Source organism: Neltuma alba, unplaced genomic scaffold, assembly GCF_004799145.2.
Source record: "Neltuma alba isolate B1F8T4 unplaced genomic scaffold, ASM479914v2 tig00001932_pilon, whole genome shotgun sequence".
In the NCBI taxonomy this organism is placed as follows: Eukaryota; Viridiplantae; Streptophyta; class Magnoliopsida; order Fabales; family Fabaceae; genus Neltuma; species Neltuma alba.
Window position 1 is genome coordinate 1 of NW_021632675.1, and position 72,089 is coordinate 72,089.

General features: G+C 33.0%; 6 protein-coding genes, 2 long non-coding RNA genes, 1 other non-coding gene and 1 pseudogene across 9 annotated transcripts; 6 read left to right on the forward strand and 4 right to left on the reverse strand.

The window, feature by feature from the left end:
• Window positions 1–1,534: 1,534 nt before the first annotated feature.
• On the reverse strand, window positions 1,535–1,828 carry LOC114714221 (uncharacterized). The gene is made up of 3 exons (XR_003737427.1): window positions 1,792–1,828; window positions 1,660–1,695; window positions 1,535–1,584 (listed from the first exon to the last, which is right to left on the reverse strand). It is a non-coding gene; the product is annotated as an uncharacterized LOC114714221 (long non-coding RNA).
• Window positions 1,829–3,159: 1,331 nt separating this feature from the next.
• On the reverse strand, window positions 3,160–3,602 carry LOC114714226 (uncharacterized). Its single transcript, XR_003737429.1, has 3 exons — window positions 3,546–3,602; window positions 3,425–3,457; window positions 3,160–3,186 (listed from the first exon to the last, which is right to left on the reverse strand). It is a non-coding gene; the product is annotated as an uncharacterized LOC114714226 (long non-coding RNA).
• Window positions 3,603–4,177: 575 nt separating this feature from the next.
• On the reverse strand, window positions 4,178–4,250 carry TRNAI-AAU (transfer RNA isoleucine (anticodon AAU)). Its single transcript has one exon. It is a non-coding gene; the product is annotated as a tRNA-Ile (tRNA).
• A 2,542-nt stretch (window positions 4,251–6,792) lies between these two features.
• Window positions 6,793–9,753, forward strand: LOC114714211 (zinc transporter 1-like). Its single transcript, XM_028898940.1, has 3 exons — window positions 6,793–7,626; window positions 7,797–7,946; window positions 9,275–9,753. The coding sequence occupies exons 1-3, from the start codon at window positions 6,940–6,942 to the stop codon at window positions 9,578–9,580; spliced, it is 1,143 nt and encodes a 380-aa protein (XP_028754773.1). The 5' UTR covers window positions 6,793–6,939; the 3' UTR covers window positions 9,581–9,753.
• A 2,341-nt stretch (window positions 9,754–12,094) lies between these two features.
• On the forward strand, window positions 12,095–14,030 carry LOC114714252 (leucine-rich repeat extensin-like protein 5). Its single transcript, XM_028898987.1, has 3 exons — window positions 12,095–12,370; window positions 12,514–13,662; window positions 13,772–14,030. Exons 1-3 carry the CDS (start codon window positions 12,310–12,312, stop codon window positions 13,801–13,803), a joined length of 1,242 nt encoding a protein of 413 aa, XP_028754820.1. The 5' UTR covers window positions 12,095–12,309; the 3' UTR covers window positions 13,804–14,030.
• A 1,776-nt stretch (window positions 14,031–15,806) lies between these two features.
• On the forward strand, window positions 15,807–17,847 carry LOC114714241 (cytochrome P450 71D10-like). The gene is made up of 2 exons (XM_028898976.1): window positions 15,807–16,846; window positions 16,973–17,847. The coding sequence occupies exons 1-2, from the start codon at window positions 15,980–15,982 to the stop codon at window positions 17,585–17,587; spliced, it is 1,482 nt and encodes a 493-aa protein (XP_028754809.1). The 5' UTR covers window positions 15,807–15,979; the 3' UTR covers window positions 17,588–17,847.
• Window positions 17,848–26,938: 9,091 nt separating this feature from the next.
• Window positions 26,939–31,335, forward strand: LOC114714263 (ent-copalyl diphosphate synthase, chloroplastic-like; annotated as a pseudogene).
• Window positions 31,336–35,915: 4,580 nt separating this feature from the next.
• Window positions 35,916–37,797, forward strand: LOC114714232 (cytochrome P450 71D10-like). Its single transcript, XM_028898964.1, has 2 exons — window positions 35,916–36,842; window positions 36,945–37,797. Exons 1-2 carry the CDS (start codon window positions 35,958–35,960, stop codon window positions 37,554–37,556), a joined length of 1,497 nt encoding a protein of 498 aa, XP_028754797.1. The 5' UTR covers window positions 35,916–35,957; the 3' UTR covers window positions 37,557–37,797.
• A 3,933-nt stretch (window positions 37,798–41,730) lies between these two features.
• Window positions 41,731–48,862, forward strand: LOC114714273 (ent-kaur-16-ene synthase, chloroplastic). Its single transcript, XM_028899005.1, has 16 exons — window positions 41,731–41,739; window positions 43,536–43,672; window positions 43,872–43,948; window positions 45,128–45,183; window positions 45,302–45,587; window positions 45,702–45,882; window positions 46,115–46,332; window positions 46,424–46,544; window positions 46,658–46,755; window positions 46,839–47,062; window positions 47,167–47,282; window positions 47,395–47,493; window positions 47,578–47,799; window positions 47,907–48,048; window positions 48,141–48,386; window positions 48,477–48,862. The coding sequence occupies exons 1-16, from the start codon at window positions 41,731–41,733 to the stop codon at window positions 48,792–48,794; spliced, it is 2,550 nt and encodes an 849-aa protein (XP_028754838.1). The 3' UTR covers window positions 48,795–48,862.
• An 18,692-nt stretch (window positions 48,863–67,554) lies between these two features.
• Window positions 67,555–68,094, reverse strand: LOC114714302 (cytochrome P450 71D10-like). The gene has a single exon (XM_028899032.1). The coding sequence runs from the start codon at window positions 68,092–68,094 to the stop codon at window positions 67,555–67,557; it is 540 nt and encodes a 179-aa protein (XP_028754865.1).
• Between the last annotated feature and the right edge of the window lie 3,995 nt (window positions 68,095–72,089).

Genomic DNA, 72,089 nt, shown 5'->3' on the forward strand with positions numbered 1-72,089 from the left:
ATGTAGCAGAACGCATTAAGCATAACCTTAGATCTTTCCAGTAACAAAGTCGTATAAGATTTCCGACGGTGGACTTTTCCTTCCAATTATCTCTAACGAATTTTTTCTGGAGTTGCTGTCTCCAACAGATGGAAGCTCCCTTTCATTTGCCTCATTGGAAAACCAGAGGTAAATAAATTCATGGAGAGACAACGCAACTGTTTTATCATCCTGTGATGAAAATTGCAGCAGCTGATTTGGACTTAGATTTTGAGTCCTTGTAGCGTTAGAAGCTTAAGTGTGGTCTTACAAGAGGCTGCAAGCAAGGCCAAGAGCAGGGTAAAATAGGTGGATACTCCAACATATTAAGAAGATATCCGGCATTTGATATATAGGCAGACTGGACAATAGACTTGGATCACTAAAGTGAAGATCACCATGCTTGGCAAAACAACTCATCACTAATCCATGTAAACATTAAATGCAGCAGCTAACTTATCAACGTTGGCAGACTTGGACATAGAGCCAGGAGAAAAAAGAAGTTTTTTCTTTTTCTACGTTTATTCTTTCCCTTTTTATAAGTTCATATTACTCAAGGTGTATTCTCTATTTGCATACCTTAAGTTGTCTGCAAAGTTTTTCTACTTCAGTTACTATATATGGTCTAACTTTTTAATGCTACATGCATTACTAGAGTGTTATGGCAGGGTAAAAATATAGAAGAGAAACTAAGCAACCAAACAAAACAAAGCACAGATGGTGGGGCAATCAAATCAGGAAAAAATAGTTAAAAAAGCTAGAACATACCCTTGAGGACTTCCTTGAGGACGTATGTAAAACATTGGTTTTAATCCTGGCTCCGGATTACTGCATGAAAATTATCAATTAATGACAAGCACCTTATCTTCCAGTCCCCCAATTAAAATAAGTCAAGCAAGTCAGACTTCATAGTCATCAAACCTATATGCATCAAAAAGGAATAGTGGGCACCTAACAAAAAATAGAATAAAATAAACAGGCATACAGGCGTATCAAAAGGAATTTAAATTATAATATAAAATTTTACAAAAAGCATTCTCCAAGACCAGTGTTGCAAAGAAAAGAAATGGTAACATATGCAAAGTTGCTAGCAAACAAAATTTTACAATCCACATAAAAGCTCAGGCGCTATTATAACTATCACTCACATATGACCATGGCCATCGGTCGCTCGAGTCTTCCTTAGATGGCTTCTTGCACTAGATAATTGGGGGCCAACTTTTCTCACTGTTTCTGCCTTGTCTGAGAAGGTAAAGTTTAGACAACTTAACATAACTGTGTCATGAAATTAAAGAAGCGTCTATCTATATCCCAGCTTCTTACTTGGTATCTGCTTATTTCTCTGCAGTATCAGAACTTCTAGCATTACCCTAAAAGAACAGAAAAGGGTGAAATATTTTAAAACAAAATGACAAGGATCTGAAAATCTAAATAAAACCAAGTAGAAGAAGGACAAACTGTAGTGATCATATAATACAAAGATGAAATAAATTCCAAATCAACTATAACAACTTTCTGTTGCTCATGTCTTCCTTATTGACCCCCCTTGGCGCTGGTAAAGACCTCCTTCAGAAAAGCCAAATGATGTGTCAGTCACTTTAAGTCTTAACCTATTCTGATTCTGAATTAAGAAATACAGACCTTGTCACTGTTGGTAAGATAGACTTCCTCACAGTCCTGAAAAAGCAAGTACTTGAGACCTCAATATCCAAGAACTATCTAGCATAGCTCATCATAATAATTGAGAGATACAAGATATATGACCAGCAGTACCTGCCCTCAGTTGCAACAGATGATCTTCCGCCATTTTATTAATCTTCTGAGCACCTAAGGGTGCCATTGAACTAGTGCCTACTGTTTACCACACAAAGGCAACATTTAGTGATTCCTAACCAGGACATATAGATTAAATTATCTAAGGAAAGCAAATCACCTCCTCTTGGAAGCATCTAACTGAACTTCAACTTGACTTATATTCCTTTGCAGTCTCCCCTAATATGCAGGAGGAAAAAAATATATATACAATTTCGGTAATTTATAGTTGTAGGCCTATGATTCAATCGAGTCAACCAGTAAAAAGGTGCTCTACCAAAATGATAGTAGCTTATACGCTTTTTCACAAGAGTATATAGAAACAGGAAGGGAAACAAAAGGGAAAAAAAATCATCTATGGATGAATCTCCTACTTAATAAGCATATTTTGACATGGCATATCATTCACTGACAAAACCGAAAAACGGGCACCACTAACTAGAGCATTCTGCCCATTGTACGTCATCACTGAATTTGTAAGACTTGCTTTCGTCACTCTTGATTTAAAAGTTCGTTAGTAGGATTCCAATTACAATTCCAGTCATTTTGTCAGTATGCAGCAATAAAAGGTTAAGTGAACCAAATATTCTGCTAAGTAACTCAATAAGAAAGAAAAGACCAACATAGATTTTAAAGAAAGTTTAAACAGATATGACTAAGCAATTTTCATACCGTAAGGGACCTCCTTGAAGAGGCATCGCTTAACTTGCTGCTTACTGGCTAAAACCCTGGATAAGCATGTAAGAAATGAAACATCAAACAATGGAGTATATATATGTTCAGAGGTAAGGGAAGCAAGCGATGTTGAAGGGAGTTAAAGTCAGATAAACCAAAAATACCCATACTCAACATTACCAAAATACCCCTTCTAACATTACAAAAATACCCATACTCACATTATTTCTACTACCAGATGAAGAGGATTCTCACTTCATTTTAGAAGCATCCTGTTAATGTTCCTGGAAGAGTTGCCTTGAATATTGCTAACATCAGCCAGGCCTTTCTCGCTTTCATATTTGCTACAAAATAAATAAATAAATAAATAAATGAAAGCGATAAATCCAATCATCAACGTGGTTCTGTCTAGATTTATTCACAGCTTTGTCTAGTTATGGCATACCAGAACTGCCGTATATGCCACTGCTTTTCTTCATACTTATGAAGCCGCCTTCAGCATTAAAGTACAAAATAATACAACCTTGATATGGTCATCAAACGCAACCCAAACAGCAAACTCGCAGATATCTTCTGATTAGCTACCGAAGTTATAGAGTATTCAGAAAGTTCTGAGACATATTACCTTTGAATTATGGCAGTATTCAAGATACACCTCTGTTAGCTACCAAAGCACTCCTTCTACATACCATGAAGAGATGCAAGACGTTAAACAAACAAAGTTAAATGAGGCATATTACCTTTGAATTACCGCACAGCTTTAGATCATTATTTATCAATTAGAGGAAGGGAGGAACAAACAAAATCAAATGACAACCTCTATCAGTATCACATATGATACGATTTCTTTAGAGCATAGATGTTCACTCTTTTCCTAGGGTAGCAATTCCAGATTTTAATGTAAGAAAACAAATCATACCTTGCATGCACACTGGCTTCTGTTGCAGTTTTTCTGTCAAAGGACCAAAATTAATACCCTATCATTTGCCTATAGTGCCCAGGAAGAATGCATTTTCAATCACTAACAGAAAAATGCTTACTTGAGCTCTTCATCGCCTATTTTGAGATGCTCGATGTCCGATAAAACTTAAAATTTTCTACGGTCCACTGTTATCTCACCAGAAATTTAAAAAAGAAGCAAAAAAATCAGTCTTGCAAAATTGCAAACTCAAAAAGGCCAGAAATCTTTAAAACAAATTATAAACACCCGAATTAACAGATACCATTTTTACAAGCTTGGCCATCTTCAAAGACCTGGGTTAAACCCACTTTAGATTTTCCCTGCAACTACGAAATCACACAAGAAATTCGAAAAGGAAAAAAATAGCATAACCCAAAAACAAGAAATGAAATCCAAACGCATCCTGTGCACCTTAACAGCTGCCATAGCTTTCCGATAACCGCCCGCTCCTAGTGATCTAAGATTAAATGAATGTCTACAGAAACATAAGTGGAACCATTCGTTGAGGATTCGAATGGGTATTGCGAAGCTTCAGTAACAGCGGAGAAATTCAAAGAGAAAAGAACAGTTTTGTAATGTAAATGGGAGAAACGGGAAAATCTGAATACGAAAGAGCGCCTCTTGTGCCTTGGATTTGAAATGAGATGCTTTTACACTTATACCCTTCGCCGGAGGAATAAAAAAACGTGGGGAGAACATTTTAACAAAACTTGGCCATGCAGGTCTCGAACCTGCGACCTTCGCGTTATTAGCACGACGCTCTAACCAACTGAGCTAATAGGCCAGTTTCTTGAGGTGGTGACCCTAAATTATATATTATAGAACATTAACCCCTTACATGCACCAGCATGCCCAAATACCCTAATGATTGCATAACTTGAAAAAAAAGCTGAGCAAAAATTAATAAAAATAGTATGTAATATATAATTTTTGAGGATTTTTTTTTCCAACTGGCTATAGGATATTGAGTTTTTAAAATATTTAATATACGTTAAAAATCCAAAATAAAATTTATGGTAAATATACCTATGGGGAACATTCCAACTATTCAAGGACATAAAGCTTTTAATTATAGACTAAAAAGCATTTTTCACAATCAAAATTATCATCAAATCTTAGGAGACAAACGAAGCAAGTCGACAATTTTTTACAGTTAGAAAATTATAAATATTAAAAAAGAAAAAAGAAAAGTGAGAGTCAATATAAATTTTTTAAAATTACATTAAAGAATATATATGATCTTAGTCATAAAATTTTGAAGGAAAAACTATTTTAGTGTAAACTAAAATTTAAATCACAATCATTTATAATGCATAATTATATAAATATATATATTTAAGTGGATGAGTTAAGTGAGGATAATTAAGAACAGGTCCGCACAAGCTTTAGGACGAATTAGTTTCATATCACAATATAAGGGTCAAAAATGCAAAGAAAACTTTTCAAAAGAGAAATAAAGACACACGACCTCAAAAAAGAAGATGGCTTTAATATGCTTTTTGTGGGATAATGAAACAAATAAATAGGAGTTTTTGGAGGGGAATTATGTCATAATGTCGCCACATTGAGTTAGCCAGTTAGACTAATATATAAATAATTAAACAAATTTTCTAATTAGTTTAGTCAAGAGTTTTGGATAAGACAATCAAATTAAATTCACCATTTTTTCCTCTCCTTTTTGAGTTTAAAACAACATCATCTTGAGTTAAGAAGATAGTGATCCGTCATAATTATATTTGAATAATTCTGTTTTATTAAGTTATATGTGGTTTTTACATGAATATTTTATTTACTCATGAATTAGTACTTTTTTTTCAAATATTACTCTTTAGAATTATATATAAATATTTTAATGTATTTTATTTAAATATATGATTTTAATTATGATTAGATTCATTGCCTCCCCCAATGAATAACTGTCATGGTTGAGTACATTTTCTTATGCTTAAGCAACCATTGAACCAATCTTAGCAAAATGGCTTTCCTTTTAGGCTTTGCATGACTCCATTGTGTCCTCATTCTCTTTTCCTCTCTTGTATGTTTGTTTTAAGTGGCAACTTATCACATCTTTTCATACCATTCATGTCCCTCTTTTCCTCCCTTTATATTGAAATTACTATATTACCCTTCACCTTCCCCTGAGATACCCCATGTCCCTATCTCCTCAACCAGATATTTTTCTTTTCTTGTGAGTAAATTATATTAGTTCTGGTCCTAATGACATATTACAAAAATAACTGCTTTGTTTAAATTCTATGCATTTTCACCCCTTTTTGTATTGACACCAGTGCATTTGAACCTAAACACTGAATTTTAATAGCCAATGATTTACCATGGAGATCAAACCTACCAGTAAGGATTCTATAATTTAACATTTTCACTAACTTATCCCCAATATTTCCATGTACCCCACCCACAATATTCTTCTTTTGTCACCCATTGCATCTGAAAAAAGGGCGGCGTCCTGTGGGGTGCTTATCTGAATCTACATAAGATTTAATGTCATTAATGTTTATTCATTTTAAAAATATGATTATGTCTCATTTCTTATATTGGGGGTGCCAAAAACAAAATCATATGAAAGAAAATGAACGGTACCCATGACAACACGGAGGTTAATGAGTTGATTTTTTTTTAATAAAAAAAATACTCCTCCAATCGTTAATATAGGACCTAATTGTTGACTTGATTTTAATCATAGATATAAGACTTATTTCTCATATTTATCAATTTTTTCTAAATTATCTCTATAGATACTCCCTCAACCATAATAAAGTAGAAGAGTGAAGGAGAATATTAAGGAAGATAATCTTGGTGTTTTAGAAAAAACATATCATATTTTTTATAATTAATTAATTTACCTAACTTCCTTAATCTAATCAAATTAGTTAAATAGGTCTTATATTAAGGATTGGAGGAGTGTTATATACAATCTAAATTATAAAGGGGTATTTTAGTAATTTAATTATTTTTTTAATTTTACTCAAAATAATTAAGTAGCTCTGTTTCAATTAAATTTTAAAATATTTAGCTAAAATATCATACATTATTTTTAATAAATTGGATTACAATACATAAATAATTAATTTTTTTAAAACAACGAGCCATTTTGTGCAGAATCATATGACCCATAAAAAATGTTGGAAGTTCAGAAATTACTTGTATATATATGATTTAAAGCTTATGAAACTTTTCCATGCTGATCATTTATAGCAGTTACTTTTTGATTAATTAAGCATTAATACTTAATAAGCCTGGCCTTATCGCATTAATTAGTTCCATGTAGCTGTACAGAATATATATTAATGGCATGTCCTGAGCAAAGATTCTCACAATATCAGCCTCCCAGAGTGGCTTCCATTTTCCTTCTTTTTCTCTGCAACCAGAGCCAGTGATTCAAACTCAAAACTCATTCTCAACGCAACAAAAAATCATCCGTCTTACTTCCTCTTTCTCCGTTAATCTCCTGCACAATGGTCGTCAACTTTCAACCTTCTTCCTCCTCCTCCTCCTCCGTCTTCAAATCTCTCTGCCTTTGCACGTTTCTCGTCGTCGTCGTCTTCCCCAGTACTGTGGCTTCTTCTTCTTCTTCTTCTGGTTCTGGGGCTGGCTGTTCATGTGACCTCTCAAAAGCTACGAACAGGGACGATGATGCAAGTGAAGTTCTCAGATACAAACTCGGCTCCATAGCTTCCGTTCTGATCGCCGGTGGTCTTGGAGTGGGCCTTCCATTGCTGAGCAAGAAGATCCCAACTCTGAGACCTGAAAATGACATGTTCTTCATGGTGAAAGCTTTCGCCGCCGGAGTGATCCTAGCCACTGGGTTCGTTCACATACTTCCTGAGGCATTCGAGACCTTGAATTCGCCATGTTTAACAGACAATCCTTGGCACAAGTTTCCCTTCACTGGGTTCGTCGCCATGCTGTCCTCAATAGGAACATTAATGGTGGATTCTCTGGCAACTGGGTATTACAAAAGACGACATTTCAGCTCAAAACAAGTTCCTACTGATGAAGAGGAGGGAGATCATCATCATCATCATCACGAACATGCTGATCATATTCATGTTCACACTCATGCGACGCACGGTCATGCTCACGGATCAGCACAAGAGAACCCTGAAACATCAGAGTTAACCAGGCACAGAATCATCTCACAAGTAAGAAACCAAATCACATCAGTACGTAGTTCAATAATATAAGTAATCAGTTTGTTTTACTTTTGGAAAAAGAGGGAGAGATTTGATGTGATTCTTAAGAATAGCTATAAGTTTATGCATAGAGATTTAATTTGAAATATTAATTGGTGGGTTTTGATCAATGGGCGAAGGTGTTGGAGATGGGAATAGTGGTGCATTCAGTGATCATTGGAATCTCTTTGGGTGCTGCTGGCAGCATTGATGCTATAAAGACTCTCTTAGTGGCCCTCTCTTTCCATCAGTTCTTTGAAGGCATGGGCCTTGGTGGTTGTATTTCTCAGGTATTCTACTCTTTATTCACATCATATATATATATGTTATGCCACTTTATTACTAATAGAGTTAGGTCTAACAGAAATGACTAATTTTTCACAACATCGTGAATCAAGATTTAAATATTTTTGTTAGAGCATGTCATTTAGGTAATATGGGTGTTTTCTATATGTTTTTTAAATTAAATTATGTTAAACTAGATATTTTTCATAGTAGATTTTAGGATAAATCACACTATATATTTATGGTTTATAAATAATATAATTTACTGTGAATGTTGAATCTTTTTAATAATTTTCTTACAAAAGTTTATTAGAACACCAAATACGTTTTCTTGACTATTTTCTCTCAAAGATGTTGAAATCTCAGTATGATGTCGTGAAAAAATATTATTATATTTGATTTTTCAAAAAAAAAAAGGTGGGGATTTAGGTCCATGTATTCATTAATCAGTAGAGTCAATGAGTATAATGATTCGGTCAAACATAAACTAAGAAGTTAAAGCAGTATAAATTGTTACTATTAAATTTTCCTCTTAAAGTTGGACATGACTTGTGAGCCAACACTGTGCTTAAAGCTGAAAAGATAAATAAGAGAATGGGCTGCATATGTTGCCATCATGACAACATCTTCTTTCCTTATTCCTTCAATAAACATAGTTACCAACTTTGCCTTAAGAGTAAATTCTCTATGTTACTTCAATAAACATTATTTTATCTCCCATTCTTACTTTTATGGAAAAAGAAATGATAAGTTTATGGTAACTTATATTATCATTTGGTTGAATTGTTGTATATACTCCTTTCGTCCTACTTATATAAACAAATTCTTCCAACTTACTTTATTAAAGTTAAGAAGAATCTTATTAATTCTGTCTTGATTAAAATTTAATAACTTTTTAATTTTACTCTTATTTTTTTCACAATGAAGGGTGCCACTCTGATCTTAACTAAGTTACTTGTAAGAAAAATTTTCAATCCTGAATATAAGTCACTTATAGGCAGTTAATGATATTTTTTAATTTTACTCTTATTTAATTCTCACTAGAAAGAACAAAAGAGAGATGTGAAAATGATTTGTAAATGTAGATGGTGAAATTTTTTTGATAAGGGTAAATTTAGAAAATTTTATTAATTTAATACATTACTTGGTATGCGAAAATGTATTCCAAGTGACTTATATTAAGAATTAGAGTGGTATAATGACATATTTATGTGGAAAATTTAATGATGCATCTTACATATATGACGGGAAAAATATGCTTTTTTATATCTTATAAATAGGATCAGAAGTATGTTCTACTGAAGTTGCAAATAACACTTGAATGTGTGCATAGGCCAAGTTCAAGTCAAGGGCGACAGCAATAATGGCATCATTTTTCTCCCTAACAACACCAATTGGGATAGCAATAGGGATGGGAATTTCAAGTGTGTATGAAGAGAACAGTTCAACTTCTTTGATAGTAGAAGGCATTTTCAATTCAGCTTCGGCTGGCATCTTAATCTATATGGCTCTGGTTGATCTTCTTGCTGCTGATTTTATGAGCCCTAAGCTTCACAGCAACCCGAAGCTCCATCTTGGAGCTAACATCTCTCTTCTTTTTGGCTCTGCCTCCATGTCTCTCTTGGCTAAATGGGCTTAACACCTTCTTCTTCATCTGATGAGATCATTAATTTTTCTGGTCTCTGCTTCAATCCCATCAAAATGATTGTGTTGATGGTTTCTAATAAAAAACCAATTAACACACATTTTGCTTCTGAGATAAAATGTTATATTTTTAGTTTCAATATCCAAGGATGATTTGTTTGCTTAGCCTCAAGGCACTCCATTGTATGAATAATGAAAATATATTTCTTTTTCAGTGTATATTAAATATATTCATATCATGTAATGTATATTTTTTCCCAAAGTTTTTTACACCTAAATACATAATTATCATTTTCATCTAGAAAATTGGACTCCCACCCTATCTCCACGTAATCTTTATTCTTTAGTATATGGAACAATGTTCTCTATCTTTAGAATATATCTAAATATAAGACAAATTCTGAGAATAAAATTAAGCATCCAAAAATTCAAAATTTGGTCTTCGACGAAATGATCAAGTATATATGTCCACAAAGGGGCCCCTTCAACTTTAAGCTTATCAAGTGTGGCCCCCAACTTGAGCTTGTCTTGTCAAGTAGAGCGATTAAATTAGATTTCAAAAGAAAAAAAAATTAGTTTGGTATATCTGTAGGATATTATTAAAAAAAAAAAAGATCTATGCCACAGCGATTTATCAATAATATGATTTATTATAGTTCTTATTTTCCCACAAATTCAAAATTTTGTCTTCGATGAAATGATCAAGTATACATATACATGTACACAAAGGGGCCACTCCAACTTTGGGCTTATCCAGTGCGGCCCCCAACTTGAGCTTGTCTGCTCAAGTAGAGTGATTAAATTAGATTTCAGAAGGGAAAAAAATTATTAGTTAGGTATATCTTCAGGATATTATAAAAAAATCTATCCCACAGCGATTTATCAAGAGTAAACGTGCATCTAGCACTCCAATTTTATTTCTCAGGTACATCAAACACCCTGATCTTTTATATAGTGCATTCAACACTCTGATTTTATTTCTTTGGTGCGTCTAGCACCTTAATCTTATTTTTGGTGCATCTCGTATCCTAAAAATTAAAATGCTAAATATAACTAAAAAGTTAACATAATATTGGGGTGCTGGATACAACATATAAAAGATCAGGGTGTTAATTAAATACACTTATAAAATAAGAGTAGGATGCTGAATAGACATTTACCTATTTATCAATAATATGATTCATTATACTACCTCAGGTTCTTAATAAAAGACCTCGTTTAATTTTTATTTTAATTATAAATATAAAATCTCAATCTACTTTGTTTCTCATATTTATGTATTTTTTTTCAAGACAATCCTTCTACTAGTAGTAGTGCTAGTCAATATACTTAATTAGCAAAGATATTTTAAAAGAGACAATATCTATTTATTACAAATAACTAATTTAATTTATTTCCTTAATCTTTTCAAATTAGTCAACTAGCTCTTATGATTAGGACCGGACATAGTAGTTTTTATTTTATATTAATATCAAATTTAAATTTTTCCATAATTTTGCTCCACCATCTTTTCTTATGCTGGATGAATTATTTATCCCTCGTTTTATATAAATATAGCAGAGTTGAAGAATAACTAACATTGAATGATCAATAGAAGCACCACTTTTAGTGCCCGTTTAGATTGATGTGGAGAAGTGACTTTGTATTGTACAGATAAATATGAATATGTGAAAGAAATTTCATTTCGTAAAACATAAAAACACTTATTTTTAGCCGATGGCATACGTAGTATCATTGTATCAGTTCAACCGTATATATTTGACCCAAGAAATGGAATAAGTAGCCAGGAAAGGCATCAACGTAGGAGGCATAGAATGCTGTTCTGTGTGATAAGAAAGAGAGTGAACATGTCCATTGCACATTGTTCGGCCATGGCATCTCTGTGTTCTGGTCAGGCTCAGTTCTTATGCATGCCATCCATTTACGGACGATACAGTTCAATAATATTCTCACAACTGTTCAAGCCATATCCACATAGAAAAGTCTAAACCAATTCTAATATCAGACAATGACAATCTAAACTAAGCAAACTACATGGAAACCTAAACTAAAAGCTTACTTTTCCTAAAGCATCTTCACTAGTACAAGGATCACAAGAACCATACAGTTTCTGGTAATTTTTATACATATTAGCAGAAAGATTTGGAATCTGCTTCACAGGTATCTAATGCTTGTCCTGCTTCAATCCCTCTTTGTCACGCCACTTACACACGGTGCTTCTTCTTGCTGGTGCTTCCATGGAAGAAAAGTTAGACAAAACCCAGCAGAGAAAGATGAAGCTTTGAGTAGAAAGCAAGCAAACCCACAAAAGGGGCATAATAAAAATCATAACTTTAATCTTTTGCCATGGCTAAGCAAGCATCTATACCCACACGGAATGAGCATACAAAAGACATTGCTCAAAATGATCATACTGCTTCCTTCCCATAAATAGGCCTTTCTCTGGTTTTGTGTGCCTTTTTTAAATTTCATTCATTCCCTTTTATGTGTACATCTTGAAGCAAAGCATGAAGTCCCAGAGAATCACTTTAACTTCCATGGTTCTAATTACTCTTCATTCCTTCTTTCTGGGCAGTTCTAGGGCTCTTCCAACTCTGCAATACTTGTTATAAAACCCCACCGTTGGACTGCGTTATTCTGGTCGTTACAAAGTCTCACATAGCAGCACAGTTCATTGCACTGGGCTTTGAGCAGTAACTGAAAGAAGCAGAGGTGAACTGAAAAATGAGAAGTTGCTTTCTTCTTCTCTATCTGACTCTAGCGATTATTTCTCTCACTCATTGTGGTATGTCTACTATCTCAGGACTATATCAGATTTATCTATCTGCTGCACTGATTTGAATCTTTAATATTGATGGGTTTGATTTCTTGGAAGTTTATCTTTGCTCATTTGTCTAAACTGGACTCTTTGAATTTCCCAATTTGCAGATGCAGAGAGATCGATGAGAGTATCAAAAGGTACAAAACATGGGAGAATTCTGACACACAAGCACATGAAGAAGTTAAGAATGGCGGTCAAGCATTTTGATTTTTCTTCTTTTGAGTTTTCAAATGCACAGGGTGTTGACTCATCATCTCCTTTACCACCTTATGAATCTCTGGCTCCTATTCCTTTGCCACAAAATAGCCCACCGTTTTGTTATCCTCCCCCACCTCCGATGGGCCTTCAATTACCACCTCCAGGCCCACCTGGTTCTCTTCCCACACCAACCCCACAAAGTATCCCAAACTCGCCCGGCATGGGTTCACCATTACAGAATCCTCCAATTATTATCCCAGGCCCACCAGGTAATGTTCCCACATCACCTGGGTCCACATCAGGCCCACCAAATACTATCCCATCCCCAGGTGGAGGCACCGGTCCAGGATCGCCTGAAATACAAAATCCTCCCATTGTGCTCCCAAGCCCTTCTGGATCTACGACGAGCCCACCAAGTGCTATCCCATCCCCGAGTGGAGGCACTGGGCCCGGCTCGCCTGAAACACAAAATCCTCCGATCATTCTCCCAAGCCCTCCTGGATCTACAACAAACCCACCAAGTACTATCCCATCTCCGGGTGGAGGAACTGGGCAAAATCCACCTACAACGAACCCACCAAATGCAATTCCACCTCCAAATGAAGGTAATGTTCCAGGCTCCCCAGAACCAATACAAAATCCTCCAATTATTCTTCCAGGCCCACCCGGGTCAACCATGAGCCCGCCAGGTACAAACCCATCTCCCGGTGGTGGCGGTGGCGGAGGAGGCAGTGTTCCCAGCCCAACAGTGTTTGAGCCTCCTGTAGTGTATCCGCCACCTTCAGTGCCTCCCCCTCCCAGGCGGATGGCCCCAAGTGGAGCCCTATGGTGTGTGGCTAAGCCATCAGTCCCGGACCCAATAATGGAAGATGCTATGAACTATGCCTGTGGGACAGGAGCAGATTGTGATCCCATTCGGCCCAATGGGCCTTGCTTTGAGCCCGACACTGTTATTGCACATACTTCATTTGCCTTCAATAGTTTCTGGCAAAATTCCAAGGCTGCCGGTGGGAAATGCGACTTTGGAGGCACTGGCATGCTCGTTTCAGAGGACCCAAGTGAGTCTTTTATTTCTAAGAAATTTGAATTCTATTGTTATAAATATATACTACTTTATGTTTGAAGTAATTTATGTTGTTTTATTTTTCCTTTTTGGTTCATGCGCAGGCTACGATGGATGCCAGTTTGTCTACAGATAATTGAGAGATTCTTTATGCAACTTTTGGAGTCTGCCATGAAACAACAACGAACACACCAATTTCTTTTTCCTTCATTTTTCATATAATCTTTATTTGGGAAATAAGATATTTTTGTCAGCTTTAATTTTCTATTACTTTTGGAATTTGAAAGGGAAAAATTACACCTAGATTTTTTTGTAAGTAGTGCAGGATTAATGGCTTAATGTCATTGATTAATTTGTGGTCTTTTCATTTGTAAGTATTGTAGGATTGGGCATCATTAAATGGAAGTTACTAAATAGAAGGTGGATGTGTAGAGGGCATAGGAATAATATTGAAATGTAAAACTATATATTTCAACATGATTTAATAATTACGTCATGTCGCAACAATACGTATACCATGCAATTTTTGTTTTATTTATAAATTATTTTTAAATAATTCGCAAGTATTGACAATTAACCATTCATAATTTTTCAAATTTCAAATATTATATCAACTTTTCAAAATTATTCTTACACTAGAATTAATCTATTTTATTAGCTTTTATGCCCAAATTTAAGACAATATGTATTACGTTAATTAAATTGATATTTTTCTTCTGAAATCGTCATTCTCCCTAATTAATAAATATACATTTTTATTTCTGTGTAATGGAAATTTACCAAACAGAGCTAAAGATGAATTTGAATGCAAGAATTTGCGTGGATTCAAGGTCTACTTGGGACTAAGAATAGAAGTATGGTCATATGTCAAATTTATTTGAGAACTAATAATATTACGCACTATCTATATAATATATATAATAATGTATTTACAAAAAAAATTTTTACTCATAAGTTATAAATAGCAGAACTCACTTTAAATTCCATATGAAATATAAAATAATAATGAGTAGTCAAAATTATCGAACAGAAATATGATTAATGAAATTACAGTCAACTAATCAACTATATATAAAGAATAAAGGGATGAAGGAATTGCTTTATTGTCAGCTGCCAAATTAGACCCAACGTAAGCGGCAGCACGTAATTCCATTGAGATAATAATCGGATACAGTTCCATTAAGATGAGCATAGAATTCCATTGAAAGGTCATCCGATAAATTTCCATTAAGATGAGACTTAATAATAGTCTTTTTGGGGAAAAAAAATAGTAAGATTTGATTTTTTAATGAATTTTTTTGGGGCCATTTTTATGACACAAGTTTAAATGAGTAGAATGTTGAGGACTTAAAAATGTTTACAAACAGCCGCACAAATTACTAGCTGACAAAATATTCATTTTAGTAGCTAATAAGAGTCGTTCCAATAAAAAGTCAGTTCATAATCCACAAAGTTGTGAATTAAAATTTTTTCATGTTGGAACTTATCTCGGCATGTTGCTTGCTCGTTAAATATATATTTATATAGTATATATATGTGCATGTAGTAATAATTTGGAAAAATAGTAAAAAAAAAGACAGTGAAATTAGAAAAATTACCAATTAGGACCCATGACAATATTAGTATGGGTTTTGACAACAATTTTTGTGAACCGGTCCTTGTGTATAATTTTTCTAATTTCACAGTCCTTTTTTGTGATTTTTTCTAATATTTTCTTCACATACCACCAAAAAAAACATTTCAAACTACTGTCTCTAATTCTTAATATAAGAGCTAGTTAACTAATTTAAATATATTAAGGAAGTTTGATAAGTTAGTTATTTGTAATAAATATATGTTATCTTTCCTAGGATATTCTTACTAATCATGTGTATTAGTATAATTACTATGTAATGAAATATTTAACATGTGTAATTATTATAAGGATTACTTTAAAAATAAATAAATAAATATAAGAAACAAAATAATTAAGATCTTATATTTAGAATTAAATTGAATGTCAAACTAACTGAGAACGTGGTAACATGATCTTTCAATCATGCCCATGGAAGTCTAAGTGGTGATCAAGTATAGTGTGAGAATATAAGACGGTTGCCTTAATAGACTCAACGTCACTCCGTCGCAACCCACAAAGATCCGTAGACAACCCAAATTCCAAAAGCATTTCTGTGTTACTTGCAGGATTTGTATTTGACCATCACCAATTCACTGATCAGCAGCCAAACGAATCTTGTCCATAGTTGATTATAAAACTCCACCATTACTTCGTCTTCTTCCCAACAACAAACTCCATCAAGACTCAGATATAGATCATGGAGATTCAGATCTTCTTCACCTTGTTCTGCTTCCTTCTTATGATATACAAGCTATCAACTTCTAATAAGCCCATCAAAACCTTACCCCCAGGCCCATGGAAACTACCTTTTATAGGAAACCTTCACCAACTTGCAGGCTCGTCACTGCCTCATCATTCTCTTAGAGACCTTGCAAACAAGTATGGACCCATCATGCACCTTCAGCTAGGACAAATTTCCAGCATTGTAATCTCTTCGCCTGAGTTGGCCACAGAGATCATGAAAACCCATGACCAAATCTTTGCCAACAGACCTAGAATTCTTGCCGGTGAGGTCTTCGCTTATAATTGCACAGACATAGCCTTTTCGCCTTATGGAAACCATTGGAGGCAACTTCGAAAGATTTGTATGTTGGAGCTTTTATCTGCAAAGAGGGTCCAATCCTTCAGAACGATAAGAGAAGAGGAAGTTTCGTTGCTGGTCAAGAACATATCTGAAGAACACGTTGGTTCTGTCATGGACCTTCGTAAGAAAATGATGCCGCTCACAAATTCAATAGTTGCACGTGCAGCTTTTGGTGAAAGAACAAAGAACGTAGAAGAAATCTTGTCGAATTTGGCATATGGGATTCAACTGGCGAGTGGTTTCTCAATTTTTGATCTCTTTCCTTCACTCAAAATCCTTCAAGTGATCACTGGGACGGAAGCGAAAGTTAAGAAGGTGGGCAACGTGATTGATAGGACGCTTGAAAATATCATCAATGACCACAAAGAAAAGAATGGTGAAGCAAAGGAAGAGGATCTCGTCGATGTTCTCTTGAGAGTTCAAAAGGAGAATAACTTGGAAATTCCCTTAACTCTAGACAACATCAAGGGTGTTATCTTGGTTAGTATGTTCTTATTAAACCTCAATTCAATATGAAGGACCCTATTATTAAGTTGCATTTTTTCTAACTTATGAAATATGAGATCTTACACAGTATACTAATGTGGTTCCTAATGTTCATTTCAGGACATTTTTGTCGGTGGAACTGACACTGCAGCAACAACTGTGGAATGGGCGATGTCAGAATTGCTGAAAAACCCAGAGAAAATGGAAGAGGCACAAGAAGAGGTGAGAAGGGTGTATAAAGACAAAGGATATGTAGACGAATCAAAACTTGATCATTTGAAGTATTTAGGAGCAATCATTAAAGAAACCATGAGGATGCACCCACCTTTGCCACTGCTAGTTCCAAGAGAAAACAGTGAACGCTGTGAAATCTATGGTTATGAGCTACCTCACAAGACTAAGGTCATGACCAATGTTTGGGCGATTGCAAGAGATCCCAAATATTGGAATGAACCTGAGAAATTTCAACCAGAGAGATTCATTAACAGCTCAATTGATTATAAAGGAACAGACTTTAAGTATATTCCATTTGGTGCTGGAAGAAGAATATGCCCAGGAATCACATTTGCTTCTGTTGTTATTGAGCTTGTTCTCGCCAATTTGCTTTACCATTTTGATTGGAAACTTCCAAATGAGATGAAGTGTGAAGAGTTGGATATGACTGAATCCTTTGGTGCCACTGTGAGAAGGAAGAATGGTTTGTGGGTTATTCCTAGTGGTTATCATCAGACTTAACGCTATGATTACGACCTATTTTGGAAAAAAAGAAAAGACTATAATTACTTATTATTACTTTAGTCAATAAAGGATGATTCGGTGATCTGCAAGTCATTGGATCTATGTTAAAGATGAGAGTTTTTTACCCCAACAGAAGAGATGGCCGGTGGAAGCTAAGTTAATAAAACAGAAAAGTGAAATGTTTGTGGTGTAGAATGAGAGTATGAATAATCCATGCTTTGTACTCTCTCTATTTTGATATTTGTATGTTTTCAGAAGAATCTTTCTTGTTTGACTTTACATGTAATTTTAATAGTTCAATATATTGATATTCTCTTTATTATATTCTTATTTACAATTTTAATGCAGCATCTAGAAGCCAAAATTCTGAATCCCACTATATTTTGTGATGAATTAAGTCCAACTTTTTTCCCCAAAAAAAAAAAATGAAGCGCAACTTACTCTTATTGCTATATTCCTCCTCCTATCTATCTTATCAGAGACCACGATTGCATATGCTTGGAAGTTTTGATTTATAATTCATATGGAATGAGTTTGATGTGTATATTATTTTCTTTTTTTGTTTTGAAAATAAAAAAATTATTTTTTAGTTTTGCATTATATATGATGATGCAGCTTACACATCCTTTAGATTAATTGGCATTCATGTCAGCCTTAATTCCTGTTAGTTATATGATGATGCAGCTTACACATCCTTTAGCTTATGGCATTCATAAGATATCAAAATGTCTATCTAATAATAATTTTTTTTTTTTAAAAAAGAGTTAAGAAATTGAAGTATCATTTTGCGCCAATCAACCAGATAAAGAATGTTGTCCGTAAGGGTTATGAACCAATTTATATATTTAATGGTCTTATAATTTTTTAAAGTATTGATTTATTATATAAGATTATTTTACGCACACACTTTTTATTTACGTATGTTTTGCGTAGAAAATTAAATATACTTCCAAATATTCAATAATGAAAAAATACAAAAAAAAAAAATTGAATTGCTGTAAAAATATTTCCACGAATTCTAAATTAGTTTCCCGATTGGCTGACGCTGACGATTCTACATTCCCTACCTCGGGGCGCACGAGAAGGCAAAAAGACAAAAAGTTGATGAGAAGATAATCTCTCTCTACTTTTTTCTCCCCGCCTTACCTCATTCCTGTTATTAAATTACCAAATAAATGGTTGAGATTTAATAATTTATAAAACTATTCTTTTTATTTTCAAGTAGTCTACAGTTGTGAAATGATCGGATTAAATTTTATAAATTGAATTTATTTATTTATTACATATTTTTTGCGTAGAAAATTAAATACACGTCCAAATATTCAATAATGAAAAACAAAAAAAAAAACAAAAAAACTTGAATTGCTGTAAAAATATTTCCACGAATTCTAAATTAGTTTCCCGATTGGCTGACGATTCTACATTCCCTATCTCGTGGCGCACGAGAAGGCAAAGAGACAAAAAGTTGATGAGAAGATACTCTCTCTCTACTTTTTTCTCCCCTCCTAACCTCATTCCTGTTATTAAATTACCAAATAAATGGTTGAGATTTAATAATTTATAAAACTATCTTTTTTATTTTCAGGTAGTCTTCGGATTAAACTTTACAAATTGAATTTATTTATTTTTTGCAATATTACAATCATAATTTTATAAATTATTAAATTTTAACTACTCATTTAGACTATATTTGGATTTCCGTTTGCAGTGGCAAATATGCCTAAAAAAAATATAAAACACACCTTGATAGATAGCTTATTTGAAGAAGTCCAGTTGTTGGGCACAACGTTTTTGTAAATGGACTTTTTGTTTCATCTTACGTTGCAAATGACGCAAATGACGCAATATTTTGCTACGTCAGATGTAAAAGTTTATTGCTTATTACCTCCGGTCCTTATTATAAGACCTCGTTTGACTTTTTGTTTGGTCCTAATTATAAGACCCCAATCTATTTTTTCTCTCATATTTATGCATTTTTTTCCAAGATAGTCCTTTTAATAATGATAGTTCTAGCCAATACACTTAATTAGCAAGGATATTTTAGGAATGACAACACTTATTTATTACAAATAACTAACTTAACTTACTTTCTTAATCTCCTCAAATAAGTCAACTGGGTCTTATAATTAGGACCGGAGGTAGTATATGATAACCTTATTGATAATTGATTTGTAAGTATCTTTATTAATACTTTTTGAGCCTAAAAACATATCCTGACTCTCTAGTGAGTTTTCACCTAAATTTTTTGGTGTAAAAAAAAAAAAGACATAAAAGTACTAATTTTCAATTGAGCTCTAAAAATCTGTATAAATAAAATAAAATAATATTCAATAGCGATATGCACAAAAATTACATTAATATATCTAATTAAGTATTTTTTATTATTTATAATTTTTCTTATAATACATTAACTCTTTATTTTTATACTTTTAATCTTAATATTTTTCTTAAATTTATTAGATTATATACATTATATATATAAAATAAGACTCGCACTCCTTTTAGTTGTTTTATATCTAAACTTATTTTTCAATTACTCATCCAAACAAGTTTCAATTTATCAAGCTGATTTTTTTATAAACACTAATATAAACATAAATCATACTACCTCCAGTCTTTAATATAAGAGTTAGTTGACTAATTTGAGTAGATTAAAAAAACTAGTTAAGTTAGTTATTTGCATTAAAAAATACATAAATATGAGAAACAAAGTGGATTAGGATCTTATATATATAACCAAAATAAAAGTTAAACAAGCTTTATATTAAAGATTGATAGTAGTATTATACTAGTTGAATTTTATCCTAACTCACATCCACCGCTAATCCAAATGTATCCTTAACAATTCAATGATAGGAATAAAATGAGGGGAAAGAAAAGAAAAAAGAAAAATACCATAAAAATACTTTTAAATTTTAAAATTTCAAATCAGTCTTATTTACTATACATTAATAGCAATGGATAATATTTGAAAAGCAAATGACAACACATTTTTAGAACTATTCCTGATTTAGGATTTTAAAATTTTAAAAGCTTTTTTGGGAATTTTTCCAAAGGAACAAGGGATGAGAAGATAATCCAAAATCTAAATCTCTGCTGCGTGACACACGAAAAAGGCAAAATATCGCAAAACACACTTAGGAAGCACTCAGCACTTAAACAGCAAAACAAGAGTGTGGTGTCATCATTATATCAATAGAATATATCCTTTCTTGGTCGCCACTTCTCTTCATACCTCTAACTCTAAAAATTAAAAAAAGAAAAGAAAACATGAATACCGGAATATTTATTAAAATTTTAAGATTGATATGATATAAATTTTCCCCAATTCATTGTGCTTTTAAAAAAATCATTTCCTATAGTTGGCCGTTTCATTTAACATTGGATGCATCTGAAGCAACCCAAATGTGTTTTTTTTTGTTTTATTTTATTAATATATATAATGAGTATAAATTAGGGACAAGGGTTGAGTTTGACGGAAAGGACTAATCTCTTTAACAACAAATGCTTGTTGAGAGAGGTATACATATTTAATACTTCATAGGCAATAGTTTCATGAATGAGATTACCTATAATCGAAGAATTTTGTGATTATTATGACAAACCAAAGAAATTTTCATAAATTATTTTTATTATGTTCAAAATTTATAAAATTATAAAATATTTTCAGTCATTGAACTTATTTTAAGATAGAGAGAATGAAACATTAAAAATACAATATCTTATAGGATAGTGTGAGCGTGTGTGTGTTCTTCAAAAAAGGAATCATTTACAGAAGTTGTATTTAAGAGCGATATATCTCAACGAAACGCACCAAATGAGGATGATAATTTGCAAAATGGGGCTTTCAATTATTAAATGTATGCATAATTATAATTCAACGCAGCGTTATAATTAAGATTTTTTTAAAGAAAAATAGAAAGTTCATGCAGTTTGGGTCTTAAGATTTTTTTTTTAAATATTGACACCAAGCAAAATGCTGTTACTTCCTATAAATAAAATAAAATACAATGAACTCTAAAAAAATTTTCTTATAAAAAGAATCAAGACAAGTATGAATTATTTATTTTGTAATAATTAATTATCTTTTGTCTAGTTGTTTATTAAATATAAAAATTTATTGATATTGAACAAAAAGGTAGTGGAGCACCAACGACCAGTGAATAGGAGGATGTCCCAGTCCCACTAGCAATCTATTCCTCGGATCAACCGCTGAATGGGTCGAATTAAAGGTCGGCAAAAACGTGCGATGTTTCATTATTACAATTAATGACTTGACCTATAATGCCTCACTAACACAACAATTCTTAAAATTCTTATACATAAGCCTTTACATTCAATTAGGCCTCTCTGTTCAATACAAATATTGTTTGGTATTTTGTATTATTTCTATAGATTAATACCATCATAAATATAAGAACTAGATAAAAAGTTTATTTTCATATTAAATATGAGATCTTAATTCTCTTTGTTTCTTAAATTTATAATTTATTCTTCAAATATTCATATTAATTGCACATAGTAAGGGAGTTCCCACCATGAAATACTAATGATGCATATGATTAGAAATGGTATTTTAAAAAAACTAATATATATTTATTATAAATAATTAACTTAGCTAATATTCTTAATATATATAAATTAGTTATTCAGATTTTATTTGGCAAAAATTTTATTTAAATTTTTTATTAAGAATTGTAGGTAGTACTCTCTCGGGTTCTATTTATAAGCTTTAAATTAAGGACAGGGTGTGGTCTATTTTATAACCTTCAATTTGCTCTCTTTTCAATTTTATCTTTAATTATTCATTTTCTCTCTTCTGTCATAATCTCTCTTATCATATTTTTCCACACATTCTTTTTTCTCTTTTTTCTTATTTATTACAAGGGCATATATGAAAACAAAAATATATTTCTAACTCTTAATTAATTTTAACTAATTATTCGTTATTTATAAATTAATTTTTTGAAGCTTATAATAAGGACAAGAAGAAGTGTTATTTTATTTTTTTATAAAAGAAAATATTGTTGGTCACTTCACCTTATTCCTCGCATTGAGTTTACTATTCAACGGGAAAGAGTCGCGTTCATAGTAACGGTCGGAAGAAACGCACTGCGATTGATGGCTATTGATGATTTTTTTTTGTGTGGCCAGAATTAAGGACTATTGACTGATGCCAAAAAACCAAGGAAAGGACTTACGATATAAATTATTTAGATTAAATTGACATTGTTGACTACTTTTTAATTATTATATTAATTTTTTAAATATAATATATGGTTTCATGAGGATCTTGACAGATACAATGAAGTACTCGTAGTTAATTTGGTGAAGTTCGCAGTCTTTCGGTCAGCTTGACGTTTAGCAAGCGAGGCAGCCACCTTCTTTGAAAGTAATCTAACTACCTCTCTCTTTGTTTATGTTTTCTATTTTATTCTTATTGAATACAATAAAAAATGCGTAAAAGAAAATGTACAGCATTTTTTTTAACACCATTTCTTTAATAGGAAAAAATACAAAAAAATTTATCAATTTAATACATTTTTTTGTGACACCAATTTAATGTGTTTCTTGATATACGAAAATGGGTACATGTGACCTATATGTAGGAACAAAGTGTTATCTCATATTTCTCAAAATTTATATGTAGAGGTACGGTGTGTGAAATAAAAAATTAATTACTTATCAATTCTAGTTATTTATACGTGCAGTGACATCGAAAAGTTTGACATGTAAATGCAGAATTTTAACTTGTAAATGGGATTAAGAAAATAATTAATTTTCTTACTTGATTACTTAATTATAATCGGCCTTTTTTTATATTTAATAATTTTTGGTTGGAAAAGGAATATTAAATTAGCATAGAATAAGTACTTAGTCAAACCATATAGGATTTGGAAGATTACACATTCTGTTAGTGGAGTGTGATTTCCGTGTGCCATAAACAAGAAGCTTAAGGAATATTTAATATAATTTAACATGTTTGGTATGAATGAATAATCAAAGGACATAGAGAGATGACAAAAAAAAAAAAAAGGAAATGAGAGCAAAAATGAGAAAAATACTTAATTGACCTAATTAAAAATCTTTATTACTCTAGACTTGTAAGCTTGATATACTTTGTAATTTAGATTCAAAGTCAAAAATTTGAAGGATTTTTAGCTCCGCAAGCACAGATTCTTGTTTGGGATATTGACTATAACTCGATGCTTCAAATATAATGTTGATTTCCAAGTTTCAAATTAGGTATTTATGAATATAATAGTTTAACACATAATTTGACATTTTGATTATAATTTCAACGATAAAATCATTAAATTTAGCACCGCCAATTTTTCATAGAAAAAATTTAGGTCAAATAAAAGTATCATAAGTATTCATTTTGCAAACCTAACAATATTTTCCAAGTGCATGTAATCATTCATCATCTTATCACGCGGACTTACCCAACCAATGTTTTTTTAATTTTTCTTAAGTGGCATGGAATTCTTGAGGCTATGGAGGCTTATCCTTTGACATTATTTAATAAAATCCCATATTTTAATAATATATATAAATACTCCTTCTATTTTTAAAATAAGAATCCAAATATCTTATTTAATCATAACATATATGACATAATTTTCCTAAAATAATTTTGTGTAAGATTAGATTATATATCAATTTATAAGTTAAATAAATTAGTTTTGAAAAATAATAAATATGAGAAATAAAATGAACTGAGATATCATATTTTGGATGAAAATCCACCATCTACCTATATCTATATTTAAGATTTGAAAATTTTTTAAAAGTACATCAAAATTACCTGCTTAACAAATAATTAATGATTAGTACGGAAAATGGACGAAGTTAAAAAAAATTAGAATATTAACTATAGTGCTATTTTTCTTAGTCGGTATGCTTTATGTAAAAATGAATTTAATTTAAATTTGAAATCAAGGTAGGATAAATATAATATATAAATTATCCTCATCTTTTAATCTTTTAACAACTTTTATCAGGAAATAAAGCTCGGCACAGGATGAGAATTCCCTGCAACTTGAGAATTTAAAATGTCATATCATTGTAATGGAGTGTGATTCTGATGAGCCATAAACGAGAGGAATTAGTTGGCAAAAAAAAAAAAAAAAAAGAAGAGGAGTTAAGTCCTGAGTAACTCATGGCCCATTTGTAAGTTTTATTAATTATATCATTTTCATGTATCACATGAAATTTTAAAAACAAATTATATTATTTACTATTTGTTAATAATGTAATTCACTAAAAATTATACTACCTCCGATCCTAATTATAAGAGCCAGTTGACTAATTTGAGGAGATTAAGAAAGTAAGTTGAGTTAGTTATTTGTCTTAAATAGGTATTGTTTTTTCTAAAATATCCTTGCCAATCAAGTGTATTGACTAGAACTATCATTATTAGAAGGACTACTGTGGAAAAAAATGTATAAATATGAGAGACAAAATAGATTAGGGTTTTATATTTAGAACTAAAATAAAAGTCAAACAGGATCTTATATTAAGGATTGAAGGTAGTATAAGTTATCTCATACTTTAATGTGAATACATTGATGATAATACAGATTTAACTTCGGCGAGTAGTTCAGCCCATCTTTGTTTTTTTTATTTTTTATTTTTTGCTAACGGAAAATTCATCCCATCCTAAAGCATAATAGACCTTGATCTAATTCTTCCCATCGGAAAATTCATCCCATCGTAAAGCATAATACAGATTTAATTCTTATTTTAAATATATTTATAGGAAAGCCAATGTAAGAAAATAAAAAATTTTCACTTGCTAAAAATTATACAGCATAAAAGAATATGATGAATTTAATTTTTTTCAATCCTTATTAAATATATTATATACAATTCCTTTTGTAATAACAAAAAATTAATTACAAATTAATATTAATTCTACTCGATTCTGAGACTAGTACTATTTTTAATTTTTCGTTTACTAACGATGATGGCGGGCGTTGCAGGCCCAAAAAAAAAAAAAAGAATGATGGCGGACGACCGAATTAAGAAATTTCCAAAAGACTGGCGGAGTGTTCATTCTTTTACTTTTGAATTTTCAACCATATACATGAAAGAGATCGTGATAATATGATATTTCCAAAAAAGGAAAGGAAAGAAAAATCCACCAACTTGCTAACGCATGACACTTATTTTACTATTTATAAATTATCAATCATCAATATTTGGAAGTTATATTATCACTAATCTATAACAAAGTTGAGTTTGTACGTAAAATCATATTTCTTTTCACATAGCTTTAATCTAATATCCTATTTTTATACTCATATCCTAATGGGGTTAATTTGAAAAAATATTAATAAACATGTAAAATAGGTCTTATATAAAGGACTAACATTAACTCTCCAATTAAGTCTTGCATGAAATCCGACTCATTCTGATATCATTGGGCATGACAAGATTTTATAGATAAAGTAGTACTCCTCCGGTCCTTAATATAAGACCCATTTAACTAATTTGATCAGATTAAGAAAGTTAGGTAAGTTAGTTAATAATAAAAAATGTGACACGTTTTTCCTAAAATACCATAATCATCTTTCTTAATATCTCTTTTTTTTTTCTTTTACTTGATTATGGTTGAGGGAGCATCCATAACGATAATTTAGAAAAAATTGATAAATATGATAAATAGGTCTTATATTTAGGACTAAAACCAATTTAATAATTGGGTTCTATATTAAGGATCGGATGAATAGATAGATTTGTCATTTTGAAAAGTAATAATGTAATATGAGCCATAAACAGTTTGACTCAGCCTACAATAGACTTCATACAATACTAGCCATTCACACAAGTGGGGGGAAAAAAATCCTGCAGTGAATTCCATTTCATTAAAGCACTATTGGAGAAAGCATACATTTAAAACCTCAAATACCTGCTTTATTATAATTCAGTGAAATGAAAACTTCTGTGTAAGTGGGGACCGCAAATTGAATACCATTTATAATTTTAGGTTGTAAGTCTCTGCATGTCTTTCTAATTAGGGGGAAAAAACCCCAATCGCATGGTTTTTTTATTGTTTTAAATAAAGAGCAGGGATTGAATTCAAAGTCATCCTTCGCAGTACAGTCATGTGACGGCGGCCTAACGGAAAATTCTGGTAGTGCCATGTTCACCGTTTGCTTGGAAATATCTATCTATTCTTTTTCATCCCCCCATGCATAAGGGATTTCCATCAAGTGGAAGAGCAAGAAAAAAATAATTTATTCCTAAAATTAGATAACTTCGACTTGTGACGAAAAAAATACACACATGCACACTATATAAATGGTGCATCGGCCATGGCCATATACATTGGAAGAGGATTACTCCAACAGGAAGAAACAAAGCATCAATGGCTTCTCAATCCATCTTGCATCACTATTATTCTCCGTCCTTTCCTTCTTCTTCAACCCGCCATGACTTGTCTTCTTCCTCTTCCATTAATTCCCTCCCCATCCATCTTCCCTCTAACTGCACCTTTCCTGGTAATCTAATTACCATCGTCATCTCTTGATCGTCTTTACGAGGATATTAATTTACTGTTCTCTAATATTGCTTAATTATATGCTGTTCCAGAGGCTTCGGGGTTGAAGGCTAAAGTCATAGTTTCACAGAAGAATAATTCTGACTTGAGAGCAAAAGGCACCAGAAGCATATCAGAGCCAAAAACTTCATCAGCACTCGTGGAAGGTCTGACAATCCCGAAATGGAATTGGAAGAGTGGGATCGATCAGGTGAAGCGAGAAGATGAACAAGCTTTGGAGGTACGTATAGTTTTATCAAACACTTTGTTGACGTACGTACGATGTTGTTAATATTAATGCAGCGAGTTTGATGAGTTATATGTGAATGCCACGTATTGTTTTGATATGAAAATTAGGGTTCTGTGATGAACGATGAGATCAGAAAGAGAGTGGAAGGCATTAGAAAGAACTTGGAATCAAAAGAAGGAGAGCAGAGTATATCACCATCGGCTTATCACACAGCACTGTTCGCGCTGGTTGAAGACGTGAATGGAAGTGGGGCCCCTCAGTTCCCAGAATCTCTTCAGTGGATAATAGAGAACCAGCTGCCAGATGGATCCTGGGGAGATGTTCATAAGTTTGTGGCTTATGATCGGCTTCTTTGTACCTTAGCTTCTGTTATTGTCTTAACACACTACAACCTTCATCCTGAAAAGGTGGAGAAAGGTATATGACTCTTGATTATGTCATGAAATCTCCGATCTTAATATAAGAACTATTTAACTAATTTACGTAGTAAAATAGATTAATTAGGTATAATAAATATGATCTAATCTCTCTTACATACTTCTTCATGATGTGAGGTGAGTGGTTATAATATTTATTAAATAATAATGGAAGCGAAGAAATTATAGTGAAAGTGATGTCTATACTTATTTTTAAACACAGGGCTAAGATTTTTCAAAGAGAACGTGAACACTCTGGAAACGGAAAACAGAGAGCATATGACATGTGGGTTTGAAGTCATTCTGCCAACACTTCTGCAACGGGCAAAAGGTTTGAATATGGATCTGCCTGATGACTTCCCTGGCCTCCCGGAAATACTTGCAAGGAGAGATGCCAAGCTCAAAAAGTATGTATACTACTATATCATTATTTAATATAAGAGCTAATTTAACATTTAATTTGGTCCTAAGTATAAGACCCCAATTTATTTTATCTCTTATATATATATTTTTTTTAAGATAGCTCTCTAATAGTTGCACATATTAAATGTTTTATCAAATGATAACTGTAGCTATACACTTGATTACTAAGAATATTTTAGAAAAAATAACACCTACTCATTACAAACAACTAATTTAATTAATTTTTTTAATATACTCAAATTGATCAATTAGCTTTTATATTAAAAAACAGAGATAGTACTGATTATGGATATAATAGAAAGATTCAAAGATTCAAACTTTATGAAGAACTATTCTCTAAATTGCCCCCATGATACCCAAATACATGTGTCTTGTGTTGACTGGTTTATTTTATGATGGGACAAAAGGATACCGATGAAGGTGTTGCAAAGTGTTCCAACGACGTTGCTGTTCAGCTTGGAAGCGATACCAGGCCTTCAATGGGATAAGCTTCAGAATGTGAGAAGCAAAGATGGCTCTTACTTGTTCTGTCCTTCTTCCACTGCCTTTGCTTTCACCCAAAGCAAAGACCCTCACTGCCTCAATTACTTGAACACTGTCGCCCAAAACTTTAATGGCGGCGGAGGTATCTCAAGGCATCTTACAATAAATGAATTCCCCTTTATGATTATGGAGATGGTATTAAATTTTGAAGGAGATGTGACATCATTAATTAGTATGTCTTTGTATGAAATTGCAGTCCCAGATTTCTATCCCGTAGAATTTTTGAACAGTTATGGATTGTTGACCGATTGGAGCGCTTGGGGATCGCAAGATATTTCCAACCACAGATTAAACAGATTCTGGAGTATGTCCACAGGTATAACTTAACCATCTGTAAATATCTCTTCCTTTCAACAGCAAACCACCTTAGGATTTTGTCCTGCATATGATTGTTTAAACTTATTAAAAAGTTGCTCTGATTTGAGTTCAAACCTCAAATGAAACGAGTAAAATGGAAAAGAACAATATAGAATTCAGATCAATACACTAACAATAACTCTTATTCAGAAATTGGAATGAGAGAGGCATTGGGTGGACCAAAGATTCAGACTTGCCAGATCTTGATGATACATCTATGGGATTCAGACTGTTAAGATTAAACGGCTATAATGTTTCAGCCAGTAAGTTGAAAACCATGTGTTACTGATCTATGTCAATAAATATCTGCTAATTAATCAACCCATATATGACAAATTAAAGAAAAATACTAATGAATCAATGAAAATGGTATCATATTTTGAACAGATGTATTTAAAACGTTTGAGAAAGATGGAGAGTTCTGCTGCTTGCCTGGGCAAACAGATGAAGGAGCAACAGTGATGTTTAATTTTTACAGAGCCACTCAATTTCAATTCCCTGGAGAGACAATTCTTGATGAAGGCAGGAAATATGCAACCAATTTCTTATCCAAAAAACGAGCTGATAATCAGATTCTTGATAAATGGATCATAGCCAAAGATCTGCCTGGCGAGGTATTTATATAGGCCTTGAAGAATATTGTTGAATTAAATTTGCTTCATACAAGTATAAATCAAGCTCTTTAACCAATAACACAGGTGAGTTATGCATTGGATTTCCCCTGGTATGCAAGCTTGCCCCGAGTAGAGACTAGATTTTACTTAGAACAATATGGTGGTGGAGATGATGTCTGGATTTCCAAAACCCTTTACAGGTAACTTTGCTTTCAGATATTCCACCCTAAATCATTAATATTCTGTGTTAGTCCTAAATGGATTATTAGTACAAGGTATAATATAATCCAATTGGTTACTAATTCAAACCACAACAAAACATGTTTTTTCCCCCCCTTCTCAGGCTGCACAAAGTCAGCAATGATGATAATCTTGAACTTGGGAAGCTAGATTTTAACAAGTGCCAAGACTTGCATCGCAGAGAATGGAAAAGGATTCAAGAGTAAGAAATGCGTATAAGCTTAATTAATGTCTTTTGATTCCCTTAGTCTCACTTTGTTCATAAATATATAATTTCCATTATAGGTGGCATTCAGAATGTGGACTAGAAGAGTTAGGATTGAGCAGAGAAAGGCTTCTCTGGGTTACTTTCTGGCAGCAGCAAACATATTTGAGCCTGAGAGATCTCAAGAACGACTTGCTTGGGTTAAAACTCTTGCTCTCACTGAGGCCATCTCATCTAAGTATCAGGACCAAGATGAAAGGAAAGCCTTTGTGTATGAATTCAATAACAGCAGCACTACCTCCTTATATCAGCGGTAATTAAACATATAACTCAGTCCTTCCATTTATCATTTGTCTTCTTTTCACCGTTTAAAGTTATTTTCTTACTTATATAGAATTTAAACAGCTGAGGTGCTGTTTTTCTTACATCGCAGATGGCTGAATAAAAACAGGAGCAGGGAGGGGCTACTGGGGACTTTAATAGAAACATTGCACTCCTTCTCTCTGAGCTCACTTTCTGCTAGTTTCGATATTCTTCATGATGCAGTAAGTCTATTATATTATTATTCATCAACTTTTGATGATAAAAATACAATATTGGGTAATTTCATTTGGGACTATTTTGATATTTTCGAATGCATGCAGTGGAAGAAGTGGCTATTGGGATGGCAAAGCGAAGGAGATAAGTGGGAAGGAGAAGCTGAGCTGTTGGTGAACATGATCAACATAAATGCAGGCTACCAACTTCCTCATCACTTGCAAATCAATCCTCAGTATCAGAGACTTGTTCAACTCTCTAATCAAATCTGCCACCAATTAAGTTCTCTCCAAACCACCAAGGAAAAGAATAGTAATGGAAGGTACAAGGGGAAGGCAGAAATAGGAGAGAAAATGCAAGAACTGGTGCAAGTAGTGCTGTCTTCTAATGGCATGGATCTCAATACGAAGAAGACATTCCTTGCTGTGACTAAAAGCTTTTATTATGCAGTTCATACTGATCCAGACACTGTCATGTCTCATATACAAAAAGTTCTCTTTGAGAGGGTTATGTAATATTACTTTCTCAAGAGAAACGTACAATATTAAGGAAAAATCATAAAAAAAACTGCCCAAATAGAAAAATTGCAAATAGAGACTTATGACAGCATTAATATGGGTTTTGACAACAATTTTTGTGAATGGATCTCTATATGCAATTTTTCAATTTTCAGGGTCTTTTTTTTAATTTTCCCCAATATCAATCCCTCTATATGTGTGTGTGTATGACTTGTAATTTTAGGAACGTCTTCTAAAAAATAAATCAGCAGAAGTTTGAATAGAGTAGTTCCTCCGGAGTTATGTATCATATTAGAAGAGTTTGAATATACAGACAAAGGTGAGAATATGGGTCGTCCTGACCTTACAGGGCTGGCCGTGTAGGGCTGACGAGCTTAAAAAGACTAGTCTTGTAGGGCCAAAATTTCAAAATTTTCCCAATTTGTTAGACCCGACCTTTAAGTTGACAGGCTCAGGGCTGGCTCGCAAACTTTTGGTCTGTTTAAGAAAAAATACTATTTTTCATATTTATCACATTTTTTATAAAAAAATAAAATAAACCAATAAAATTATTAATAAAAGATATAAATATGAGTAAAACTAAATCACAAATACAAAATATCATTATATATAAATATCCATCAACATTCAAGAACATCTAAAACATTCATTAACAAGATAACAACATCTAAAAGTTTCATCTATAATGTAAATGTGCAATAAACAAATACTATCATTAATCTTTTGAAGCTTCATCATCACTGTAATCAAATACTCTTTTTCATAAGCATACTTTTCTTTCGTAACAAAAATATCAAGTTTTTTTTTATAGAAATTTCACTTTTAAATTTTACAGTCTAGCTATTATTTTCCTTTAATTTGAAAAATATTATTGTTGAAACTCATAAACTTCTAATTCAAATTATAGAATCACAAGTTATATAAGTATAAAAATATTCTCTTATCAAATATATATAGTTTAAAAATATCAACACATATAATATAAATCAAATCATTATTAAAGTCCAAATTAACCCATTTTTTAAAAACTTAATTGGATAAATGATTGTCTAAAACTAAATAAATCAAACCATTATGTGAAATTTAATTTTAAAATGATAATAATAACTAAATATTTAATTTTATTGTATATATACATGCAAATTTGAAGATGAGTTGTCTCTATACTAAGAATTCTATCTGTATTAAATAAATAATACTAATTCTGGTCTTAAATATAAGATTTAATAAATAGATGTTATATTTAGGATCAGAGGTAATATCTTAAATATTTTTATTTTTTTAATATTTAAAATTACTAAATATGTGAAAATATAAATAAAATAAAAAGTATTGTTGCAAGGACACCAAAACAAAATGTGTGGAAAAGTATTATAAGAATAAAAAAGTTACATTGAAATCAGGAAGGGTCGCATTGTTCATACATTATAAATAACGTAATGCATATGTATATGATATATTGATAATGACGAGGATACTCATTCGTCCTTTTTCTTTCTAATGAATGGATTCTCATGTGAGTATGACAAAATGACAAAATAAATAGGACTAATAAGATTTTTAGACATAGCACGGATATGTAAGGGATAAGACCCACGTAAGTGAGATATTGAAAAAACATAAAAATTATAACATTCACAAGTCATTTAATAATATAACTTATTATTTTAAATCCTATATAAGAACAACCTTTTTTTGAAAAAAGATAACAATCTTTACAATAAAAAATAAAAAAATACATTATGACTTATAAATATAATAAGAAGTCTTCTCTTATTCTTATAAATAATACTCTTTTAATTTTAAATATAAAATCTATTTTATATTATAAAATAGATTTTATATTTAAAATTTAAGACTGAAGGAGGAAGAATAGTAGTAGTAGTGACTAGTGAGGTCACATTTTAATAGTAGTAGGAGCAGACATGGACTAGTAGTAAGTGATTATTCCGCCGGACATGGCACAATTGAATGTCAAACATCAAAGGCTATACGACTTTTAATAGTCAACAAATTTATTGTCTTCCCAGTTACTTGCGAGTTATGACAATGACAGTTTATCAAAACCATATTTCTCTTTTCCATGTTTGATATAGTTTTTCATAAATTAGAGATCAAGCAATATTTACTTCTCTTTTATTTCATTTAAATTACGTATTTCATCAATAATCTAATAACTAAGTTCAAAATAAAAATAATAAATAAGGAGGATTGCAAAGAGAATCCAAATTTCATCAGAAGGCATGTATGGGAGAAAAATTTACTTGTTTGATTTTTCTTTGGGCTAAAAGATTCAAATTTGGTTGGTTGATCAATAATTGAAAATTATGCAATTTTTGACTGAGTGTTCGATTTAGTTGCAGAATATTCAGAATAGAGCCAAAAGAAGTTAATGCGATTAGGAAATGTCCCTTCTTTTCTACACAAAGAAAAATAATTTCTATAGAAAATGCCAATAGTAATGAAATACGAACAGTTTGAACAAATGAGCACTTTGAAGTTTGAATTGAACAGACAACAAAAGTGAGAAATTAAAGTTGAAAGAAACAAAAGGCATTCAATCAAGGCAGTATGATGATTTTCCACTCCATGACGGGTGCTGCTGAAAAACACCAGATATACTAAAAATTACTAATATAAAATATTTTAAGATATCAAATATTATTAAAAAAATAATTTAAGATGTTGACTGACCTAATTAAAAATTAAACATACTGAAAAATATTTGAAGATAGTAGATGTAACTTGATCATTTTTTCCACACATTCTCTATCAATCTCTTTTTCCTTTTCTTTACTTGTACTCTCTCACTCCTTCTCTTCATACATAAGAATATACTTAAAAAAAACTAAACACTACCCTCATTTTTAATATAAAAAATAGTTGAGAGATAAATTTAATCTTAAATATAAGATTTCAATTCATACTTTTTTATACTTATTATTAATAATAATAATATTATTATTATTTTAAAACTATCCCTTTGCATCAACCATAGTTTTAATGCAAATATATAATTTAAGAGGATATTTTAAGAAAACCAACACATATTTTTTATAAATAAATAATTTAATTAGTTTTTTAATCTAGTATATTTTTTTGACAAATATATTGCATATAATCAATTTTAATCAATTTTTTAATCTATAATTAATTATAATGCTTGCAAAGTTGCACTATCTATAAAATCGGTGGGGGTTGGTTTTGGACTTAAGAAAACATCTTAGTCAATTAATCATAGCACTGGCACCCACCACTTTGCTGGGTTGCTACTAGCGTCCCCCCCCCCCCTCTATGTCTTTTCTTAATTTGGTCCTCTCTAGTAATTAATGCTAGAGGGAATCTAATCTCTCTCTCCCCCCCCCCCCAAATCTGTATATATGTGTAGTATAAAAAAAAATCAGAATATTTTTAGGTGATGAATTATACAATTTATTTCAAAATGTGGGTGACATATGGATCTATAAAAAAATATATTTTTATTTATTATGAAATCAATGTTAGCTAATAATACAGTTTTATCTCTAAAAAAATCACAATATTTATAATATTCTGCTAAGAGAAGAATGAAGAATAGTTGAAATTGTAGAACATGCATACAAATGCTGTGAGCAGTTGCCGTTTTGGACCCAGCTCAAGTCACAATGGCAAGATTCAAAACCTTTCGCTGGAAAAATAATTATAATAATAATAATTTTTATGACTCTGTAGGGTCACAAATTCCAACTCAGTGAGCCATGTCAACGTCAATGGTGGAAAATTGTGCTTAAAAATATTTTTAAGGAAGAAATATGGCCAAGACAGAATCTTCATATCTCCAAATTCTAGAATATAATTTTCAACTGAGCGATTTTTCTAAATCTAAGGTAAGATTCTGTTATGTGGAAAACCAATTCATCTAATTTTTTTTAAAAAAAAGATAAATGAAAAAAATGTAAGCTACCTTTTTTGTAATAACTTTTACAGAGATCAAAATGCTAGAAGTATGATGAGGAAAAAAATAATATGAAAGATAAGAGGGGATAGAATATTATATCTAAGATTAAACTAAAACTCTCACAAATAAATCAAGATCAAAGGGAGGAAATTATAGAAAAATTATTTATAGATCTTAAATAAGAAAATTAAATAAATATAAGTTCTAACAATAAAAACACATACTTACTAGCCAAATTTAACTATTTATTTCACAAATCAAATTTTGATATTTATAAATTGAGTTGTATTATTTACAAGTGAAATTCAATTTGTAAAGCTCGTGAAAAATTAAATTTCCTGGAGCCTCTTGTATGAAATTGTTTTACCTAGGATTTATATTACAATTCCAACATCATTATTTCGGTTGTGAAAATGTACAAATATTGGCGTAAAGTTAAGGTAAGACCAAACTATTTTAACAATAATTCTTTTATCTTTATATGATGGTAAAAACTCTTTATATTTTTCAAGAAAGGCGTGCTAGTGCTAATACCAATGGTAAGTATTGGTTTTTTTTTTTTTTGGAAAAAAAGTATTTTGGAAAAGAAATGTGAGAGAAGACTTTCGTGGTGCCAACCAAAAAGTGCGCTTGAAGAAGTTAACAAAAGTGCCGTTTAAGTGGTGCGATATAAAGGAGTAAAATGTAGCACCAATATTGAGTTTCTTATTTATTAATTATTTTCCTTGACTCGTTATAAAATCAGACTTCACTCATGTTCTTTCCTCCACCACACACCCCATCATGGAGATTCAGATCACATACTCTATCCTCTTCACCTTCCTTTGCTTCCTCTTCATGATTCACAGACTTTCTTCAAGTTCTAAGAAATCCCTCAAAACCCTTCCCCCAGGACCATGGAAGCTACCTCTCATAGGAAACCTTCATCAGATTGGATCACTACCCCATCGATCTCTCAGAGACCTTGCAAACAAGTATGGACCTTTAATGCACCTTCAGCTCGGACAGATGCCCCATGTCATAGTCTCTTCACCAGAAATAGCTAAAGAGGTTATGAAAACCCATGACGTAATCTTCTCCAATAGACCCAAAATTGTTGCCAGCGAAACCTTGGCTTATAACAGTACAGACATAGCCTTCTCTCCTTATGGAAACTATTGGAGGCAACTTCGAAAGATTTGTACTTTGGAGCTTTTGTCCGCAAAGAGGGTTCGGGAATTTAGAAGGATAAGGGAAGAGGAGGTTTCTGGGCTTGTGAAGCATATTTCTGAACATGAAGTTGGTTCTCTCATGAATCTTACCAAGAAAATCTACCCACTCACGAATTCCATAGTTGCTCGAGCAGCCTTTGGTCGGAAGACTAGAAATGTGGAAGAGATTCTGTCGACTATGGCGTATGTGGTGCAACTTGCCAGTGGCTTATCTATATCTGATCTCTTTCCTTCACTTGAATTCCTTCGTGTGATTGGTGGGACGAAAGCTAAAGCTGAAAAAGTGCGAAAAGACGTTGATGGGGCGCTTAACAATATCATCATTGATCACTTGGAAAAGAACGATGGACATATGGAAGAAGTAGAGGAAGATCTTGTTGATGTTCTTCTCAAGATTCAGAAAGAGAATGACTTAGAAATCCCATTAACTCTCGACAATATCAAAGCCGTCGTCCTGGTTAGTCTTCGTTTAATTTAAAATATTCATTTCTCAGCTATCAAACTAATAATATGTTTCTATTCATCAGAGAAACTTAGTCATTTTATTAATTTTCTTTAGGACTTGTTTATTGGTGGAACCGATTCAGCAGCAACGACAGTAGTGTGGGCAATGTCTGAGATGATCAGAGCCCCAAAAGTAATGAAGAAGGCACAAGAAGAAGTAAGAAGCGTGTATCGAAACAAAGGATGTGTTGATGAGTCAGAACTTCATCAATTAGAATATGTAACTGCGGTTATTCGAGAAACTTTAAGGTTACATCCACCTGCTGCTTTGTTAGTTCCAAGAGAAAACAGTGAAATATGTGAAATTAATGGCTATGTGATACCTCTTAAGACTAAGGTGATCATCAACGCTTGGGCCATTGGAAGGCATCCTCAGTATTGGAATGAACCAGAGAAGTTTCAACCAGAAAGGTTCATTAATAGCTCAGTTGATTATAAAGGCACCAACTTTGAGTTTATTCCATTTGGTGCTGGAAGGAGGATATGCCCTGGAATCTCATTTGCTACACCAGTTCTAGAACTGATTCTTGCAAATCTGCTTTATCATTTTGACTGGAAGCTTCCTAATGGGGAAAAGAATGAAGAGTTGGATATGACTGAGACCTTTGGTGCTGCAGTGAGAAGAAAAAATGACCTGCTTTTAGTTCCCATTCCATATTGCACTTAGCTCTATGACTTCCTATAAGTGAACGAGAGAAATGATTTAATGAGCACTTGATCTATCTAATTACACTTATGTGTAATAAAGAGGTTATATATATGGTTTCTTTAATTTGCAGCTATTTTCTGAAATAAGGATGGACAAATATGGAAGGATCCATCTTAAAGGATAGTGTATCCAGTGCGTTTTACTGTTACGTTTTGTTGGATAAAGTGTTAAGTTACTATATCTATTTCTACAAGGCTTTTATCTTACATCTTTTAATGATTTTTTTTTCATTTAATATTAAACCGTTACACTATTTTCATACTTTGCTCACGTAATAAAGTTGCATTTGTTGAAATAATCAGAAAGTGGACACTATTTTATGAACAAAAAGAATGAACAAAATCATACAAAAGGAGGCAGACACAGATTCATTAGTATAGATGTTTCCGATATAAGAATGATCAGTAACTCTAAATATTGGTCAATCTTACTATTTCACGCACATTACAGCATTATTGAATATTTTCCCAACCAAAAAAAAAAAATCAAATTTACAATCATAATTTAAATTAAAGTCTATTTGGCTATGAATCATGCATATGACATCTGCACACTTTTATGTACTTCTGAAGGTGTGCTGTCTCTGAATAAGGGTATTCAATTAAATTTTTCCAACCAAAAATTCTCGTTTGAATATATCGGGAAAAAAATGAAAGAAAAAAGGTGGATGAAAAGTTTTATTGTTCACAAAGAAAAAAACAATTAACGTATCATATAAAAATAAAAAAAATTATATACTATTTATTTGTTGGTTAACCATATATTAATGTGAAAACTGAAAACATACACCCTCATTCACATTAAAAAGAAAATTATTTAGTATAGTTTGGATACTCATCAGTGCGCAATATTGACTGTACATGAAAGTGAAGGAAATTTCAAGGATTGTTTATGTTGACTTTGGGTCAACCAAGTCGGCGATGCAACAGTCGAAGAGATTTGGTCCGCAACAGTGACATGAATGGCCTTTCACATATTTTTAGATTTTAATTTTTTCTTCATGTATTTTTCTTAATAGGGATTTGAATATTATTTCTGTTCAAAAAATATTAAACATTAAATATGAATACTTTTTTCATGAAAATTTAAACTTTAGTTCCGCACGACGTGGAGAGCAGCCCTTCCTTATTAGTATCATGGAAGGTTTTTATTTTATGCAGGACATGCTAGCGGATAACATGCTCAGCCCATATTTCATGGGCCACATTATTCTTAAGCCCATATCTATTGGGCCATAAGTCTAAGCCCATTATACAATTCCACGTGATGATCTAAATAAATACTGTCGGGCAATAATTACAGTTGGGCGTTCTTTCTTGAGAAAATTACAACAAAGTCCCCCTTAAAAGAATTAAATACAAAAAAGTCTCTTAAAATTATTAAATTATTTTGAAGTTTCAAAAGATCTCATTGCAAGAGATTTTATTTGTTTAATTACAAAATTATCCTGATTTTTTTTAAAAAAAATATATATGGACAACTGAAAGAGCAGTCATTAATAACTTAAGGTGTAACGATAAACAATTATCGCGACAAGTATTAACAACATATTTTCTCAGCATACCACAAAAAATATAATACATAAGTTGTTAATATTTGCCACAATAGTTTTACTCGATTGTACTTGTAGTCATCAATGCATACTTTTTTTAACAAAAAAAGATAAGGACAATTTGATAATTAAACAAATAAAATTTATTGCAATAAAGTCTATTGAAATTTCATATTGATTTGATACTTTAAGGACCTCTTTGTATTTAATTTTTTTAAGTGGAACCTTATTGTAATTTTTTCTTCCTTTTCTTTTCTTGGCCTTTTTTTTTTTTTTTGCCAACCCGTTGTGTGTTCTTTCCAATGAAGAAAGCCGGATCGGCCGATTCAACCGGAAAACTGGTAAACCGGTCTCAGTCTAGTCTAGTTTGAAGAATAAACCGGCTTCAAATCGAACTGAAAAGAACTCAACTAAACTAGAAAAAACCGATGGGTTGGATGGGTCACCGGTTTTCTTTTTCTTTTTTTTCCCCCTCCTTTCTTCTTTTTTACTCTTATCATCTCACCGAGAAAACATTAACACAGTTGAGAGAAGTGGTAGAAGAAGAAATCATAGAAAGAAATACTCATTTGGAAGTCTCTTGTGCACGCTTCGAACCCATGGTCATGGAAGAATGGAAGGCAAGGAGGAAGATGAGTAATAGAGGAGAAGGGATGCGTAGAGAGAAAAAGAGATCGTTGTTATCATTTTTGCTTGAGAAAGAAAGAGAAATGCAAAGGCTTGTTTGAGAAAGAGAGAGAAATAAAGAGGGAGGACCGAATTTCAAAATTTGAGTGAGAAAAAGAACTATGCATAAGTAATTTGCCATTCAATGAGGAGAGAGAAAAAAAGTGGCCTTGTGTGCAATGACATTCACGTGAGGGAGAGAGAGAAGGAAGAGATAAAAATATAAAATAATAAGAAAAAAATTGCATTGGGTCGTGTGAAGAAAAAAAAAAAGAAAAAAATTATATACATAAATATTTTGTAATCAAATTATATTATTTTAAGTATTATCGGTCTAATCCGGTTTAACTCTGATCTAACCCATTAACTCTTAGCTTATTATCTCAACTGATTTAGTACCCGGTTCGGTTTTTTGTTCCTTAGTTCTTTCTGCCCACTTGCTTTTGCAAAAATATCCTTAATTAATGATAATGGCACGTATGGTTGTTGGAAGTGAAAGAAATAGAATGAAATGGATTAATATGATAAAGATCATGGACGAAAATATAGATAATTTTACAAAATTCATACCTTTTTTTATAATTTTTTTTGGAATCCTTTTTCGATAATTATACATCCATAAGTAATTTGAATAATAAAATCCAAATATAATTAAAACTCTTAAAGTCACTTATTAAAAAGTTTCAAGTAGAAGTCATGATTATCCAATATCACTTTTAATTAGCATCCTCTAAAAGCAGTCATGTGGGGTTTCTTATTTTAATTCAATTGCAATTAAATCTCAAAACACCAAATTTAATTATTGTTAGGTCCTAGCACAATCTCCACTTACAAATCATAAAAGCAACTGACATATTATGCTTCACAAGGCTGTGAATAGGAAAATATTACAGGAGCAGTGTACCTGTCATGATGGTTTTCTTTTTGCCGCAAAATTCTGAAGTCATGCGTTTACTTCAAAGATTTCGTGATTATGTAAAGTAATTGCCCACCGTTAAAATTTAAATGATTTCTTGTCTAACATTGGAATTTTGTTTCTTTTCTTTTAGTTTATCTCTTGATCACTTTGACTCAAAGGAGATTTTTTCCCCCCCATACAAATCAAAGGGAGATGAATCATATGATTAATTGATTAGGTAAGAAACTGATAATCAACTTTGGAGTTTGATCTTCTTCTTTGGGATGGGACCAATTTGGACTTATATATTTTTATAAAATTCGTATACTAATAAATTAACTGAAAACTTGCTTATAAAAAAAAAATGAAAACTTAATATGTAGCCATTATGAAATATAAATAGTTATAGTATCATATTGACGCGCGAATATTTAGCTTTTTCACCCCCTATATTACACCTAAAATATATTATTTTTCTACAATAAATAAAAAAATTCAGAACTATTATCTTAAATTCAAATATAAATTCTTGATGTTATTTAAGGGGGATAAATATTTTTCACTTTAATTTATTATTATTGGCAAGGTATTCTTTAATCATGAAAAAGAAAAAGTAAATTCCGTGCCGTCACCGAAATCATTCTTTTGCACAATTAAAAATGGATTAAAGTGCATCTAGTACCTTTAAATATTTTTTTGGATGCTGAAGTGCATATAACATCATGAAATATTTTTTAACCTTTGTTTAAGGATTCAAAAGTTTTCCATTTTTTAAACAAAGTTCTTGTTTGTAATTGTTATATTTTGATGGCAAAAAAAAAATGTTATGCTTTAGAAATTCGTCCAAAAACTGTTACGTTTTAAAAAATTATTTAGTTTTTTTTCAATAAAAAACTCATTTAGTTACTATTGAACCATTGAGACGCTGATAATTTAAAATTAATTGATTTGATTGTGGTTGAGTCATTTAAAATTAAATCATGGCATGAATAATGTTAAGGATTCGAAATTCCTAAATGCCGCGGGTATAATTCCACAAGGCATGCGCCACTGACACTTTCACGAGTCCACTAAACTAAACCCACCTAACTGATTCCACGCCCCACTCACAATCCACAAACTGTCCACATTCCAACAATGGAGTGCGTCTCAATGACTTTTTGTGCCCAAATTCATCTCTCACAAATCACATCGCATTGTATGACTTAAGGTCATCTCAGAACAATAATATTGCCCATATTTTAATTGCTTATAACCATTGGTCAAGGTCAAATTGTCAAACCTACCTTTTTCGTTGAATTTTAAAATGGTAAATATGTAATTTAGCATGCATAAACCCTTACAAAAATGATAAGTATCACCTATTTATTATTTTAAAATTCAACATGTATTTTATGATCATTTTTGCTTTTTTTTTTAGAGAATTACTACATCGTCCCCCACTGAAGAAATAATGTATTCATTAAAAAAATTACGTAACAAGTGAACAGTTTGAAATGATAAGTTTTAGTATAATAAATGATAATAGGTTCTAACTGGTCACTTGTTGATAATTATATTCCTTCTTTAGTATTTTCTCTGGTCCTATTTATAAGTTTTAAATTTAGAAAAGAATATGATCCATTTTGTAAGTTTCAATTTGACTTTATTTGTTGCTCTTAATTATTTATTTTCTCTCATTTTCCGACATATTCTCTTTCATCTTTTTTCATATTTATTGATAAAGATATATTTAGAAATAAAAATATATTTATAACGTATTCATTATTTTTAACTAATTTTAACTAATAATTTATTATTTGTGAACTAGTTATTTGAAGTTTATATTAAGGGCAAAAATCAGTACCTTTCAGTAATTCTTTTTTTTTTTTATCATATCCCATCCATATATTATGCCCTTTAAGTTCAAACTCATAAACATGTAATGTACATATAAAATAAGTATTTAGCTAAAAAAGACATTTATTAAGGGTCTTGTAACTTATGACACTCTACTCATAACGAACGAAGTTGTGAAATCAAACCCCTGATTAATATAAAAGGCGGGCTTAATTATAGTCTCCTTTCTTTGTAACAGCTAAGGTTAGGGACCGGAAAAAAAACGGAATATTTATTTATTGAATTTATTTTTGGGACCAACAGACCCTTGTTAAGGAGAATTACAAAGAGATCTAAGTAAGAAAAATAAGTCCTAGAAATTATTATTCTCACTGACTTGTTAAACTATTAAAATTATTATTAAGATCTTTTAATAATTATTTTTTTTTACGAGACTTAATTGTAATTTTCCTTTCAATTTACGTTACTCTCTTTTTAGGTCAATGAAGTAGTCAACTTAGGCGGCTTCGCGTTGCTAGTGGATTTGACTGATTTGACTTGCGAACTTGAGCCTGATTTAGTGATTTAGCCGCACCACTCGCGTCTTATTTATTTCATCCCCATTTTTTAAAATAACTTTATATAATTAAATTCATGCTTCACAAACATTTCATCGCTGTTTGAAATAATTTATAAATAATTTTTTAATTATAACTTATGAAATGTAAAATAAATATATAAATAAATTTATCTCAACTTACATAAAATATGTTTATAATTACTTATAAATATGATTCTAAAACAATGTCTAAAAAAACTAGCTGTTAACTTATTTAATCTCCATTTTAAGTTGGCTTATTGTTCAAATTTATTAATGCTTTATGAAACATAATTTCTTTATTTTTATTTTACTCCTTAAATCATGTACATCAATATTTTTTAATAATACACAAATTAGTCTAATAATATTTTTATAAAATAATGTCACTTCAATTGATAATAGTATCATACTACAAACCCCCTCTTCTATATATACCACTTATGCGCGTGTAAGAGGGCGGCAGAAACGGTGCGTGCTTGCCGTCATGTTTCCTGGAACAACCAGCTTGCCTCTCTCTGCTCCTCGCTTACTCAATCCAGGTTCTCTCTCTCTCTCTCTCCACCCCCCCCCGGGTGCAGATGATTGAATTTGTTTGTTAAGTTAATTTGTTACCCAACAATACACTAATAGATTCATGATTAACAAACTTATACGCGAACACACACACACACGCTGGAGATCAAATTTGGAGTTGTGTTGCTGAATTGCTTATATCTTCATCTTCTTCTTAGCTCTTAGCTTTCTGAATCTGTCCTCCGATCTGTTATTTCTTCTGAAGCATCGATCGGAGGTGATAGATAGACAGACGTTACATGGTATGCCCCACGTAAAAAGTGATCCTAATTATAAAATCTCGTTTATAGTCTATAAAACATGCCTCACATAAAAAGAGTACCACTTTCGATCATAATTATAAGATTTCGTTTTAAATAAGGTTTTATACTTTTATAACTAAGACCGGAGGTAATAATTAGTAGTATTATATATGATGTATCTATTTTTTTATTTCATGAAGTCAACATCATTTCAAGACATTGTTTGTAAATCGTTTGAATTTTAAAAGAACAGAGAGAGTTTATTTTTAATAAATGTGATACACAGAGTTGAAAATAATAAGTTACGTTGTTAATGGACTGTAAATAAGTTAGTCTATTATATGTTTGCTATTAAAATTGGAACACAATTAGTTGTCTAGTACTCCTACCTACTCTTACATGTAAATCACTTGTAGGAGAAAAATTTATTTTCAAATATAATTCATTTGTAAAGTAATTAACAATATTTTTCTAATTTTACTCTTATTAAATGTAATAAAAAAATAGGTGAGAAAAATGTATGACATTTATTAATTTAATATATTTTTTAATATATAAAAATATGTATAAGTGACTTACAAGTTATATATATATATATATATATATATATGAATAGAGTGGTATACTATTTTCTTTTTTTGGTGAAACGCATTATTTTGTTAAAGATATCACGTCGCTTCTTTATTTAATTAAAACAACAGGACCACAAAAATCTTCTTACTTTCTTAGCATACAAAGGCGGCAAGCGTGGTCGTCTGTAGTCCGGACATTTACATTGAATGTGAGAAATCTTAAATACATAGAAATAACTTTCTTTTTATAATCGTTTTCTCGGTTAATATTATGCTTTCCGTTGTTATCGGGATGTTGACTGCTCTGTTTTTGCTAGTACCCACTTTTGATTAAATTAAATGAATTTTCTAGATGAGTATTACTCTATTCAATTCTAAATATAAAAACTAATTATAAATTTTATTTTGATCATAAATATAATATCCCAATTTTATTTGAACATTCATATTTTTTTTTTCCAAACTGTAACTATTTTTAAAACATCAACATATTTTTTTTATAAATAACTAATTTATATATATTTTAATACTAATTTCTATGTTTAGAAATGCAGAGAGTACATAATTACCGTTACCGAAACCTATCGTTTTGTCTTTATACTTTCAGTAACTCACGATGGATCCAATACAAAGGACAAATTTGAGGGCAAACCTAACATTAAGGTAACATATCATCCTTCCATTTCATGCATCTCTCTCTAGATTTCAGTCCAATATGCCAAATAATTCTTCTTAAAAATGATGATGATGATGATGATATGGTGAATTATATTAAATACAGATATCAGAGGGGAATAAAGAGAGAATAAAGAAGATGCTGGACAAGGTTGAACTTTCTGTATCAGGTTATGACACAGCTTGGGTAGCAATGATACCATCACCTTCTTCTCCGGAAACTCCTCTGTTTCCCCAGTCCCTAAACTGGTTACTGCAGAATCAACAAAACGATGGATCATGGGGTCTTCCTCATCGTAATGACTTGTTGACCAAAGACTCTCTTGTAACAACCTTGGCTTGTGTCCTGGCACTTAAACAATGGGGTGTTGGTGAACAACAAACTAACAGAGGTATTGTATGTAATATAATGATGATCTTTATCTCTGTTATAGAAGTGTCTTTGAACCAACCCAATATGTGTATGGCTAAGTAATGGGTATATGTATCATGGTGTGTTGTTGAAGGGTTTCAATATATTGAGTCAAACATTGCTTCAGCTTTGGATGATAAGCAAGATTCTCCTATTGGATTTGATATTATCTTCCCTCATTTACTTGAGCAAGCCCAGAACTTAAATCTCAATCTTCCTCTTGGAGGAAAGCGTTTAGAGACATTCATCCAAAAGAGAGAATTGGAGATCCAAAGGTACCATTCATAAACAATAATATATGCTTCCTTAGCATCTTTTAACTCCGGCATTTTGGAGAGAATTTTAAATGCATGATTCAGATATAGATAGCATTCTCATAACTTCATAACATAGAAACTATTCACAAGGCATGCAGATTCAAATGTGTGTTTTTTTCATTCAATCTATCATATTGAGGAATCTGAAAGAACAATCATAGTTAAGCTCTTTTGTGCATTGTTGTTGCAGTGGGTGGGGAAGCAAGTCAGAAGGATGGAAAGCATATATGGCATACATTTCAGAAGGATTTGGGAAGTCACAGAACTGGGAAATGGCTATGAAGTTTCAAAGAAAGAATGGCTCTTTATTTAACTCCCCGGCCACCACTGCATCGGCATATACCCATATTAACAATCCACATTGTCTTGATTATCTATTTTCACTATTAGATAAATTTGGAAATGCTGGTAATTAATTCCTCCTTTCAGTCTTTGATGGATTTTTCTTCTTCTACATGACAATTATTATGGTTTCATACTAATATTATATTATATTCAGTTCCAACTATACATCCCTTTGATGTCTATGCTCGACTCCATATGGTTGATAGTCTTGAAAAGTTGGGTATTAATCGTCATTTCAAGGAGGAAATTGGAAGTATACTAGAGGAAACATGGAGGTAATTAACTTTACTTTGTGTCTCAGAAGCTTGAAATTGAAAATAACTTTCTTATTGTGGGAACAAAGACGGCCACAAAACTTGATCTTATGTTCTATTTGATTATGAAACAGAATGTGGCAACAGGAAGAAGATGACATATTTTCAGAGCCCACCACTTGTGCCATGGCATTTCGTTTGCTATGTTTGCATGGATATAATGTTTCTTCAGGTTCTGCATCTTGTTTAAGTCAATATAACTGAAAAGGGGTCAAAGAAAAATAACTAAATTTGATAATTTTGTGTTTACTTCAGACGCATTGGATAGATTTTCAGAAGACAAATTCCTCAATACCCTTCAAGGTTATTTGAAGGATGTTGAGTCTGTTTTAGAGTTACACAAGGCTTCACAGATAGTTTCACATTCCAATGATTCAGTTCTAGAGGAACTAAATTCGTGGACAGGACACTTTCTCATAGAATATTTGTCCACTTCCTCAGGAAATTCTCACAAACCTTCTAATCATTTTGATCACGAGGTACATTAATCTCACAAATTCAATTTTGTTTCTCAACTCTTCTGTACTCTCAAGTTTATTCACAATTTAATGCATATGAAATCCTCAAAGATCTCGAATTTTAGGTATCTTTTGCTCTGCGTTTTCCTCATCATGCTTACTTGGATTTCATATTAAATCGAAGATCTATAGAACACTACAAGGAGGGGGATCAAAGGAGAACTTTGAAATCTTCATATAGGTACATCAAAATATCACAAACTACTCCATTTTTTCTCTGTCCCACATACATGTGAGCTTCTCTGAGTCATGCATAGATTACTCACTTGGTACTTTACTCTCTTCTTGATCAGTTCTTTGAACCTTGCAAATAAAGAATTCCTGTTATTAGGAGTGGAAGACTTCAATCACTGCCAATTGGCATTTCGTGAAGAACTCGATCTATTTAACAGGTTAACATATTTCTTCTATGATAGCCTCAAGCTGATTATATAATCTTATCACTAATAAAGCATATCATAATTAATGATCATCAGGTGGTTTATGGAGAGTGGATTGGAAAAACTGCATTTTCCAATCTCAAAGACAAAAGCTGCTTATTCCTTCTTGACAGTTGCAGCAACACTGACATCTCCTGAACTTCGCGAAGCTCGTCTAACATGGGCCATGCAGGGCTTGCTCACATGTGTCGTTGATGATTTCTATGATGTTTGGAGTACTGAAGAGGAACAAATCAACCTCATACAGTTAATGGAGAAGTACGTATGTACGATTTGTAATGAAGCTGCCATAAATATATATACTTCTTTTGCTGCATTAATATATGCATAAGATGACAATATTTCCTCTGAACATTGAACCAAAGGTGGGACGTAGATGTGGACAAACAAAGTTGTTCTGAGACAGTGAAGATATTATTCTTAGCACTCAAGAGTACAATCTGTGAGAGTGCAAGACAAGCATTTAAGGTTCAAGGGCGTGATGTGCTAAACCACTTGATTCAGATTGTAAGTTATTAATGATATATATAATTATTTCAACCTCATCTCATCAGTGTTTTTAAGATTATCTCTAAATATTTTTCTTCACTGGGGCACAGTGGGTGGATTTGATGAGGTCTCAGTTAAAGGAAGCGGAATGGTTTGGAAGCAAGCATGTGCCGAGCATCAAGGAATATGAACGTAATGGAATCACATCAATGGCCTTAGGACCGATTCTCTTCCCACTAATGTATCTTGTTGGACCCAAGCTACCCCAGAATGTCATTGAAAGTGATGAATCCAACTACCTGTTTGAGGTTGTGAGTCTCTATGGGCGATACCTCAATGATGTCAATGGCTACCAGGTGACTAGTCTGTGGCCTTTTCGATCCCTCCTCTTGTATGTTTTGTAAATTTTTCTGGGAATAATTAAGGTTTCTGTGTGTTTTGTGTAGAGAGAAAAAGAACAAGGGAAATTTTTAAACTCAATAAGCTTGAGGATGATTCATTTGTGTGGGTCAGCAACTGAAGAAGAGGTCATAGAAACAATGAAGAGGAAGATTGAGGAGAAGAGGAAGGAGCTGTTGAGAATAGTGTCGAAGGAAGAAGGAAGCATGCTTCCAAAAGAAGTAAAAGATGTGTATTGGAAAATGTGCAGATCGCTTCACTTAATTTATAAGAAGGAGGATGTGATCCATGCAAAAGAGATGCCCAATGAGGTCATTAACATCAGAGACATAGTTTTAAGTGATCCTATTATTCTGAATTCATAGATCACAAATGACCTCTCTTTCCTGTTTAGAGAAGAAAATAATACTGTATATTTTTGAATAAAGCTTGCTAATTCTGTTCACTTAGGGGGCTTCAATATTTTTCATTACGAAAAATGACAAATATTAGGGCTGTTTAGTTTATGGCTCATTTGCTATCCCCAAAATTGTGCTTTATCTGGGATAGAGTTGTTTCTTCTATATCCTAATACTGATGAAGACGATAAAAAGAGAATAATTTTAGCGAAAGCAAATTCAGAACTGAAAACAGAGGGGAACCTTTTTTTTTTTTTTTTTACTGATATGGTTATGATTGGGAAAACCGGCTGCCAGCCCAAAAAAGGGAAATTTGGGCCAAGACAGTAATGGGCTCCACCTTAGTGTTGGGCCTAACCAATAACGTACCTTGCCTCAAATTTTATATTTATATTAATTGATTATCTTATGATGAGACGTGTGATATACGAAAGCATTATGGTTTTACCATCAAAACTCAAGTAAAATTTGCGTGGGGTCTAAAATGGGCAGCACCTTGTACCTTTTGCTATTTTGTATTTTATTATGTTGATATGGATCACATTTCTTTTTCAAAAATTTAAATTGGGCCTGATAAAATCTCTCTGATTAAAACAACAGAAGAACTCAGAAATTTGATTCTAAGAATAAAAGAGCGTGACGCTAATCTTTCACCTTTTAACGTCGAACTTTGGTTGAACAAACGAATTAATGTAGGACATATTATTATTATCATCATCATCTATCGGCTTGGAAGAAGTTTGATACCAGTATCAGTGATGGCACCGAAACAGATTGGTGTTACAACAATTTATAATTGAACTGTGATCATTTAAACTTTGTTGTGCTTTTCTATATTAGAATTTGTTATTACAAGCTGGTGAAAAAATTTAATGAAGATATATATTTTTAGGATCTTATAGTACTTTCCTTTATTCTTACATGAGTTAAGATGCTGTATTCGAATTCAGACCCAAAATGTGCATACTTTGTGCTGATTCTTTAGCTAATCAGATAATTGTTTAGGAGAAGGTAGAATTGTTTTTTACAATCTCCTCCCCCACTCAAGTATGTGAGAAAACTTTATGAGAAGTTTTTTTTTTTTTCAATTTGAATAATTTCTAGATATTCATAATTGACACAAAGTTGTCGTTGGTCAAATTTGTTTCAATTTTGTAGCATATGATATACTGCCTAGTCCAACGTTTCCTAATTTATTAAATATTAAATATAATTAGTAAATCACGTAAATGATTCTCGTGTCCAATCAGTTATGGGATATGCTGCCGAGTGTCGACATAAGAAGAGTATTTATTGGGGGAAAAAAAACATATATCGCCTTGCTAATTCAACGCCAAATTTATTAATATAATTAATGATTCTCGTGCATAGAAATAAACCATATGAAACATATTTTTTATTGCATCTATTTAATTTTCCCAATATCAACGGCAAATCCATTCATATTTGACACGCTAACAATTTATATCTTTGTTCCAAATAAGAGTCCGCGCACATACAAATTCCCCCATGTTAAACCCATGACAAATACTACGTCCGGTCTTATTTATAAGACTTTATTTGTATACTATAAATGAGGTCCTATAAATAGAACCGGAGGTAGTACTAAATAGGTCTTAATCATTTCATTATTAACGATACATGAAAACATAGCATATAATTATCTCTTAAAACAATAAAACTAATGATTAAGGTGCATCTAACATCTTGAAATATTTTCTCGAATACATCTGGCACCTTAAAATATTTTGTGGTATGTTCAGCACTTTAAAGTATTTTTCTAGCTGTATCCAGCACCGTGAAATTTTTTTGATGCATTTAACACTTTAAAAGTATTTGTTTAGGTTCGTCCAACCCCCTAAAATACATTTTAGTGCATCCAATACTAAGGAAAAAGAAATAATTCAAGATATTGAGCGCACCTAGAAAATTTTAGAGTGTTGAATGCATCATTAAATATTTTATAGTGTTGAATGCACTCAAAAAAATATTTCGGGATGTTGAATGCACCATAACCTCAAAACTAAATATTTCTTTTTATAAATTAGGAACTCTAGTCACATAATTTGTCTTGATTATAATATTCCTCCAGTCCTAAATATAAGATCAATTTTATAGTATAAATTATATTACAAAATAAGTCAAATATTTAGGAACTAAGAGTATATGTAAAACGCTATGTGAAATGTTTGATAGCCGACCTTTTGAAGGTCAAAAAATTGGGAAAAAATATTGTTATATTTTGATCTTATAAAGACATATGACTGCCCTCGCATTTTCTCACCCAGTGAAGCCATGTAAAAATACAAATATTTAAAGATTGTTGGTTGAAATTGGTGAGATTAAATTATATTTTATACATCACCATTATCATTATTCGTTTGTTGAAAGTGTACATCTTATTTTTGTTTATACAAGCAACCCCTTAGATTGCAAAACCACATCACTTAGTCTTCTTCTCTATGCTACACAACATCCTACCATCTCCTTAGCCCAATCATGGAGACTCAAATCCCATACTCCATCTTCTTCTTCACTTTCCTTTTCCCCTTATGATACACAAACTGTCATCTTCAAAGAAATCCTAGAAAACTCCACCCCCAGGACCATGGAAATTACCTCTTATCGGAAACCTTCCTTAGATTGGTTCATTACCCCATCGATCTCTCAGAGACCTCGCAAACAAGTATGGACCTTTAATGCATCTCCAGCCGGGACAAGTTTCCTATTTCATAGTCCCTTCACCAAAAGTGGCCAAAGAGGTTATGAAAAGCCATGACATTATCTTCGCTAATAGACCCACATGTTTTGCCAGCGAAACCTTGGCTTATAACATCACAGATATCGCCTTCTCTCCTCATGGAAACTACTGGAGGCACCTTCGAAAGATTTGTACCTTGGAGCTTTTGTCTCTAAAAAGAGTCCAGACATTTAGAAGGATAAGAGAATAGGAGGTTTTGGCATTTGTGAAGCATATTTCTGAACACGAATTAGGTTCTATTGTGAATCTCACCTAAAAAATCTACCGACTCACAAATGCTGTAGTTGCCCGAGCAGCCTTTGGTCGGAAGACTAAAAACATAAAAGAGATTATTCCAGTTATAATGACAGTGTAGAGATTAGCGTGGATTATCAATCTTTAATCTCTGTCCTTCATTGGAATTCCTTCGTGTCATCAGTGGGGCGTGATAAGTAAATCATTATTATGTAACTAATATTATTGTATCTTAACAGATTTAGTTAGAATGCTTAGCTAGCTTAGTTGAGGCATGTGACCTCCGTACCTATATATGTAAACTCTCAGTACAGTGCAATAGACATCAAATCATTCACCCACTTTTTGTCTTATTCACTCTCTCTCTCTCTCTCTCTCCACTTTTCCTTCATGGCATCAGAGCCATTCGGTCAAACCACCATGACTTCTTCACCGAACAATACCCTCTCATCTCCTTCTGATTTCTCCACTAAGAAAAACGTAATCACCTTCTCGCATCTTGTCTCTGTGAAGCTCGATGAGAACAACTTTCTCATCTGGAAGCATCAGATTGTATCTGCAATTCGAGGCCATGACCTTCAGTCTTTCATTGACAAAATGGTAAAACCGCCGGCGAAGTATCTTCTAAATGACAAATATCTAGAAATCTTCAAAGTGAATCCAGAGTACTTTGCTTAGGAGCGGCAAGATCAGCTGCTCGCCTCCTGGATATCTTGCTTAATGTCGAACGCGATGCTTACCAGAGCTGTTGGTTGCACGACGTCTTTTCAGATTTGGGAGAAGATTCAACAACACTTTGCTTCTCAAACTAGAGCAAAGATCCGTTAACTAAAGTCTCAACTCAAAACCATCGAGAAAGGAAGTTTATCTGGAAATGACTACCTGTTGAAGATTAAGAGTATCACTGATGCATTGACAGGTATTGGTCATCCGATCAGTGATTCTGATCATATCGAGGTTATTTTTGAAAGTCTCTTTAATGAGTATGATGCGTGGATTACTACCATCACCACTCGATCAGATCCTTATTCTGTTGATGAAGTTGAATCGCTTCTTATTGCTCAAGAAGCTTGTATTGAGAAAAATTCCAAGACACCGATTGTTGAGTCTGCTAATCTTGCTCATAGCAAGCCTCCTTACAGAGGAGGTGGTCATACATGAGTTAGAAGAGGTAATCATGGACGTGGTCGCTCATCATAGTACAGTGGATCATCTTCTAATGCTCAATCCAGTAATCATTCTCTTGCTTAGTGTCAGATCTATTAGAAGAAAGGCCATAAGGCTCGTGAATGCTGGTATAGGTTTGATGAAACCTTTGATGAGCTATCGATCAATGACAAGAGGTAGCACAAGAAAGATCAATCAGTGTTAATGGCCACTACTGAGTGCATCGCTGATCCTGATTGGTACCTGGATTCTGGAGCAACAAGCCATGTCACTCATAATGATCATAACATCAAGGACAAGTCTAGTGGTAAGTCTGTTGATAGAATTTTGGTGCTGATGGTAAAGGTTTGATAGTTCATTGCACTAGTTCTTCTGATTTTATTCTTCCTCGATCTCAATACACTCTCAAATTAAAAGATATCCTCCATGTTCCTGAAGTCTCTAAAAATCTTCTCAGTATTCCTAAACTCTGTCTTGACAATGATATTCTAATTGCCTTCTTTTCCAATGTTTGTGTGATTAAGGATTTGCAAACTAATCAACTTCTCTACAAAGGAATTCTTAAACGGCACAGGTCAGCTCTTCACAGTGTGTCATTTCAACCGTATCAGTCTAAGTCCTCACTCTAGTGTTCTCCACAATCTGCTTATGTTTCAATTGATTCTGATTGTATTTCCTCTATTTTCTCAAATTTTTGCCTCTGGCATAATAGGTTAGGGCATCCTACCTCTCTAATTGTCACTCAAGTCATGAAAACTTGTAATCTTCCTTTTAATAATAAGAATAAAGTGTTTGATTTTTTGCAATGCTTGTTGTCTTGGCAAATCTCACAAACTTTCTTATTCTTTGTCCACTTCTCAATATACTTTTCCTCTTGAATTGATTCATTATGATATATGGGGACCTGCACCTTACACATCTCTTGATGGTTACAAGTACTATATACACTTTACTAATGCCTTTACATGCTATACATGGTTTTATCCATTATAGAACAAGTCTAAAGCCTTTGATGCCTTTTTAGATTTTAAGAAGATGGTTCAATTACAACGTAGTTGTACTATTAAGATTTTTCAATCTGATGGTGGTGCTAAGTTTGTTAAGATTGGTAAATTGCTCAAAAATAATGGTGTTATACATCGAATGAGCTGCCCTTATACGCATGAACAAAATGGCTTAGCTGAAAGGAAACATTGGTCCATTACAGAATCTGGACTAACACTGCTGGCAAATGCTGCTTTACCTTTATGATTATGGGTTGAGGCTTTTAGTATTGTTGTTCATCTGTTTAATAGGTTACCAAATAAAGCTATAGGAGTCTCTCCTTTTGAAAAGTTGTTCAACAAAGTTCTTAACTACAGTCATCTCAGGACTTTTGGATGCTCCTGCTTCCCTTTGACACGGCCCTACAACAAGCACAAGTTAGATTTTCAGTCTGTGCATTGTGTTTTTCTGGGCTACAGTGCCTCACATAAAGGATACAAGTGTTGGGATCCTAAGGGCCGTATGTACATATCAAAAGATGTCACCTTTAATGAATTTGAGCTCCCACTTCCTAAACTTGTTCCCTTTGCTTCTTTTGTCCAATCCTCTTCTTCTGTGCCTTGTCCTATTCCTCCCTCTCCTCCTGTCCTTCTTTCGAGTCCTACACAGTGCAATGCTACTAACACTCCTATTACTGCAGTTACTGACTTATGCAGGTCTTCTCATACTGAAGAAACAGTTTCCTCATCACAGACTGCCTCTAGTGAGACATCTCGGTCTCCCTGCTTATCTTCTTCTTTGTCCCCAGAAGAGGATGTTTCACAACGTTCTCCAACACTTGTTGCACCATCACAAAGGGTTGTGACACGATCGATGAATGGTATTTTCAAACCTAAAGTCTATAGTATTGATACAGAATTGACTACCGTTGCTGAAGCACTATCTTCTCTAGTCTAGAAAAAGACTATGGATGAGGAATATGAAGCCTTGATGAGGAATAAGACATGGCACTTGGTCACTCTACTTCCTAATAGAAAGGATATTGGATGAAATGGGTGTGGAAATGCAAAACCAATCCTGATGGTAGCACTGCTAAGTTCAAAGCCAGATTAATAGCCAAGGGTTTTCATCAACGTGAAGGTTTTGAATTCACAGAAACATTCAGTCCGGTTGTGAAACCAGTCACCATAAGAGTTGTTTTGTCTATTGCTGTTACATACAATTGGTGCGTAAGGCAAATAGATGTTAATAATGCCTTTCTTAATGGCATTCTTCATGAGGAGGTATATATGCAGCAGCCACCTAGGTATGGAAAGGATACAAATCTTGTGTGTAAACTTGATAAAGCCTTATATGGCTTGAAAAAAGCACCTTGTGCTTGGTTTGAAAAACTAACCGGTGCCCTTCATAAACTTGGTTTCCAAAGTAGCAAATGTGATCAATCCTTGTTTATTCAGAAAGAAGGATCTGAGGTGATATATGTTTTAGCATATGCTGATGATATTATTCTTATTGGAAATTCTTCTTCAAAAATTTCTGCAGTTATCACAACCCTGAACAGAGTTTTCTTTGAAAGATTTGGACAACCTTAATTACTTTCTTGGTATTGAAGTTCATAAACTGAAGAATGGTTCACTAGTTCTGTCTCAAGCTAAATATATCAAAGATATGTTGGCCAAAGCAGGAATGTCCAAAGCAAAAGGAGTTCATACTCCTATGGTTTCAAATCTAAAACTTTACAAAGAAGGACCAAATATCTTTGAAAATCCTGAGTTGTATAGATCAATTGTTGGTGCTTTACAATATGCTACCATCATTCATCCAAAAATTAGCTTCTCTGTCAATAAAGTTTTTCAATTCATGCAAGCTCTTTTGAAAGAGCACTAGACAACAGTAAAAAGAATCTTACGGTATCTTGCTAGGACTATTAGTCATGGACTCCATCTTAGTCCCTCCCATACTATGGCTGTTGTAGCTTATTGTGATGCTGATTGGGCTACTGATTGTAATGACAAAAAGAGTACTACAAACTACTACATCTACTTTGGCAGGAATTTAGTATCATGGTCTTCTAAAAAGCAACCAACAGTTGCACAATCAAGCACAGAGGCAGAGTATAGAAGTATGGTTGCCAACACTTGCTGAGGTTCTTTGGTTAAAGTCTTTGTTCTTTGAGTGGCGAATTCCTTTGACTTCAGTACCACAGCTTCTATGTGATAATCAGAGTGTTGTCATGATGACCAGAAATCCAGTCTTACATGCACGAACCAAGCATCTAGAACTGGATCTACACTTTGTACGTGAACGAGCTGTAAGGCAAGAAATTCATGTGATGCATATTCTAGCCTCAAGTCAAGTTGCTGATGGGTTGACAAAGTGTAAAACCTTTAACCACAAAAATATTATAGACTCGTCGTAAAATTCACTACTATGGTAGAAAAGGAAAGCTGTTACAACAAACTACCATAGTAGGAAGAAATTGCATAACTTTAGAAATTAACATTTAAACTCGGTTCAAACTCAAACTCTGTTGCATGCAACTAAAATCATTCATTAACAACCATTAGGCCTCCGAGCCTCCGGCCCGGGTAACAAAAGGACATAAAAAAAATCAGCTCATCCAATTAGTTTCAACCATGTATATCAAAGTTTCACAAAGCAATAGAAATGGCCTCCGGCCAACCAAAATAAGGAGATAACATTCTCTCCTATTTACAACAAGGCCGGGTAATCAAAATAATTCAAAAAGAGTCCTAAATGTGGCAATATATACTAGCCATACATACACAAGGGCTAGAGGCCTAAAGCTAACTAAGCTCAAGCCTCTGCGTCTCTTCCCGATGGCACACGCCCAGAACCTTCACCTGAAAACATTGTAAACCACGGGGTGAGACAACGTCCCAGTAACCAATCCTTCCAATTCAAGGTACTACTAAATAGGTGCTCGTGAGGTGTTAAGTGGGGCAGTTCACAAGTCATATTATAAATGATAGCCACAACTAGTATTACAAGTGCAATGATGCAATCCCATCAACCATATCCCTCACTTTAGGGGATTTTCAAGAGTCGAACCCGGCCTATCCCTCACTATGGGGGACGTAAGGAGCTAAAAGGCCTATCCCTCACTATGGGGGACGTAAAGAGCCAACCATCATGCATTAATGGAGGCCTTACCACGTGGTAGTAACTATAAAAAATTCTCACTAATTCCAAATTCATGCATCATGCTCAAACCATAATCAAATAGTAATTGAACATTTCATAATTAATTTCTTTCAATGGCATATCTTTCATAATTCCAAGATTCATTCATCATCAATCGAAACCCCACAAGACGGTTTTCCTTTTTTATATACAACATACACTTTGAACATAATTGTTTAGGGCAGAGCAAACGGTTAATCGGTTCGGTTAGTCTCAATAACCGAAATAACCGAATAACCGAAATGATCATGATAAAGAAACCAAACCGAAACCGAACATAGTGAACTAACTGAACCGAAATAACTGAAATATATTCGGTTCGGTTAGTGGGCTTATTCGGTTATTGGGCCTTTTATTGGGCTTTTTTTTCTAAGTACTATTCCGGCCCATTATGTAGAAGAAGTCCAAATAGTGGGAAATAATGATTTTTTTAGGCTCTTTTTGTACAAAGAATTTGGATATTTGAAAGATATAATAAAAATTTTAAATTCCAAAATCAAATATATCAGATTACACACTACATATATTGTGAAACAGAATAGTTATTAAAAAGTCAATGACAAGTTGCAAATTTAATATCCTTAAAAACACCATAAGTCCATAACATCCACAAAATTGTAAATATGGTTGAAAAAAAATGAACCCAAGGCCCAAGCAATTTGAACATTCACCAAGACACCAACAACAAATTTAACAACACCATAACATCACGGAATTGTACATACGCTGGAAGGAAAATGAACCCAAGCGATCTGAGAAAGTCATTAACCAACAACAAATTTAATATCCTTGAAATTTGAAAACACCATAACATGCCATGAATATGAAAATGGGCGCAGCGCAGGTGCTTGAGGATCTGACAAAAAAGCACACTTCATGACTGTCAATGAACAAGAAGAACCACCATCTGAGAGCAAAAACCATTGATCTGAGGAGGAAGACATTCACCAACAGCTACAATTAAACAAGAAAATTAAAGAGTGCACAACTTTAGAGTTAAAGAAAAAACAAACAAATTAAGCACAATATTTGTTTACTCCTAAGTTTTTTTCCTGTTGCACCTATAGTATATCAACAGTTGCCTCCAATGCAATTTTTTGCAAATCTACACAAAGAAAAACAAAATTAGACTTCATATATCATAATAAATCAAGTATTATATTATTCTTATAATGTTTTAAGTAAAAATAAAATATTACCAAGTTCTATCTTTTGGATATCATCATTCCCTTCTTCTACAACATGTTGAATTGAGCGTCTAAGCCAATCTTGAGCACAAATTAGAGATTGCACAGTTTTAGGAGTTAAAGAGCTCCTAAATGAATCTAGAACTCGTCCTCCAGTACTGAATGTAGACTCTGATGCAACCGTAGAAATTGGAATAGCCAAAACATCTCTTGCCACTAGAGAAAGAATAGGAAATCTAGGACCATTTAGCTTCCACCAACCTAAAATATCAAAATTATCTTTATTAACCTCAATTTCTTCATTCAAATATCTATCAACCTCAGTTCTGCTAGTTCTTCCACCAAGACGCTCATTCATGAACTCTTGTTCCTCAATATCAAGCAATTTTCTAACTTTTATAGCAGGATCATCATCTTCATCACAATTATCTTGTGTGCTATGCAATGATGGCTCCTTTTCAGAATGGATTAAGGGGGAAAAAGTGTGTTTGTATTCATTATACAAAGAAATTAAAAGCTCTTTAACATGCTTCCCCAAACTTGTACCAATTGCACTTGTGTGCATTTTACACAGAGCAAATTGCACCCAATCTAATTTATATCGAGGATCAAGAATAGCAGCAATGTAAAGAAGTTGATTCATCTTCATAGGATCTCCCCAATACTTATCAAATTTCTCTTTCATTCTGTTTGCCATGGAAGCCAACTCCCAAACATCACATTTTGTCCACTCATCCAAAAACCGATATAGCTTATAAATTTCACAGAAAAAAGTATTAGATGTTAAAAATAAAGAACCAAATATCCGCACAGTAAGCTCATAAAAATGACCCAACATCATAATCATCCTCCTAACATTCTTCCAATCATCAGACTCAGGCACCCCCTCTTCATCTTGAAGATCAAATCGAAAATAAAGATCTTTATCCTCAAACCTTTTAAAGGCTGCCTCAAATTTTTGAGCAGTCTCTAACATCAAATAGGTAGAGTTCCACCGAGTAGGGACATCTAAGCATAAGATTTGCTTACTTTGAATCTTTTCATCCACACAACTCTCTTTAAACTTTCTCATCCTAAGGGGTGATTGTCTGATAAAACGAACAGCTTCTCTAACTTTTTTCACAGAACTCCCTATTTCTTTCAACCCATCAGTAACAATCAAATTGATTATGTGTGCAACACATCTCATATGCAAGAATTGACATTTCATAATTGAGTGACCCCAATTCATAATTTTTTGTTCTAAATATTGAACCATGACATCATTAGAACTAGCATTGTCCACGGTAATTGTGAGCACCCTTTCAATTCCCCATTCAAGTAGACATTCTTCCATTTCCATTCCAATATCCTTCCCCTTATGACTAGAAATAGGAATGAAATTTAAAATCCTCTTTCTCAATGTCCATGCATCATCTATAAAATGAGCAGTAACACACATATAATTGATTCTTTGAATGGAAGTCCAAGTGTCAGTGGTGAGGCAAACCCTTTGCCTCTTATGCAGTAAATAGTCTTTAAATTTAACTTTTTCATCAATGTAAATCCCAAAACAATCACGAGCAACAGTCCATCTTGATGGAATTTTAAACCTAGGTTGAGCAATTGCCATAAATTGCCTAAACCCATCCCCATCAACAAACTTGAAAGGTAATTCATCAGTAATTATCATGCATGATAAGGCTTTCCTAATGGCATCTTGATCAAATTTCCAATTAGTAAGACCCATTTTGTCATCTACATTAAAGTTCAAGTGAGATTGCACAAGTTCTTCAGGAGGGGGCTTCAATTTACAAGCATTCAAATGGTTGTTAAGTGCAGTAGTTCCATTAGCTTTTGAATCACATGCAAGATCTTTTTCACAATAGTTGTACTTATCTCTAGTTTCACCTCTCTCATTCACAAATTTGGTGAAATGCTCCCAAACCTTTGATCTTGGTTTCATGGTTTTTCTTTTTGTAGTCCCACTTGCTATAGGCATTGAAGGCTTGGCTGTTTGAGTAATATCATCATCCCCAGCTTGAGCATCACCCATAGTTTCACCATGAGAAGACATCTAATTTTTTTTAAAAAAAAATATTAGTTACACCATCATCAAAGTGGAACATGTTACAGAATTTTCTCTACTGCATCATCAAACCGTTATGAAATAATAAATTGAAGGCTTGTGTGCATGATGGCTACATGAGACTGAGAGGAGATGACAAACGTGAAATAATAAATCGAAGCCTCTCTTTTGTTTTAACACGCTTGAGCTTATTCACCTAACACTAAACATGATTTGACCCTTCTCCCCTCACTCATTTCCCCCACTGTTTCCCATCCATTTAAACATCTAACTTTTGTACGTTTCGGTTTTGCCATTTTAACATCTAAATTTGAATCATCGATTATAAAAAAATGCTGTGTCACCAAAATTTCAATGTACCAGAGGCAGAGAAACGCCTTTACATAATTACATCTCTTGTCATTGCAGCAGGGAACCAACAATACAATAGCCAAAGACACAACCACAAGGATAACCATATGCAATCAAAGACAGAACCACAAGGAGGAGCCCAATAATTTAAGCACATCGATGGTACCATATTTTCAAAAGCTATGCTTGATTAATTAATTAATTAATAACACAATATAATCAGTAAACTAGAACCTTGCGATGGCGACTCTGCGAGCTTATATGAAAACCGGTGGCGAGAGTGAGTTGAGTGGCGACCGGCTGACTGTAATGTGATGCTCCACAGCTCCAGGAGATTGTGGCGATCTGCAATGACCGATCGATGAAGGGAAACTTTGAACCTTGCGACGGCGACGGCAATGGCTAACCCAAGGAGTGTAGATCAGAACTTCCGAGGATAAAGGGAGCCGTTAAGAAGACAATCCACTGTCGACCTGTGACTGTGAGTCTTAGGGCTTGAGAGTTGATAGGAGATGGGAGTCCGAGAGTCTGGAAGAGAGGGAGCGACTGAGTGAGTGAGTGTGAAACTGTGAATGACGATATGAGCGTGAGGCCGTGAAGGTGGAGCCGTGGACTCTGGAGCACTGGAGCTGAGAGGAGATCGGAGTTCGAGAGTCTGGAAGACTGGAAGAGAGGGAGGCAGGGAGCGACTGAGTGAGTGAGTCACGGGCTGGTGAACTGAAGGTGGAGCCATGGAGCACTGGAGGCGGAGCTGAACTTTAGGCTGTGTGGGTCACGGACTGGTGGACTATTGGAGTGGATCACTGGACTGGACAGAGATGGAGTGAAATGAAAATAATAAGAGGAGGTGGGCCGTGCCGTGGGGATCAGACCAGCTGACCAGGAGAGAAATATTAAAAAAAAAAATTCTTTCAAATTCGGTTATTTTGGTACTAATCGAATTATTTTTTAGGACACCGAACCGAACACCGATAACCGAAGTACCCGAATAAAATAACCAAAAAAAAAATAACCGAAATAACCGAATTGAGTTCGGTTCGGTTCGGTTTTCGGTTCCGGTTCGGTTTTGCTCACCCCTATAATTGTTACTCGGAGCACAAAACATAAATCTACTCGCAATACCATAGAAGCATGTACTAAGGATTGGAAAGTGGTTACCTCTCGTCTGAGCAAGGAATAACAAACCATCATGATGCCCCGTGTACCAAAGACTCACAACCGGTCTACACAAGCACACAAACATACAACCACCATGTATTAGCTTTCAAACTAATAATGTGGCCAAAACAACATTTGGGGACACAAAATTCCTATCTCTAATCAAACTCTACCCAACTCAAAGGGTATAACCATCAAAACAACACTCCAAAATCATAAAAGTCCATTAAAACATCAAATCCCCCTCCAAGCATCAATTAGGGTTCAAACCTCAAGGACCCACTATAGGAATTCTACACCCAAACATCCCATTTGAACAATTGAAGTTCTAACAACAATCTAAACCGATTAACCATCCAATTTAACACTCCTTAACATAACCCAATTCACAAAACTCAAAATCAACCTCTACATTATCATCCTCAATCACAAACCTCCCATTTCCATAAACCCTAGCTTCAAAACTCAAGGTTCCTTAAATCCAAGAAAACTACACCGATTAAATACTTAGACTAACCCAAAGCAATCAATCAAACTCAAAACAATCGGTCAAAAACCTCAATTCCATCATAACCTAGAAAACTTTAGGGTTCCACCATAAATCCTAAAAAATTCCAAGAAAGAAAGTAGATTAGAGGTTAAAATCACTTACTTGAGGTAATGGATCCTTAGAAATGCCCCCTCCAAGCCAAAATACCGAAACCCTAGCAGAGCCTCTCTCTCTACCTCAGATTTTTCTAATTTTTGCACAACTGAACCCCTCCCGCGACTATATAGATTCAGACTCCTTCGCCGCGGCGAACTAATCCCGAGAGGGATTACTCGTCTGAAAACCCGATTTTGCTGCAGTGAACTCCAATCTTCGTCGCGGCGAAAGCTTCCCAAGAGGAAACTCTCGCTCACCCAGAAAATCTTAGCCGCGGCATGCCCTCACCTTCGCCGTGGCGAAACCTTCCCGAAAGGATACTCTCCCCTGGAACTCCCGGTGCGCCGCGGTGAAGTAAAACTTCGCCACGGCAAACATACCCTGAGAGGGGTCTGTTCACCTATTCCTCCAACATACCTCAAGTTCCAACCCAAACACCAAGATCAAGATTAAATCGCTAATCTATCCTCAAAATCAACTAAAAGAGGCTATTAAAACCCGATAAAACTCAGGATGTTACACAAAGCCTATTCCCTCCTCATAGTTTACATATTTTAAAAAGTATCTACGAGTAGGAGAGTGCCTAAAATTGAGGGGGAATGATAGTGTAGTTAAGTAAATCATTATTATGTAACTAATATTATTGTATCTTAACAGATTTAGTTAGAATGCTTAGCTGGCTTAGTTGAGGCATGTGACCTTCGTACTTATATATGTAAACTCTCAGTACAGTGCAATAGACATCAAATCATTCACCCACTTTTCGTCTTATTCACTCTCTCTCCCCACTTTTCCTTTAGGGCAAAAGCTAAAGTTGAAAAAGTGCAGAAAGAGATTCATGTGATGCTTAATTCTATCATCAATGACCACTTAGAAAAGAAAGGTAAAGATATGGCAGAAGCAGAGGAGGATCTTGTTGATGTTCTTCTCAGGGTTCAAAAAGAGAATGATCTTGAAATCCCCTTAACTCTCGACAACATCAAAGCTGTCATTTTGGTAAGCCCCTTAGTTTTAATAACATACACATGATTTGTCATATGTTTAATGACCTGCCTTTTCGTAGATAGGGACATCAAAGCAGATAACGTGCACACTAGGCATTTTACTTATTCATGCATCGATCCATTTTCAAGATATGTTTACCTGTTTTTTTCATACATAGGGACATCAAGGTAGATAACATATATATATGAAGATTTTAATTAATCGTGGCACCCCAATATACTTTTAGGACATGTTTGTTGGTGGAACTGAAACAACAGTAACAACAATGGTGTGGGCAATTGCAGAAATGATTAAAAACCTAGAAGTAATGAAGAAGGCACACGAAGAAGTGAGAAGGGTATATGCATGCAGTGGAAAAAGTGGCTCTTGGGATGGCAAAGTGAAGGAGATAAGTGGGAAGGAGATGTTGAGCTGTTGGTGAACATGATCAACATAAATGCAGGCCACCAACTTCCTCATCACTTACCAATCAATCCTCAGTATGAGAGAATTGTTCAACTTTCTAATCAAATCTGCCACCAATTACGTTCTCTCCAAAGCACCCAGGTGATTACTTGTTAATTACCAACTTCATTAACTAATGATGAGATTATTTAATCTTCTAGTCCCTTATATGTCTGGTTTGAAATTCATATATCAGGAAAACAATAGTAATGGAAGCTGCAAAGGTAAGCCAGAAATAAGGGAGAAAATGCAAGAGCTGGTGCAATTGGTGCTGTCTTCTAATGTCATGGATCTCAACATGAAGAAGACATTCCTCACTGTCACTAAAACCTTTTATTATGCAGCTCACACTCATCCACAAACTGTTAGCTCTCACATTGAAAAAGTCCTCTTTCAGAGAGTCGTGTAATACACACAGTCACATGTGAGTGATGTGGGGTGGTCCCACTCCTACTTTGCATCACAAAGTTCAATCCTTAAAGTAAGAGCTACTTAACTAATTTGGATAGATTACAAAAGTTAGTTAAGTTGGTTATTTGTAATAAATATAAATTGATTTTCTTAAAGTATCGTTTTAATCATGATTACTCTTGGATGGAAATCCCTTGGTATGTACAATCAATCAGGATATTTTAGAAAATGAATTATAAATTTGAGAGAAAAAATGGATTGAGATTATATATTTGGTACCAAATCTAATCCCTAATGCTGGATCGGAGGTAGTAGCTAATTATATGAAGTCTTGTTACCGTGTATTCTTCAGGTAAAAAGGAAAAAAAAGACCGTGTATTCAATTTAAAGAACAATTGTATTGCATAAATTTCAACTATCAATGATTAAATAGACTCTCCCTTCTGTATCTGTTATTTTTCACATCGGTTCATCTAGTGCTACAGCGCAATTATATTTAGCTCTTAATTGAAAAATGGGTTGATGCTTATCATCACCCTCACCTTGTTTGTGTGTGTGGAACGTTGGTTTTTTGAGGCTCATTTAGCGGCTTCCGCTAGGAAAAACGTTACTGGTGTTATACAGCCACTCTTATTTAATAGGCCCAAAAGGAATTATCATGGGCCGAACAATAAGGAGGGCATGACCAGGGTGTGGACCCAGAGAGGCCGATATTAAAAAACACAATGTAATGTTTTTTTTTCCCTTTATAATAAAAGTCAATTTTATTTAGGAAAAAAAATTAAAACGATACATATTAAACTACTAATTAAGTTTGTATAAAATTTAAGGGGCCAAAGATGTTTGTATAAAACTTAAGGAGCCATTATTTTTCTTTGGGGAATTTCCAATCAAATGAGAGAGAATTGAAAATTCCTGAGTGATCTATGAATCTAAAATAATAGGATTGTTGAGAACTATATCTCTGATGTTGAGTATCTTATTTGGCATCTCCTTCGCATGAATCACATATCTTTCTTATAAATTAAGTAAAGTGACCTGCTTATTTTTCAATACACATCTCTTAATTTTCTTGCCATTTTGCTTCCTTTTTCCTTTCTTATAAATTAAGTGAAGACTCACAACCTCAAAGAGGTAGTTGTATTCATCACTTTCAATGAAAGGTTGTTGAAGCTTAGGTCCAATAAGATACATTCAGGGATCATAATTGGTCCCAAGGCAATTGATATAGTTCCATTACGCGCATATCCTTCTATACTTGGCTCACACTTTTTTCTGCACCATTCTGCCTCTTTGAACTCAGATCGTAGTAAATCCACCATCTGAAAACAACAAATAAATGTATGTCAACAGTTGATCAAGATGTATATTAATAAACATGTAAATATGTTTACATAATGAAGTTTATTAGTGTGATGATGAAATTAATGAGGAAAACAAGGACGAGATAATTATGGTCTTACAATCTGAATCAAGGGGTTCAATCTCATAAATTCTTTTCTTTAGTGCTGAGAATATTATCTGATTCATCGTCTCATAACAACTTTCTTTGTCGACATCTACATCCCGCCTGAAATTCAATGCTCCAAACGCATAATCTTTCTGTGTAATCTATCGCTGCCCCTTCATTTTGAGTCTCTTTTCAAATGTTTTTTGGTATTTCTTTTTAAAATAAGTGACATTTTGATATCTTATTTTAATAGGCTGAAGTATACATGGGTCCTTTAACTTTATATAAGGTTTCAATTTGGCCCCTTAACTTTAAAAAGCATATATTTGGTCATTTAACTCTAAAATCATTAGGCTTCAATGATGATTTTTTGTAACAATCATGAATTTTTTAAAAATTAAACTTAATATGTTAGTATTTGAGAATGTTTTATCAACATCTAAGATTTTGATGTCATCATTTTTTTAAAAGATTTTAGGGTTAAATGATTGAAAATATATTTTTTAAAGTTAAAGGACCAAACTGAAACATTATATAAAGTTAAAGGACCAAATATATACTTTAACCTATTTTAATATGTATCTTTTCAAATGCAAAGATGTGCTATACATTATTACTTTTGCAAGAAACTACGCGATTTACGATTTCAGTTATCGGTTTTCATGTTGGGGGCAATATCGTGCAATACGGGCGTGTTTATTTTCTTGTTTTCAAAATAATTTTTTATTTTTAAAAAACAAAAAAAAATGTTTGGTTGTTAATTTTTGATTAAGTTTTTTGTAAAAAAAATTAGTTGTCTATTTTTTCCAAAAAAAAAAAAAGTCGCGGCCACGCTTTTCATTCTGTCTCTTGCACCTATTTATGTCATTTCCAAATACTTCAATCCAACCCTCCGTCTGTCATTTATTGCATTCTCCAGTTTCTACTTTGTCTCTCACTTTCTATTAGTTTTTCAAGTTGATTTCAAAATAATTGTTCCAAATAAGTTTTTATGTTTTTTTCTCAAATGCAATTTTTTAGAAAAATTATCCAAATTTTTTTTGTTTTCCTTTTTTTTTTTCAAATTTTTTTTAGAAATCAATTTTATAAAACTAATTCTAAAAACATAAACTAAAAAAGCAGAAACAAGCCCAGGTTTACATTTTCAGATACAATCTCAAATTACACCGAAGTTGTTTTGTAAACAACTTATATGGATCCTGCCTGGGTAACACTTCACTGAAAATTGGAGGTGGCCTTGTGGGATTTCTCTTAGTTTTTATCATTATACGCACAGTGAATCATTTAGATGATCAATATAAAAAAGATAGCATAACAGAAAAATATCATTAAAAAAGAACAACCAACCCGAGCTAAATTCTTGTGATCTCGTTTATAATTGATTTATGAATCATCATTTGATTATAGGGTTATTTAATTTCAATTAGCAGCTATATATGTAAAAAACTGTATTTGTATACCAATTCATCAGAAAACAAATACAATAGACACATTAAATAAAACATTACACAAACAGACATGTTTTAGGTTAGCGAGGCACACACATATTCTTTTATTACAGAAAACATTTGCAAAAACATAAAGCACTACTTTATTCTGAAAATTAAACATCCCTTATTATTTTCCAAGTGGTATTACTATAACACTATATATATAACTAAGGGTGATAGACGACTGTGGGAACCACACATAGATGGTTTTTTCTCGAGGCAGCGTTACCAGAGGTTTCCTCCATGTCCAAATCCTCATGCTTCCCCCCATCAGGAAGCTTCCAATCAAAATGGTAAAGCAATTTGGCGATAGCCAAATCGACAACAGCATAACCAAATGAAGATCCAGGACATATCCTTCTTCCTGACCCGAATGAGATATACTGATAGTTCGTACCCTTAAAATTGTAGTCCGTTGAGGGATCAAGGAATCTTTGGGATTGAAACTTTTCCGCTTCGTTCCAATACTTGGGATCTCTTCCGAGTGCCCAAGCATTGACAATAATCCTAGAGTTGGAAGGGATCTTATAACCGTTGATTTCCCATGTTTCAAAATTTTCCCTCGGAACCAGTAATGGAAGAGGTGGGTGAAGCCTCAAGATTTCTTTGATCACAGCATCTATGTATTTCAACTTGGGCAATTCTGATTCTTCTACGTATCCTTTGTTTCCAAAGACCTTCCTCACTTCTGCTTGGGCCTCTGTCATTGTCTCTGGATTCGTCAGCAATTCAGCCATTGCCCACTCTAAAATTGTTGCTGTTGTTTCAGTTGCCCCAAAGAACATGTCCTGAGAATAGCTTATTTCTTTGAGTCAAACTCCAATATTTATAAAGTAAAACACTTGTATATTTATAACTTCTAAATGATCAAGTATTTGTTTATATCTATGAAGTATTCAAAGAGAGAGAATAAGACTTACTTGAATGATAGATTTGATGGTGTCGTCACAAATATGGATGTCAAGGTCATTTTCCTTTTGGACCCTGAGAAGAACGTCGACAAGATCCTCCTGGTGTGCTTCATCATCACCATCGTGGCTTCTCTTGTCATTCCTTTCTCTATGTTCTGCAATGACTTCTTGCAAAATCCCATCACCCAGTTCCTGCAGTTTCTCAAGCTTACGCTTCAAACCAGTGATGACAGGAAGGAATTTGAGTGAAGGAAAAAGATCTTCAACTCCAAGTCCAGTAGACAGCTCCATCGTTTTCTGCATATAAATCACAACGTCGTCCACATTCTTGCACTTACCAATGGCCGCACGAGCAACAATGGAATTTGCCAGAGGGAAAAGTTGTTTATGAAGATTAATAACAGAACCTTCATGTTCAGTTATATACTTCACGAGATATCCTATTTGTTCTTCCCTTATATTTCTGAATGATTGGACTCTCTTTACAGACAAAAGCTCCAAGGTAGAAATCTTTCGAAGTTGCCTCCAACGATGTCCATATGGAGCAAAGCCAATATCAAGACCACCGTAGCCAACATTTTGCCTACTAAATAAATGGGTCTGTTGGCAAAGATTTAATCGTGTGTTTTCATAATTTCTTTGGCCATTTCTGAGGAAGAAATTATGATGTTGGAGGTTTGTCCAAGTTGAAGGTGGATCAAGGGGCCATATTTGTTTGCAAGGTCTCTTATAATGTGATGGGGAAGTAATGGCCCTACCATTTGGTGTAAGTTTCCTATAATGGGAAGCTTCCATGGCCCTGGGAGTAAGGTTTTGTTCGATTTCTTGAATCTTGAAGGCTTTATTAGAACCAGAAAGAGCAAAGGGACGAAGGTGAAGAGGAGGGAATTAGGAATTTGAATCTCCATAATGACGATGGAAAATAATGCTGAAGTGAGGGGTTGGTCGTTTAGAAGCGAAAGTGCTGCTTTTATACTAGACTGATGGCCCTTTTTTCCTTTATTAATAGTAAAATTTGATTAATATAATACTAAGCACGTGTTTCAACAATAATATATATCCTCCGGTTTTTAATATAGAACCTAATTAGAAGGTTGATATTAATCCTAAATATAGGACATATTTCTTATATTTACCAATTTTTTTCTAAATTACCCCTATTAAATAATTAAATACCACAATAATACTTATTACTCATTGATAATATACCTATATATTTTTTAAAGTGAGTGAGTACTTATTACTCATTAATTTTACACATACATCAATTCTACCGTTTGATATTTTTAAAAAAATATTTAAACTTTTTTTGAAATGTCAATTTTTTAAAAAATTTTAACTGAGGGTATTTTGAAAAACATATGCCATATTTATAATTATTACCTAACTTAATTAACTTTTTTAATTTAATCAAAGTAGTTAAATAGGTCCTATATCAAAGACCGGAAGAGTGTGTGTGTGTGGAAACACACTAAGGCTAGTTTCAATAGTTTATTTTGGTTTAACATAATATATAATCAGTCACTTGTTTAAAAACGTTACCTAAAATAGCATATCAAATTTATATTGTTTATTCATGTTTTTTTCAAATTTTTTTCTCATGTATTTTTTTTCTTCCTTTTATTTTTAAGGAAAATTGATATAATCTAAGAATGTGCTGCAAGAATTTTTAATACAGTGAAAATGTATCATTTAAAAGGAGGAGACTATCATCATCATCATGTATTATTTACCCTGATTTAGATATCTTAAAAATCATACTATTATTTTATGTATGAAATTAAAATATTGAAATTTAATAAATGATCTAATTAATTGTAAAAGTTTTGATGAAGAGGAAAGAAAAATTTTATAATATATGTGAATTTTTTTTCCTTGGCCGCATGTGCTAAATATGCGCTCCCCCTAATTCTAAATATAAAACTATGTTAACTAATTCATAGAAAAAAAATAGTTAAGATAATTTATTATTTGTAATTAATATGTAAATAATTTTTTTTTCAAAACTACTGCTGTTATTTAATGATTAAATTCAATATTTGGAAACAAAAATGTCCCCATAATAGGGCATTACATAAGAAATAAACACTTATAGGAAACGAGAGGAAATAATACTTATTAGTATATTTAAAAACAACCAAAACTCATATGGGCTTTATACTTGAAACAATAGCAAGTATATAAATATGACATGTGATATTCCAGCTAATTTGATGAAGTCGTAGGAATATGACATAATTGCGAAAGAAGATATGCGTTCAAAATAAATTAGTGTATGTCTTCGTCCATCTTCACGTGGTCTTACTAATTTTGCCATGTAATCTTATTTTTCATTAGAGGAATTGGACCGATTTCTCTAACGTAGGTTAGGTGGACCAGGACTTTTCAGCTTTGAATAAATTCACTAGCATTGACAGAGAGAGAAATTGGTAATAGAAAAATATGATTAAAATATAGAAAGTAATACTCCTTCAGTCCTTAACTTATGTCACAATTTGAAAGTTAATACTACATGTTTATCAATTTTTCCCAAATTAATCCTATTCATATTTTCTCAATAATAATCAAGGAGGAGAGGAAGTGAAGGAATTAAGAAAAATAATTAGGGTGTTTCAAAAAAATATTATATTAACTAATTTAACTAACATTCTTAATTACTTAAATTAGTTAATTAGGTTTTATATTAAGAATTGAAAGAATATATAACCCAAACTAAAATTTCATGATTTGTATTTTTAACGAGGACCTAAAAAAACTTATTTGCGGTATATATATTTTGCATAGAATCAATGAATGATAATATTTGCCAACTCGAATTGATTGTATTGGGCATACCCAAATCACAATACATGCAAGGGCCTCCAATATTAATCTACTTAATCAATTGTATTATTAATATTTCATTTGCACTAGTATTTTGTTTGAATGTTCAAAATTAGCGATTAACTTGAATTCAAATATAATGCACTAGTATTATTAGTCTACCCAACAAAAAGCTGTGCGACTAATTTAATTTGAGGAAGTTAATTTTAGGATGACATTTGATTGATTATGCCTTATAAGAATACCTATAATCACACTGAAATACTACGAATTGTATAATAATTTCAAAGCATGAACAAAGTCTTTGGTGGAAAATTTACTTGCGTGAAAAGTAGAAAAAATGATTTAGAAAAGAGATGTTGTTGCTGAAGTTTAATTAAGATATTAGAATGGTATAGATATTCTTTTTGGGATAGACATTATTGAGTTAAGGGGGTTGCTTTGTTTGACTTGCATGATGAGTTGGGTTTCAATTTGCCAAAAGAAAATATTTTTCAAAAATAAAACACCGGGCATCATGGTGGAATATGGAATAAGATATAATAAAAATTATTTTATATAGTTAGAATTATTTAAATAAGAATATTTAAAACATTCTTCAGATTAATTAGGATTTAATTGGGGGGTTTATTATAAATGCATCTTTTTCAGGATTATTTTGGATTTTCTTTATTCTCAATAAAAATATAGAATATATATAGGTCATCTAAAGATTATCTGATTAGTTTTTTTAAGATTTCTCATTATAGTGAAACTTAATTTATTAATAAAATAGCCCCCTCTTTCTCTCTCCTTCTCCTCCTATCTCTATGACTCTTTCTTTATTTTCCCATTTATATGATTTATATCTAGCTTTTGGTTCAGGGATATACTGCTCGATTCTTAATATAGTGTTTTTCGTTCACAGATATACCACTTGGATTCTTATAGTGTGTGTGTGTATAGTGACTTGTAGGATACTTAATTAT

Excerpts from the sequence above, each read along its gene's own strand:
- LOC114714302 (XM_028899032.1), bottom strand. The coding sequence starts at position 68,094 with ATGACAGAGGCCCAAGCAGAAGTGAGGAAGGTCTTTGGAAACAAAGGA.
- LOC114714241 (XM_028898976.1), top strand. The coding sequence starts at position 15,980 with ATGGAGATTCAGATCTTCTTCACCTTGTTCTGCTTCCTTCTTATGATA. Across the intron at positions 16,847-16,972 it reads ACATCAAGGGTGTTATCTTG|GACATTTTTGTCGGTGGAAC; the intron begins GTTAGTATGTTC and ends TGTTCATTTCAG.
- LOC114714273 (XM_028899005.1), top strand. Across the intron at positions 45,588-45,701 it reads TGAACAACAAACTAACAGAG|GGTTTCAATATATTGAGTCA; the intron begins GTATTGTATGTA and ends GTGTTGTTGAAG. Across the intron at positions 48,387-48,476 it reads ATGATGTCAATGGCTACCAG|AGAGAAAAAGAACAAGGGAA; the intron begins GTGACTAGTCTG and ends TGTTTTGTGTAG.
- LOC114714232 (XM_028898964.1), top strand. The coding sequence starts at position 35,958 with ATGGAGATTCAGATCACATACTCTATCCTCTTCACCTTCCTTTGCTTC. Across the intron at positions 36,843-36,944 it reads ATATCAAAGCCGTCGTCCTG|GACTTGTTTATTGGTGGAAC; the intron begins GTTAGTCTTCGT and ends AATTTTCTTTAG.
- LOC114714211 (XM_028898940.1), top strand. The coding sequence starts at position 6,940 with ATGGTCGTCAACTTTCAACCTTCTTCCTCCTCCTCCTCCTCCGTCTTC. Across the intron at positions 7,627-7,796 it reads GGCACAGAATCATCTCACAA|GTGTTGGAGATGGGAATAGT; the intron begins GTAAGAAACCAA and ends CAATGGGCGAAG. Across the intron at positions 7,947-9,274 it reads TTGGTGGTTGTATTTCTCAG|GCCAAGTTCAAGTCAAGGGC; the intron begins GTATTCTACTCT and ends ATGTGTGCATAG.
- LOC114714252 (XM_028898987.1), top strand. The coding sequence starts at position 12,310 with ATGAGAAGTTGCTTTCTTCTTCTCTATCTGACTCTAGCGATTATTTCT. Across the intron at positions 12,371-12,513 it reads TATTTCTCTCACTCATTGTG|ATGCAGAGAGATCGATGAGA; the intron begins GTATGTCTACTA and ends CCCAATTTGCAG. Across the intron at positions 13,663-13,771 it reads GCTCGTTTCAGAGGACCCAA|GCTACGATGGATGCCAGTTT; the intron begins GTGAGTCTTTTA and ends GTTCATGCGCAG.